We start from the raw sequence: 60,377 nt of genomic DNA, 5'->3' as shown, positions 1-60,377 counted from the left end.
AACTTAGAAATTACCCAATCACCCTAGAGGGGGAGACTGAGCTACAGAGCAGTTAGATGATTTGCAAAACCCCAGTATCTAAAGTAATTTCTAATGGACTCATTTAACTGATTTTCCTCATCAGTCCAGGGTACAATTTCACATGTGCATTATTATAAACCCACTTTCAAATTATTTTGATACTTCCATCTTGTCCAAATATACAGTGATAACTGTATAATATATTATACAGTGATAACTGGAAACCAATTGAGCTTTCTCTTTGAAGACAGATGCACACACCTATGAAAGGACATGCTTCTACCTATGAGCCATAACTCATGCAATAAAATATATATGTAGTACAGCAATTCAATTTAGATCATCCCTTGGGGTTTTTTGAAATGGCATTTGACCTGCAATATGCTTTCCACCTTGACATGGAGGATTGCTTGCAAACCTTTTGCTGTGTTAATAAATAAATAATGTGCTTCTTTCTGGCCTCATAGAACCGCCTCAAGGTCAGTTGTCTTCAAGAGCAGGGCTGTACAGTACTTGCTGAGATTAAAAAATCATAAGCTCCCACTAACCACATCCCCTCTCCTCTGAAACTTTGAAGCATCCGCTCTTGCAAAAGGAGCACAATTAAGCCTCGATAAAATTTTAATAGAGGGAATTATGTACTCAGCAACCAACCCACAATTAGCTGTTGCTATGCTACGGGCAGAGTCTAATCACGATAATGAGGCAAACAAAGGGAGGATATTAATCAAGGCTATAAGGTTAGTGTTCAGTTCTCTACATTTTAAAGCACAGATTTCTAAAACATAAGAAATTTGGCTCTGGGGAAAAGTCATTCCTCGAGCACAAGGACAGATAAGACAGAACTCAAGGATTCTTGGAGGAGAGAGCTGGTTTCATTGTCCCCATCAGCCTCATCATAATAATCATCATTCACACAAAAATTTCTGGACACCTACTCTGAGGCAAGCACTTTGGGGGATAAAAAAATGAAGAAGACACAGTCCCTCAAGTAATTCACAGTCTAGTGGAAGAGATATGATAAACTTATATGTACGACCTGGCTTTTGAGTATCTCAGGTCCTGTGACTCAAGAGTGGGGGCTCTTTTTGTGCTACATTATATGACTAGTATGATCAGTGGATTTCTGTGGTCATGGCCTATAATGTTCAGTTTCTGAGGAAAGAATTAGGATCTATTGTTCCTAATTGGTGTAGAACCAAGAGATGAATATTAGGCTTGACCTAAGGAATAACTTTCTAGGAATCAGAGACATCCAAAATGTAACATAAATTTTCCCTTGCTAGAAGACCTCCAACAACAAAGACTAAATGACCACTTTTCAAGTACAGTGTAGGAGGCTTGTTTTCCCAAGGTAGGGATTGAACCTCTGGAATCCAACTCTGAATTCCTATGGATAAAACATTAATTGATGTAAATTGTATGTGAGCATGGAGGGCATTGTAGACAGGAAATGACATAAGTAAAATCAGGAAGACAGAAAAGTAGAGGTTATGTTTGGGAGGGATGGGGAAATAGATCAGGTTGATCTGAATGTAGGGTTCCTGAAATGGGAGAGGCTATGTCAGACAGAGGAGAACATTTTCTAAGTGCCATATTTTAGGAGGGACATTGACAAACTGGAATATGATGACCATGAGGGTGAGGGGAACATGGACCCATGCTATATGGATGAATTAAAGGAACTGAAAGTATTTAATCTGGAAAAGAGAAAACTAGAGGAGAGACAAGAAGACATGACTTTGGTCTTCTAATATGTGAAGGTGTGTAAATACTCAGGACAGAAGCAACAGGAAGACTTATATTTTAACCTGTTGACTTTTATAAGAACAACCAAGAGCTACTTTAGAGCTAAGCCATATCTCTGTCTCTATTATGGGCACATTGGGAGCAGCATACAGCAAACTACTGTGAAATTCTATGTCTTTTTGCTTGCTTTGAAGAGACAGATCAGAACTCATTATGCTTTTGGTGTTTAGGTAAGTGTTTGGTTGGATTATAGGGCTACCCAAAAACTATGCCTGGGAATAGGCTACTCTATGTCTTCTTAGGCTACCAACTTTTTTTTTTGTATTTTCTTTTTTTTATTAAAGACTTTATTTGAGTTTTACAATTTTTCTCCCAATCTTACTTCCCTCCCCCCACCCCACCCCCAACAGAAAGCAATCTGTCAGTCTTTATTTTGTTTCCATGTATACATTGATCCAAATTGAGTGTGATGAGAGAGTAATCACATCCTTAAGGAAGAAACAAAAAGTATAAGAGATAAGATATTTGGAGTTTTTTTCCTAAATTGAAGGAAATAGTCCTTGAACTTTGTTCGAACTCCACAGCTCTTTATCTGGATACAAATGGTATTCTCCATTGCAGATAGCCCAAAATTGTCCCTGGTTGTTGCACTGATGGAATGAGCAAGTCCATCAAGGTTGAATTTCACCCCCATTGTTGCTGTTAGGGTGTACAGTGTTTTTCTGGTTCTGCTCATCTCTCTCAACATCAGTTCATGCAAATCCCTCCAGGCTTCCCTGAATTCCCATCCCTCCTGGTTTCTAATAGAACAATAGTGTTCCATGACATACATATACCACAGTTTGCTAAGCCACTCCCCAATTGAAGGACATTTACTTGATTTCCAATTCTTTGCCACCACAAACAGGGCTGCTATAAATATTTTTTGTACAAGTGATGTTTTTACCCTTTTTCATCATCTCTTCAGGGTATAGACCTAGTAGTGGTACTACTGGATCAAAGGGTATGCTCATTTTTATTGCCCTTTGGGGATAGTTCCAAATTTCTCTCCAGAAAGGTTAGGCCACCAACTTTTAAGAAAAAACTAGGTGGGTCATTTGGTGCTAGCGTTTCCTCTCTCTCCTTTATCCTCATTATTTGTGTATAGTATTGTTGTGGTCAGAATTGATCCATTTGCCTAAGGTCAATCTGGTAGCAAATCTACTGGCAGTGGATAGAACACTGAACCTGAAGTCAGGAAGACCTGAGTTCAAATAAATCCTCAGATGTTACTTAATGGTTGTGTAACCCTAGAGAAATTTCTTTTTTAAAAAATCTGCCATTTGTCTCAGTTTCCACCTCACAGGATTGTTGTGAGGACCATATGCGATAGCCCTAAAGTGTATATAGCATGATATCTAAAATATAATAGGTGCTCATTTCCCTCCTTCTAGAAGTAGATAGAGTTTGTGCTATAAAGTCTTTCTAGATAACTAACTCTGATGTGGTATTGTTTTGCCCTCCATTGGGAAAGACTGGATTTAATGGAACATGATAATTCTAGTCTTCATGACTTCATTCTACCCTTGCCCTTCTTCCAGGCCCATTTCCCCTTTTCTCTTCTAGAACACTAGAATTTCTCAATGAGCATGATGAAGGTGGTGCACTGGCTTAGGAAGTTGCTGAATGAGGGTTCACTGCTAGAGTACTGTGACAGAATCCCTTTCAGTAATAAAAAAAAGCAGTAGGAAGAGTTCTGGGCCTGGAGTCAGGAAGACCTGAGTTCAAATGTGACTTCAGACACTTATTAACTATGTGGCCATAGGTTACTCATTTAACCACTGTTTGCCTCAATTCCTTCATCTGTAAACTGGGATAATAATACCACCCACCTCTCAGGATTGTTGTGAGGCTGAATTGAGATAACAGTAAAGTACTTAAGATCATAGCAAGCACTATATAAATGTTAGCAATTGTTATTATGAACTATGACTAGCTCATTAGTGCTTCCATGATGGTCTCCCTATTCTCACCTCTATCTTCTAACATTACCACCTGGAGGCAGATGCTGTCCTCTCTGGGTTCATGTGAATTGACCTCTTCCAGTTAGGGAGGCTCAGGGATTTTTTCTGAGAGGGGGATTTAGAGGAACTGAAACCTATAATAACTGGGATAATCTGGTAATGAAGGATGGGATTCCTCTGGGCAACATAATAAATTTCTGGAAATGCTCAGTTACTCTCATTGGAGAAAGGACATGTTTTAGCAATGCTAGTTGAAGGGTCAAGTTTCTTTGGGCTTCTACAATGTGATTGAATTTTGCCAGTTACAAGTAAATCTGAATTAGAAGAAGGCAGTGCCAAGAGATAAGGAACAAGGAGTGAAAGAACATTTTAGCAGGGCATAGAATTCTCCTAGACTTAATTGCAATGATATAAATTCCAATGTAGTTCAATGTCTAACTAGGCAAGGGGAAGAAGAGATATATTTTACTGTGGGAGGAGAAAAGTTCAGAAGTCCTCAAACCAATGCATCTAGGGATGACTAAGAATCCTCTTTTCTCTGGGTAGGATGAATTAGGAGTTCTAAATCAATCAGTCAAACACCATTAAGCACCTACTATTTGTCAGACATTACACCAGATGACTGTCTTCAAGGAACTTAACATTCTGCAGGAGGAAAGCATTTATATACACATAGAGATAGGGACCATACCAGTGATTTCAATATGCAGGAAACTCTTGTACAAGAAAAATTGCCACTACCAATGAAGTTTATCATCTTCTCTATTTCTCCATCTTAGAGAGTTGCTTTGAGTACTGAGAGTTTTGCCCATGGCCATCCAGTCAATATTAGAGGCAAGACTTGAACCCAAGTCTTTTTGACAATGAGACCACTCTATCTACTAAGTCACATGGCCTCTTCATAATTAAAAAAGCAGGTGACATCTGAACTTTGTTTTGAAGAAAATAATATATTCTCAGAGGAAGAGGTGAGTTGTATTGGATTCTTTTTTTGTTTGTTTTTGTTTTGCAATCAGGGTTCAGTGACTTGCCCAGGGCCACAGAGTTAGTCTGAAACCAGATATAAACTCAGGTCCTCTTGATTTCAGGTCTCTAACTACTGTATTACCTAACCGCCCTTAGGTGAGCTGTTCTTAAGTAATCACTGTCATTTTCATAGTTGTGGTGGATCTGTATTAATGGGCAGCATGGAAATTGCACTGGATTTGGAGTTAAGGAAACCTGAGTTCATATCCTGGTTCTGCTATTATGTTAGTTTATTTATTTATAAAATGGAAGGGTTTGACTAGATGATACCTCAGGTGTCATCCAACTCTAAATCTGTGATCTTATTTGATTTTATGTCCCAGGCTGCTTTTGATCCTTCAGATCAAATGGTACTTTTTGATAGAAGCAATCTAACCTCATGGTTTCCCAAATAATTATTCATAAAAACTTGGAACACAGGTTCTGCAGACATCTCTGTAAAACAGTCAAGGTATTTGCTGACGATGGTTTATCACCCCCAGAGTAATGGACATGTGGAGCAAGCAAATGAGAACATCAAATAATATTTGTATTGGTGTATAGCACATTTGCCGAAGGATTGGGACTGAGTTCCTGCTGCTAGCAAAGTTTGCCAAAAACAACATAGTAAACTCCATCCTCAGAATCTTCTGATCTCAGATGATTTATAGATTTTTCCTATGGTGTGTCTGCTGGATATACTAGAAGGGCAGAAGAGTCTAGCCTTCACAAAATTTAATGATGCCTAAAGAAGGGGCTTCCTGCCTCTTGGGCATCAAGGTCAGCACCAGATCATATAAAATGGCAAGGGATGCTGACAAAGATCAAGAACCCCATTATGGGATCCCAGAGACTGGGTTTGTCTGGACTACATTCATCTCCCAATATGTGGAACCTCCCAGACATTAGACAACATAAATTCAGTTTATATTGAATAATGATCCAGTGACTGAACTCGGTGACAGGGGTCATTACCCCTGAGTCTAGAAGGTCCCTCCAGAGTGTCTCAAGTGGCATACAAAATCTAGTATGTGCCCTTTGAATTCTCAGCACAGCAGCACAGCCACCATTCCCTAGGCACCTAGGTTCAAAGAATGCATAAAAGATATGAAAGATCCTAGATTCCCAGCAGAAAAAGGGGTAGTGACACTCTATAATTGATTTGATTGATATAGCCTGGAGGGTTATAGCTTGGAGTTAATGGAATTTGCCCATGCCCTTTCCCTGGTTAGGTGGTTTCATCAAAAACACCCAGTGCTTCTCAGTCACCTTCTACTGGAAGGGAGGGGAGAACACAGAGAGGAAGAGAATGCTGTTATTGCCAGGATAGAAACTGAGGAGATACTGTAAACTAGTCAGGCTTGAAATAAAACAGCTTGGAATTGCCCACAACTGAGCCACATTTCCTCCACTACTCTGTGTCTATGGGGTGATACGTGTTGAGTATTTGAGGAGGAAGAGCATAGTGTCTCTGTAGAAATACATATATACACATGCACATATACATATATATATGTTTGTATAAATATGCATATATACATAAAAATGTCTATGTGGGTGATAATATATTTATACAGTGTTTTAGGGTTTACAAAATATTTTACATGTAATATCTCACCTATTTCTCTTAACAGCCCTGTGAAATAGGTGCTATTCTTCTCTGTATTTTATAGATGAAGAAACTGAGTCTGAGAGAGCTAAACGACTTCCCCAAGATCACACAACTATTGAGTGTCTAAGGTTAGATTCAAACTCAGGGCTTTCTAATTCCAAATTGATTATTCTATTCACTTGCCTTCTAGCTGCCTAGAGAGTTGAGGCTAAGTGTTAAAAGAGAGACTTATTGTCCTTTTGCTTGCCTTAGTAAAGCAGCTCAGACTCTAGTGAATCTCTGCTGCTTGGAGAAGAGCATGGTTATGTTTTGGGACTTTTCAGTAGATTTTATTTAGGACACTGTGCTCTGAAAGGGGGTTCCAAGAAGCAGTGGTATCAGTGCTTTTCACCATAAGACCCTTGGGTGTCAAAAATGTTGAAGTTACAATTATTGCTATCCCTTTGGTTAAGATCAATCTTCTGGTACAAAGTAAAGTCCATTAAGACCTTTCTGGGATATTAATAAGCTCCCTCTCTGATAAGGCATTGATCTGGACACTGCTCTCCCAACCTTGGGTAGAACTTGAGACTTCCAAATGTGACGGCAGAATTGACATATGAAAGAAGAATTAGAATTAATCGTAATAATTTGCTTGACTCCAGAAGAAAGTTATAGAAAACCCAATATTAAAGAGAACAATTAGAGCTGCCAAACTTGGAAAGAGATATATATTGAAACAGAGTGAATTCAGAAGATACTAGAACAAAGGATAGATGTTACTTGATGGGGCACTTTCAGAAGGGATTTATTCTTCAGGAAAAGAGTGTACTAGATTATTTCTGCAGTTACATCTCTTTCCTCTCCAACATCTGTCTCATCTATTATCATTCATGTCTTATTTCCTCTTTATTAGCTTAATCAACAACAGTGAAGAAATTTAAGCCCAAAGTCGATAAAGAGCACAAGTTTGTTCCTCATGAGCTAGATTATCTGATTAATTCACCCAGATGAAATATATCTTAAGGTACTATAAGAACTTGTGCAGTAATTCCTGAACTACTGTTAGTAATCCCTAAAGATTGATGGAGAATGAGAGATTTGGCCCAGGGCTGAAAAAAGGTAAGTAGTTGTTTTTGTTTTTGTTTTCATTTTTTTAAAGGAGAAAATATAAACTGGAAAAAATTTATAATGGATAACTAAATATGGTTTCTGTGCACTTGGAAAGGGAAGCCATGATTACCAAGAGGCAGCATGGGTTCGTTGAGAATAAAAATATAAACATGTTTTCCATTGTTTTGGACAGGCTTTCCATATTATTCAATATTTTTAACAATAACATGAATGAAGACATGGATGACCTAGTTGCCATATTCACAAATGGCAAGAAATCAGAAAGGATAGTTATAACACTGGGATGATAGAATATAAACTTTAAAAGATGACTTGGGATATTGGATCAAAACTAATACGATGAAACTTAACAAGGATAAATGTAAAGTCCTGAACTTAAACTAAAGGGAAAAATGCAGCTGTACAAGGACAAAATGGGGAGACATGGTTAGCTAATAGGTCATGTGAAGAAATCCTAGGGATTTTAATGAATTAAAGCTCAACATAAGTCAGTAGAATGATACAACTTCCAAAATAACTAATGTGATCTTAAGTTTAGAAGTATTAGCAGGATACTGTTCAGAAAAGAAGGACATGATAGTCCCTCTGTACTCTGTATAGGGAAGATCACATTTAGGAGTATGATTTTAAGCTTGTATTGAGGACCTACTGTAACTAGTCATTATGTTAGGTACTAAGGATAAAAATATATGCCAGACAGTACAAAATAAGTATCTTCTTAGGAAGAGGCTCTAATAATTGAAGGAAATCAGGAAAGACTTTTGATTAGATTGTGAACTCCTAGAGATTAGGGACTGGATTTTGTTTTGAGTTTTGTTTGGGGTTTTTTTTGCCATTTTTTCCAATCCAGTGCTTAACCCAATGCCTAACATGTAATGGTCAGGTAGTGGGTATAGTGCATAAAACACCAATTCTGGAATCAGGAGGTTCTGAGTTCAAATCCAGTTTCAGCCCTTGACCTTATTACTATGTCACCTTGTCATTTAACCCTGATTGTCTTGCATCCAGGGTCATCTCCATTTATCCAGATCTATATCAGGCTACTGGATGAGATGACTTTAGAGAAGAAGGTGAGATGGGTGATTTAGCACAGCACCTGCTCACTCAAATCCAATTCACATTCTTGTCATGGCATCATCTTCCTGATGTCATGGTCTTCTTTGGGAATGAAGGACAGACATCAGCAGCAGCATGTAATAGGCACTCAAAAAATGATTGTTGATTTGACTTGATCTGACTTAAAGAAGATGAACTTTGACCTCAGTCTCGAAGGGAACTAAGTTCCAAGAAAAGGAGATGAGGAAAAAAAGAGCATTTTAGACATGAGGTATACCTTTTGCAAAGGTAAAGGGCCAGGAGATGAATGTTATGTTTGGGGAACAACACATAGATTGATTTGAGTAGAATACCAAGTGTGAGGCACAGTAATATTTATTCCTCCTGGAGGGCAAAACTGGAGCTAGACTGTGGATAGTTTTATATGACAAACAGAAGAATTAGTATTTTATCCCTGATTCCACAGGGAATCCCTGAAGTTTCTTAAGTATGGGAATGACATGATAAAATTTATACTTTAGGAATGTTATTTTGGCAGTTGTGTGGAGGACAGATCAGAGAGAGACGAGGATAGATGCAAGGAAACCTATTTGGAAAGAAGCATGCAAAGATCTATATGAACTGACAGAGTGAAGGAAACAGAATCAAGAAAACAATATACATAGAAGTTACAATTAAATACAAAGAATAATGACATGCCAAAAAATATAACACAATTGTAATGATCAAACAGGTCTTGAATAAAGACCTATAAAGAATACATCCCAAATCTACTCTTTTGTGGAGGTGGGAAGACCACAGATGTTACACATTATACATATTTTCAGACTTTTTCAATGTATCTGTGGAAAGCAAGACATTTATGTGCCAAACAGGAATTTGTAACTTATACCTGGTACAATGGGGGAACCCCTGAAATTTCTTGAGCTTGGGAGTGACATGATTTTTTCCTACCAAAAAATATTATTTGTCATGGCTCTTTGGGAGGGAAAGGAAAAAGATCCTATGGTGATATTAAAAATACAAACTAAAAAAAATTAGAAAAGAAGTTATTGTAATAATCCAAGTGTTTGGTCCAGAGCAAGGGAAATGTAAATGGGGAAAAGATGTGTATGAGAGATGTGTGGAATTAGAATTATCAGGACTTGATAAGTGGTTGGAGGTGGCAGAGGGACTGAACCCAGGCAAATGGGAGAATGAAGGTTCTCTCAATAGGAATAGAGCAGATAATTAAAGAAGGTGGGTTTAAGGGAAAAGAGAAAGAAGTTTAGCTGTGTTTAGAATATGCTGAATTGGAAAGATCTATGAGACATTCAGTTAGAGAAACAGATCAGGTGGTTGGGAACACTCAGAAGTGGTATGGAAGTTTGGGAATCAACTGCACAGAAATGACAGCTGAATCCAGAAAAGCCCAGGTTCCACCCACATGAAGGAGGCAGGGCCCAGATGATAATCCTTTAAAAAAGACCAGGATGGGGGCAGCTAGGTAGTGCAGTGGATAGAGCACCTGTCTGGAGTCAAGAGGACCTGAGTTCAAATCCAGACTCAGACACTTAATAATTACCTAGCTATGTGATCATGGGCAAATCATTTAACTCCATTGCCTTGCAAAAACCAAAAAAAAAAAAAAGCCCCCAAACGAAAATAAAAACAAAAAAGACCAGGACAAGCAATGAATGAATTAATGAATGAATAAATTAGTATATTTTGAGTGCTCACTCTCTCCAGTGGATGGCGACCAGCACCATGTCAGGAAACTGAAGTGCTTCCATTTAAATTGTCTTAGGAAGATTTTAAAGATCACCTGGCATGAGAAGGTGCCAAACACTGGGGTTCTTTCTTGGGCTAATCTGCCTAGCATTCCAATATTACTATAAAGAGTACAACTATGATAGGCTGACCATGTTATTAGAAGGTCAAACATTACACTTGCCAAAAAAACTATTTTATGGAGAAATGGGGAAGTGTTCACAGCAGGGTGAGAGGAAATGATACAGGGGCACCCTGAAGGTCTCTCTCAAGAACTTTAGAATTGATTGGGTGGTTTGGGAGACCCTGGCACAGAACCCTCAGCATGGCGTGCCCTCATCAGAGAGGGTGCAAGGCAGAATTGAAGCAGCTCAAAGGAAATGTGAGATATGTGAGTTTAGAGCAACCATCCCAGGTGGTCATGTGGACTATTTATGCATGATCTGTGTTAAGAGAATTCCGAGCTTATATTGATCTGATCAACCACAGTCGGACATGCTGTAATTTGTCTCTAACATAGTGATATCATTTTAGTCTTCATCTATAATGAAGGACAAGAACCAACCAACTTTGTGTCAAATGTCTTGTTAAAAACTGGGAATAATGGTACAAAATTGAGGTTTTACTTGCCATCAAGGGGCTTACACATTTTTAATTTTTAATCAATTAATTAATTATTCCAATTATATGTAGAGATAATTTTCAACATTCATTTTTGTAAAGTTTTCTCCCTCCTACCCTTACCTCCACTTTCCCTGGTATAGCAAGTAATCTGACATAGGTTATACAGGTAAAATTATGTTATACATAGTTCCATGTTTGTCACGCTGTGGAAGAAGAATCAGATCAAAAAGGGAGAAAGCATGAGAAGGGAGAAGTTAATTAAAAAGGAAAAGATAGTATGCTTTAATCTGCATTCAGATTTCATAGTTCTTTCTTTGGAAGTGGATGGCATTTTCCATCACAGGTCATTGGTCACTGTATTGGGGAGAAGAGCTAAGTCCATCTTACCTGATCATCACACAGTATTACTATTAAGGTTAGCGATGTTCTCCTGATTTTACTCATTTCTCTCAAAATCAGCTCATATAAGCCTTTCCATGATTTTCTGAAATATGCCTGCTCATTATTTCTTATAGAGCAATAATATTTCATTATATTCATATGCTACAATTTGTTCAGTCATTCCCCAATTGATAGGCATAAGGGGCTTATATTTTGATGGTGAAGGTAACACATGGGAAAGGGTTATTTGAGTGATTTGGGAAATGAGTGGCACAAGAGGGAATCCATTGATAAGTCCTTTCTAAAGGCATTAGAAGTTTGTTTTGATTACAACTCTTGGTTCAAGAGGGGTGAAAGTATGGGGTGGAGGGATGGAGGCACTGTATTATTTAATAGCACCTGTTTTTTTTTTAAAGACTGACTTAAGGTCCCAGGAAGTTTGGAGCTGAGAGTCACCTTCTTCTGGCATGGTCTCAAGAGAAATAGCATGGAAATTGGCTAGCATGTCTTGAAAACCCAAGAAATAGGGAGTATCCAGGAGGAGGGTGATCAACAATGTCAAAAGCTGCAGAAGGGTCAAGATTGAGGCCTAATAAAAAGTCATTGATAGTGAATAACCATCAGGGAACCTCTGCAAAACTATCTGATGTTGCATTAAACTGTGTTGTCTTGTGATAATAAAGTCTGTTTGGGATTCTAGCTCTGACTCCTCTTCTTTACCATATTTCATGCTAGGGAAATTCCAGGATAGCTCCCAGCTATATTGAAAGAAAGAGGAGATGGGGGAAGAAAGAAAGGAGAGAAGAGGTGGGGAGAGAGAGAGAGAAAGGGAAGGAAAAAAGAAAGAATAATAGGGAAAGTGGAGAGGAAGGGAGAGAGAAGTGAAAGAAATATTAGAGAAGAGGGGAAGAAGAGAGGAAAGGGAAAAAACATAAATATATAAACATATATGCATATAAATGTATATAATCCCTATATACACACACATGCACACACGTGTGGGGGGGGGGAAAAAGAAGGAAAATCTTCTGCATTTCAAACAGAGATATATGACAAACCTGAGAGGTGGAGAAAATGGCAACTGATATCGAAAAGGAAGAAATTTATTAATTTTTCATTGCCACAACCTGGGCTGTGAGCAGCTTAGTATTCAGCATGTCCACAGTGACCTTGCTGCTGCATCTGTTCAGTATTAGGCTATTGATAATGTTCACTTCTTTGTGGAGGTGAGTACCAATCAGTCCTGGACTGCACCATGCTAAGAAACTAAATCACTTCCATTTGAATTGTCTTAGGAAGATTCTGAAGATTGCTGGAAGATGGTGCCACACATTAAGGTCCTCACTTGAAGCTAAACCTTCAAACTGTACTACAGAGAAAGCAGTGCTAATGGGTTGGCCATATTATTCGAATGCCAAACATATACTTGTCAACAAGACTATTTTTTATGGAGAACTCATCCAAGGCAAGCTTTCATAGGGGGTCAGAAAAAGTGATACCAGGACACTCTTAAGATCTCTCTTAAGAACTTTGGAGTTGGAGAAGCTAGGTGGCACAGTGGATAGAACACTGGCCCTGGAGTCAGGAGGACTTGAGTTCAAATCTGCCCTCAGATACTTAATAATTACCTAGCTGTGTGACCTTGAGCAAGTCACTTAACCCCATTGCCTTGTAAAAACAAACAAATAAAAAAACTTGAGTTGATTGTATGACAGGGAAGACACTGGCACAGAACTGCCCAGCAGGGCACGCCCTCATTAGAGAGGGTGCTGTGTTCACTAGGTAAGCAGAATTGTAGTAGTTGAAAAGAAACATAAAATATACAGATTTAGAGAATCCACCCCAAATGTTCACAGGGTCTATTTGTGCCCAGCCTGTGGTAGAGTATTCTGAGTTTATACATAGTGATGTAATTTTGTTGCTCTTCAAGAATGAAAGACAAGAATCCACCACCAGTCAACCTGAGAGTTTAGAGTGAGCTGCAAGGAGCAGCCAGTGCCAAATGCAGCTCCTGCCTGGAACACTGAACCTTGCCTCTTGGCAGAGGCCATGAAACTTGGGCACATTGCACAGAGCCCCAGACAAGCAGAAAAACTTCTAGGTATAACTTTGGCTTTCAAATCTTACACTTGAATTGGTCAAGCTCATGCTCAGGTGACCAGGGTAGAGAAAGCTCCCCCAGAACTCTGATAACCCAGGCCACTGATTTTCACTCGAAATTCCCACTGAGGACCAGCTGAGAGGAGTCCTACATCTCTCTGGAATCAGAGGTCTAAATATCCATTTCTGGGCTCAGAGTCCATAAATCTATCTCACCACAAAAGATCCATTGAAATAATATTAAACAAAGCTTTAGACATTGCCTGGCACTAATGAGGGAAACAAGGCAGAGACTCTATTCTCAGTCAGTTACCTGCCTTCAACATACTCATGGTTTAGTTAGAACTGAGATTATGAGTCTGTCTTCCATGTCAAGTCAACTCGATTCGAGGTTGTGTTATGTAGTAGAAAGAATGCTATCTAGATTTAGTGTCAGGAGAGACCTGGGTTTGAATATTGCCTAAGACAATAGCTATATAACCTTAGTCAACCAATCAAGAAATAGTTATTAAACTCCTATTAAATATCAGATGCTATTCTGTGATCCAAGTAGAAAGAATGAAGTGGTCCTCAGAAGCAAGGAGCTGACATTCTAACGAGGGAGAAGACAATATATAAAAGGAGCTGGGAAGGGGAAAAAAAGTACCTACTCAGGAGAGTGAAGAAGAGAACCTGGAGGCTTGGGAGCGCAGACTGGAGAGGAATAAAGACTTGGCTAGACTGATTGGATCCCCTCCTTAAAAGGCAGATTCTGGGAGGAGGCTGTCAACCAGAGAGAAAGTATGAAGGGGCAGAGGGCACTTCCAAAGATGAAGGTGTTTCTGTGTCATGGTAGAAAACGTTTCAAGAATCAGGAGTGCAGAATGGAAAGAAAGGAAGCAGATCTGATCTTATCCTATTATTGTTCTTGTATGTTAGTGTTTGGTGAACTATTGCACAGGTGGAATAAATAACTGATTTTTGAAATTGAATACGTGTTGATATATAAGCTCATTCTAAAAGCCTCATCAAAAGAATCTGGAACAGCCCCACTAAAAGATAAGATAATAGAGATAATGTATGCTTCTCCTCTTTTTCCCCCTTGGTTTGACCAATTCTGTTTCCCACTTGGGCTGATTCTCCCCTCCTTAGGCAGCCCAGTAAGCTCTCACTCCCAGAAGGTTTACCATATTTGTGTCAGACTTAGTGTGGATGTCCTACTGGCTTTAATCTATCTGCATGCAGCTTAGAATTACTGAGCTCAAGCATCAACCTATCCAGAAGTAGAGATTATAGACATGAACCACCATTCCTGGCTTGGTATTTTGCTTGATATTTAGTCAAATCATAGGTTCCATTTGAAGATAATCCAGAATCAGTTATATTGAATAAAATCAATTTTGTTTACCTATTGTCAACCTTTCTTATTACTCTATGAAGTACCTATTATTTATTAAGCCCCTACTATGTTCTGAGTCCTGGGGATACAAAGAAATCAAAAACAGTCTTCACCCTCAAAGAGTTCTCAATCTAATATGAAATGTATTTCTTTCAAGTTTTTAAACCTATTTATCATTCAGTCTAAGAATATCAGTCCACCTCTTCCTTTTTGATGAGGAAAATACTTCTATGATTGCCTTGTGGTAGTAGATCCTATATTTTACTATTATTGTTATCTTTTCTTATGGTTGTCCCTAAAAATATTCTGCTCCTCTTAATTTACTATCAATTAATTTAGTCAATTGATATTAACCCACTATGATGCTAAGCTCTGGGGACATCAAAGGAGGCAAAAAACAGTCCCTACCATTAAGGACCTTATCATCTGGTGGTCAAACTTATTCATACTTCAATCTACCATGGGTCATTAATGGAGTAGAGAGGGAAAAATAGGGGAGTCTTCTGTCTTCTGGACAGAATAGTATGAGGGAAATGCATCAGTCTCTCTTCTGATAAGTCCAGAATTTTTATTGGAATATATATATATATATATGTATATGTATACATACATACATACATATATATATATATAGATAGATAGATAGATAGATAGATATATATATGTCAGGCCAACACCTCTTCTAACAAGCATTCGAACTAATGACTAGCAGTGAGTCTTTAAGTGAGGCTAGAGGATTGATGTAGGGAGGAGACCTATTTGGATGTTCTAGATCACTGGAATCAATAGATCCCTGTAGGTCCCACTTTTATTTAGGGAACCCCAAATTAACATCATCAATGTTTTATTATATTTTTACTTATTTTTCTAAACATTTTCCAATCACATATTAATCTGGTTTGGGCTACACTTGAGAGTTTTAAAAGCATTTTATGACCCAGAAACCCAACTTTGACATCTCTGGCAGGAGATCCCTGTAGGCCCTCCCAACTTTGAGGTTCTGGGATTCTGTAACTTCTGTTTCCTCGAGTAGACTCCTCACTGATGCAGCAGAGGAGAAAAAAGAAATTAAGTTCTTCATGAAAAGGAAAAGAAAGGGGGCCATTTGAGAGGAGGCTAAAATACAGAAATAAAAGATTGGGTGAGGGCTGATTACAGGGCTCATCTGGGGATAAACTGGCTTCTTAGCAGGCCCTGCCACTGCTTGGGCCAGCCTCTACATCCTACTTGTCAGGCTCCAGAGTGCCCCTGAGGGCCAGAATGTTCAAAAGAAGGTAAATTCCTTTACTTGGAGGGAAAGCTGGAGAGCATTTCAATTATGCCCTTCAGTACCTGGAGATTCAGCAGGGACACAAAATGAAAATGATGATCAGCCTAAGCATAATGATTCATACTGTTTAAAAATTTTGAAAAACCCACATAAAGAGAATAGGAAGATATAATTAAAGATTAAGGATGGAAAATTGTTGGATTTTTAATTTTTTTTTTTAGAATTAAGATGGCTGTTTCTCTTAGTCGTGGATCAGGTCATTCCTTTCCTTCCTTCTTATAGGACATCAAAGAGATGGTGCTTTTAAAACATTCATTATACAATACAAGAACTTTATAGAAGAGGGGGAAAGCATAAAATTATAGCATGTTGAATTGTATCAAAAATACAATTTGTATTTTTGCATCAGCCAGGAGGTTCCTCTGGTTCAGAAGCCTGTCTCCACTGGGGTTGGAGGGTATATTTTGAAAGAATATGGTTGTCCTCTTTGGTTTCTTATCCTCTCTGTGTCAACAAAGAAGAAAAAAGTTCAACAGACTGTGGAGGTGTCAGAACTGTAACTAGGTCAAATCAACAGGGACTTTGCACCAAAGGACCTGAATTAGAGGATGCTGGTAGCTGATAGCATTTGCAGTTCTCCAGCATCATAGAAACAACAGAACTTACTTAGCACCTGGTAAGCATGGAAGCAAACTCAGGAGCATTGAGGTGAGCTTCTGCCCGGCCTTGCTCCCCTTTGTCTGAGAGGCAGTCGTCCCCACAGCAACTTTGCACTCCAAGCAGTTTCATCTCCCCTCCACACTGAGGGTGGGCTTCCTGCCACTTGCTTCAGTTGTACTTTGGGGTATGTAGGTACAAAAATGCCTAATTACATAAGCATAGATAGCTGGATAAGCACATGCACTGGAGACTGTTTTGGGACCTTTAGGCAGTTAGGGAAATGCTGACCATGTCTAGGAGCTCAAGGACTAGAGGATTCAAGGTAAGAGATGAACAAATAGTTCTGGTAACTTTTGTAAATCACCTTTAAAATTGATTTCATTTTTCTTAATATTTTTGTTACTTCCCAGTGACTCTCCTCCACCCCAATATCTCACTTGAAATAAAGAAATAAAAACTAATCAATGCATTCACCATGTGTGACAACACATGCCTCATTCTGGGTTTAGAATTTATCACCTCTCTGCTGAGAGGCAGCTGGCATAACTTTTGAGCAAATTGGCCATTATAATTCTTCAGTTCTTAGAGAGAGCTTATTTGTAGGCATCAAAAGAGGGCAGGAGCCAGGTGATGTTTAGAGGCCAAGTTGGTTATCAAGATCTGAGTGATTGTAGTGCCTAAGCATTTCCTAAGCGTAATAACTCACATTTAAACAAGAACTTGGAGGTTTATAATGTGAGGTTCTCACAATAACCTCAGGTGGTAAGTAGTGTGAGCCTATTTTACAAAAGTGGAAAGTGAGGCTCAGAGTATAGTTCAATGACTTATCCACAGGCATGTCAGAGTTGATACTTGAGATCAGTTCTTAATCTGAGAACAACCTTCTTTCCACTTCTCCACATAAGCCAGGGATATTCCCTAAAACATTCCCTAGTTTTCCCGACACTCAGTATTTGATCTAAACCCTTCCTGTATCCATTTATATTTTCAATCTGTGAAATCTCAGAAGGTAATGAGAACCATATATTTCCTGAGTACAAATATGTCTTCTCTTTATCAGTCCTAAAAATTCATTCACCTTATTTCAAGGAATATCCTTAATTTGTGGGTACAAATCTCCACTCACTCTCTCCATCCTCTTAGTGATTTTGGTGTTTTCTTTCATTGTCTTCTCTATCTAACCTTTACACCACAAACCTAGCTTCAGTTCATTCATTTTAGGAGCCATCAAAGATGAGATTCCTCAACTGCCTCTCATTTGGGTTGGCCTTGGGGGTGGGGGGGGGTGGCATTAGTGATTTAATAGCATTAGCTAATGGGCAGGTATAATTATCTTTGCCACAATCCTCATGCAGCTTTGAAGACTGATATGATTAAAGGGATTTTTTTTTCTTTTTACAGCTCTAGTGACTTTTTTAAGCTCTAGTATCCAAAGGATCTCTCTGCTAATTGATCAGCCAAGGAAACTATATCAACCTCTGAGGGCTTTCTCCCCCCCCACACCACCCCCCTTCTTCTTTAAATTAACTCTTGGCTCTGAAGGTCTTACTATAGCCATAGTACTGGCCAAGTGATTTGGCACTCTTAGCTCCATCCCCATCAATCATCTGTCACTCACATGCTGGGCCCAGGCCAGGTCATCAGCAACTCCATCGATCACCCAGGACCCTGGAGTCAGACACCAGTTCTGTCAAATGCCTCCAGGAAATGATGTTAGCACAGATGCAGGTGCTAGCCCTGGATTTTCTTCAGCCTCAGGGTACATCTCACTTATCTTCTGCATGGTGGGTGGGGGTAGTTTTATAAAATGAAAAAGATTTAGAGGACAGATTTGCTGTTACACAAAACTTTTTTTTGTTGGTGTCTGTGTTCAAGGTTAATTCTGATCCAAGATCGTAATTTCTCTAGCATGTTAATGGGCAGCTAAGCACTAAACCTGGAGTCAGGAAGACTGATTTCAAATCTTGTCTCAGACTCTTCTGAACCATGTAATACTAAGCAAGTCACTTAACCCTGTTTTCCTCATTTTTCCTCATCTGTAAAATGAGCTGGGAAAGGAAATGGCAAACCACTCCAATGTCTTGATGATCCAAATGGGGTCACAAAGAATCAGACATGGTTGAAATGATTGAATAAAAAACATATATATATATATATATATATATATATATATATATATATATATATATATATAAAGCAGTTTCTCATTTGCCTCTTCATCATCATACAGTACTCACAGCAACCCATGAGAATAATAGTCAGGGACTCATTAATAATAATAATAATAATTAATTTAATACTTCAATAATGTTTTTATAACAACAAACCTCTGCAGTATCATGTTAACAGATGAGGAACCTGAGGTTCTCAAAGATCCTAAGTGATTTGTCTATGATCATGAAATGAATTAGTTCTAGAATCAAAAGTCAAACCCAATTCCCATTCCTCTAAGTGCTTTTTCTCCTAGTGACCCACAGTTTATACATGGAAAATGCAGTCAGAAAGCTGTACCAATAGAGATATAACCAAGGCATGACAAAAGACTTTATCGCTAGCCCTGAAATTTTGGAGTCACTGACAATACATTCAGAGGCCTAGAAACAATTGAATGTTAAACCTAGTTAGAAAGAATAACTGGTCAAAATGCTCTATCGTCTCCCTTATCCTCATGAGGAGAGACTTTTATATTTTCTTAATGTCCACTTTAGATTCCTTTGTCTCTTGACATTCCAAGATTCCTGAAATCTTAATCCTCATTTCAATAAAGTTTTCAGTATGTAATTCCCCCTGTTCTTCCTCAAGGGCTACTGAGCATCATTAGAGAAAATTACAGAATTAAGCTGACTTCATCCAGTATACATCTGCTATATATCTTCAGTTAGAGCTTTGCTACTGCTTGACAACCCTATTCCTTCCTTATTTATTATCTAATTCATTTAAGTGTCTGTTCTAAGCCTTTTCTTGTCTCCCCTCCCCAATAACTCCAACTCATTCACATTTATGAATGATGACCTAACTGTTTTACTAAGATGATTGACACTATCCAATTTGAACTTCCTTAGTCTATATCCTCCCACTTTCTCCTCTACTTTCACAGAAAGAGGTATCACTACTCTTCCTTAAGGGTAATCAGTCTTGTACCATTGCCTAGTAGTCCCCTCCCCTCCCTTTCCCCTTCCCCTCTCTCTTCCCTTCCCCCCTCCCCTCCCCTTTCCCTCTCCCCATCCCCTCCCTTCTCTCCCCTCCCTTCTCTCCTCTCCTTTCCCCTTTCCTTCCCTCCCCTCTCTTTCCCTCCCCTCCTCTCCCCACCCCCCCTCCTCCCCTTTCCTTCTCTTCCTTCCCTTCTTCTCCCCTCCCCCTTTTCATTTAACTTCAATTCTACCTTGCTTTCCATATGAATCTCACAAATCCTAAAAAATAGCATCTTTTCTTATACTACTTCTCTGCTCCAAGCTATTGAATGTCCCTGGGGAAAATGGCTTCATTATCCAATTTCTAGTAAAAGTTGTCTATACATAATGTTTATACTTCTTCATTGTCTTTTCCAATTGGGCTTCTACCTTCACCAATCCAATGAAACATTTCTCTCAGAGATTTCTGGGCAGAGCCAAGATGGCAGCATAAAGCTAACATGTTCCTGGAGCTTTTCCCTACCAAAGATAAATGAAGCCTCTGCATTGACATTCAGGCTACAGATTCCACCAAGAAAAGAGATCTAAAGAAGTTCTCAATGGTAGACATCATGGAGGATCTTCAGTGAAGATCTGTCTCTTTGGGGGGGGGCAGAGGGGAAATAAAACCTAGGAGTCAGGAGATCAGGAAAATCAATGGAAGGCTTTTAGGTACAGTGCAATCCAGGTCCCAACAGCTTGACAACCACAAAGGTCCCAGCAGCTAGATAGCAAACCAGCAGGGAGGGTCCCAACCCCAAACAAAATCTGAACCCTGGGAATACCTAGACAGAAGACAAGACTGAATTGGGAACAAACAACTGCATAATCAGAACCTGGACACAAAGGAGGAAATAAACTTCTGCAAAGGGCTACATAGGCAATATCTTGATCAACAAGCCAGGGATCAAACCCCAGCCCCAGTAAAAAAAAAATGCTAGGATCTATATTCCCAATACCCCAGGAGCAGAGCTAAAACAACAAAGATGAATAGAAAAGCTGAAAGAATGCTCATTATAGAAATCTACTTTCCAGACAAAATTGATAACAATGCCATGTCTGAAGAAGAAAGCAGTGAAAAATCACTCATGGGAAAATATCAAGTCTATAAATTGGACTCAAATACAAAAGCTCATCAAAAAGCTTAAAAGAGAATTTAAAAACCAAAGAAGAGAGGTAGAAGAGAAATGGAAAAAAAGAAAGAAATGAAAGTCATGCAGGAAAAATTATGAAAAGTTGACCAAAGAAATCAACTCTGTTAAAAATAAAAATAACCAGCTGGAAAAGGAAACACAAAAGCTAATTGAAGAAAATAAAACCTTAAAAATGAGAATTGAACAAATAGAAAAACAATGAATCTACAAGATCACAAAATTCCATCAAACAAAATAAAAAGACTGAAAAAATTGAAGATAATGTAAAGTACCTTTTAGGGAAAACAAATGACGTGGAAAATAGATCCAGGAGAGGATAATCTACAAATCATCAGACTACCAGAAAACCTGGAACAAAAGAAGAACCTGGAAAACATCATGCAGGAAGGTATAAGGGAAAAGTGTCCAAATCTACTAGAACAAGATAACAATATAACCACTGAAAGAACCCACAGAACCCCTCTAGAAAGAGACCACAGGATAAAAACTCCAAGGTCTGTAAATAGGCAAATTCCAAAAGTCTCAAATAAAGGAGAGAATATTTCAAGCAGCAAAAAGAAAACAATTCAAATACAAAGGAAAAACAATTAGACTCACACAGGACCTATCAGCCTCAACACTGAAATATTGGAAGACCTGGAATAGCATATTTCAGAGAGCAAAGGACCTGAGATTACAACCCAGAATGTTCTACCCTGCAAAATTCAGCATAATACTGTCAGGGAAAATCAAGCAAGTAATCAAACAATCAATTAATCAAGCCATACTTGATTAATAGTGCTTGAGCACATGAAGAGGCACAAAGATTTATAATTTTAGAGGGAAATAAGAGAGGGTGTGAACACTGAGTAAATTCTTTTCGATAGATTTGGTCCAGAGAAAGAATAAGATATATTCCCACTTAGGTTGAAAAATATATATCTTATTCTACAGGGAAGAGGGAAAAGGGGAAGAAAAATATAAGGGAAGAAGGGACTGATGAAACTGAAGATGAAGGTATAAGTGAAAATAAACTGAAAGTTAAATTTTAAAAGAAAAATTAAATGGGGAAAGAAAGTAAAACTTTGGTGGGGAGGAATAAGAGGAAAAGAAAGAGAAATTATATAAATAGAGAAAGATAGCATGGAGGGAAATACAGAATTATTAATCTTAACTGTAAATGTAAATGGGATGAACTGTCCCATTAAAAGGAGGCAGATAGCAGAATGGATCAAAACCCAGAATCCTAGAATATATTGTTTGCAAAAAATACATTTGAGGCAGAGAGCTTCACACAGCATAAAGGAAAAAGGATGGAGTAAAATGTATTATGTTTCAGATGAAGTAAAAAAAAAATCAGAGGTGGTGATCCTGATCTCAGATAAAGTAAAAGCAAAAATAGATTTCATTAAAAGGGATAAGGAAGTAAACTACATCTTCTTAAAAGGTACCATAAGTAATGAATCTATTTCATTACTAAATAAGTGTACACCTAGTGCCATAGCATCCAACTACCTAGAGGAAAAACTGAGTTAATTACAAGGAGATACAGACAGCAAAACTTTAATAATAGGGGACCTTAACTTCCCTCCCTCAGAACAAGTTAAATAAATAAGTAAATAAACAAGAAGGACATTTCGAAGGTGAATGAAATCTTAGAAAATTTAAATATGATAGACCTCTGGAGAAAACTTAATGGGGATAGAAAAGAATATACCTTTTTCTCAGAAGTACATGGCACCTATACCAAAACTGATTATGTACTAGGGCATAAAAATCTTATAACTAAATGTAGAAAGGAAGAAATAATAAATGCACACTTCTCAGACCAAAATTACATGTAATAAAGGATCATGGAAAGATGAACCAAAAACTAATTGGAACTAAATAACTTAATTTTAAATAATGAGTGAATCAAACAGCCAATTATAGAAATAATAATTATATCCAAGAAAATGATACTAATGAGACATCATACAAAAATTCATGGGATGCAATAAATGCCTATATGAATGAAATAGAGAAAGAGGAGATCAATGAATTAGGTATGCAACTAAAAAAAAAGCTAGAAAAAGAAAAAAAAAATTAAACATCCCCAATTAAATACCAAATTAGAAATTCTGAAAATCAAGGAGGAGGTTAATAAAATTGAAAGCAAGGATGGGGTGGCTAGGTGGCATAGTGGATAAAGCACTGGCCTTGGAGTCAGGAGTACCTAGGTTCAAATCCGGTCTCAGACACTTAATAATTACCTAGCTGTGTGTCCTTGGGCAAGCCACTTAACCCCATTTGCCTTGCAAAAACCTCAAAAAAAAATTGAAAGCAAGGAGCCCATTGCTCTCATAAATAAAAATAAGTTTGTTTTATGAAAAAGTCAATAAAATAGATAAAGCTTTGGTTAATCTAATTTAAAAAAGAAAGAAGATAACCAAATTACCAGTAGCAAGAAAAAGGGGTGAACTAACCACCAATGAGGAGGAAATTAAAGAGATAATTCGGAGTTCCTTTATTGAACCATATGCCAATAAATTGGATAACCTGAGTGAAATGGATTTTACAAAAATTTACAAATTTACAAAAATTCAGACTGCCTACATTAACAGAAGAGAAAATAGCATACTTAAATGGACCCATTTCAGAAAAAAGAAATTGAAGAATCCATCAATCAACTCCCCAAGAAAAAGTTTCCAATTCCAGGTGGATTTACAAATGAATTCTACCAAACATTTTTGGAACAATTAATTCCTATTCTACATACATTATTTTAAAAAAAATAGGAGAATAAGTGCTTCTGCCAAATTCCTTTTATGATACCAACATGGTGCTGATACCTAAACCAGGAAAAACTAAAGCAGACAAAGAAAATTATAGACTAATCTCCCTAATGAATATTGATACAAAAATATTAAATAAAATTTTAGCAAAAAGACTATAGCAAGTTCTTGCTAGGATAATACACAATGATCAGGTAGGATTTATACCAGGTAGGCAGGGATGGTTCAATATTAGAAAAACACTCAACATAATTGAACACATAAATAGCAAAACCAACAAAAATCACATGATTATCTTATTAGATGCTGAAAAAGCCTTTGATAAAATACACCATCCATTTCTATTTAAAACACTAGAAAGTTTAGGAATAAAAGGAGTTTTCCTTAAAATAATAAATAGTATCTATCTAAAACATCAACAAATATTATATGTAAAAATAACAAATATTATATGTAATGGGGATAAAATCAGGGGTGAAACAAGGATGCCTATTATCATTATTAATCAATATGGCAATAGAAATGCTAGCTTTAGCAGTAAGAGAAGAAAAAGAAATTGAAGGAATCAGGATTGGCAATGAGAAAGCAAAGCTTTCACTCCTTGCAGATGATATGATGCTATGCTTAGAAAAGTAAAGAAAATCATCTTAAAAAACTCCTTGAAACAATTAACAAATTCAACAAAGTAGCAGGATATAAAATAAACCCACCTAAATCATCAACATTTCTATATATGAACAACAAAGTCCAAAAATAAGAGATAGAAAGAGAAATTCCATTTAAAGTAACTATAGACAACATTAAATACTTGGGAATCTACCTCTCAAGACAAACTCACAAACTGTATGAGCCCAATTATAAAGCACTTCTCACCCTAATAAAGTCGGATCTAAATAATTGGGAAAATGTCAATTGTTCATGATTGGGTCGAGTTAATATAATAAAATGACAATTTACCCAAATTAAATTATTTATTCAGTGCCATATCCATCATACTATCAAATAATTATTTTACCAAGCTAGAAAAAAATAGTAACAAAATTCATCTGGAGCAGCAAAACGTCAAGAATAGCAAGGGAATTGGAAAAAAAGTAAAGGAAAGTGACCTAACTCTAACAGATCTAAAACTATACTATAAAGTGGTAGTCATCAAAACTGCCTGGTACTGGTTAAGAAATAGAGTAATGGATCAATAGATTAGGGTAGATTCAAAAGAAACAGCAGTAAATGACAACAGTAATCTACTGTTTGACAAACCCAAAGACATTAGCTTCTGGGAAAGAACTCACTATCTGACAAAAAATGTTGGGAAAACTAGAAAATAATAAGGCAAAAACTAGGACTAGATCTACATTTCATGCTCTATACCAAAATAAGGTCAAATTGGGTACAGAATTTAGACATAAAGGGTGATTAATGGGTCAAGAAATACTCTATCAAATCTATGGAAAGGGGACAAATTTATGACCAAACATGAAATAGAATACATTATAAACTGCAAAATGAATGATTTTGACTACATTAAAATAAAAAGGGTTTGCACTAATAAAATCAATGCTGCCAAAATCAGAAGGAAAGCAGAAAGCTGGGAAGCAATCTTCACAGCTAGGAGTTCTGATAAAAGTCTCATTTCTAAAATATATAGAGAATTGCATCAACTTTATAAGGTCACAAGTCATTCCCCAATTGATAAATGGTCAAAGGATATGAATAGACAGCTTTCAAATGAAGAAATTAAAGATACATGCAATCATATGAAAAATGATCCAAATCATTATTGATTAAGAAATACAAATTCAAACAACCCTGAAGTATCACCTCACACCTAGGAGCTTGACTAAGATGAGAAAAAGGGGAAATGATCAGTCTTGCAGAGGTTATGGGAGGATTGGGATAGTAATGCATTACTGGTAGAGTTGTGAAATGATCCAACCATTCTGGAGAGTTAATGGATCTATGTGCCCAAAGATCAATAAAACTGTTCATTCCCCTTTGGCCCAGCAATTCTAATATGCAGAAGAAATCATAAAAATGGGGAAAATTCCACATGTTCCAAAATATTAATAGAAGCTTTTTTTGTAGTGGCAAAGAATTGGAAATTGAGGGGATGTCCATCAATTAGGGAATGGCTAAATAAGGAATGGTACATGAATACTATGGAATATTATTGTTCTATGAGAAACCATAAATGGTCAGACTCTAGAGAAGCATGGAATGAGTTACAGGATCTGATACTTAGCAAAGGGAGCAGAACCAAGAGAATAATGTACATATCAACAACAACATTTTGAGATTATCAACCTTGATGGAAGCAGCTCCTCTCAGCATTTCACAGATCTAGGACAATTCTATTAATGTTTGTCCTTCATCACTGAGGAAGACCATGATATCAGGGAGGTGATGCCATGACAAGCACATGAATTGGATTTGCGTGAAGTGAAGCTGTGCTAGGTCACCAGCCTTACTTTCTCCTCCAGACTCATCTGGGTCCAGTGGCCAGATATAATTCAGGATGACTGGAGGTGGCCCTGGATGTGAGGCAATCAGGGTTAGGCAACTTGCCCAAGGTCACACAGCTAGTCAGTGTCAGAGGCTGGATTCAAACTCCTGCCTCCTGATTTCAAGATCAGTGCTCTATCCACTGCCATCTAGCTGCCCTGGACAATCATATTAGACTGGCTATGGACAATACTATCCCCATCTAGAGGAAGAAAAGCAAAGCAAAACAAAACCAAAAAAAAAATTAAAAAAGCTTCAGAATCTGATGAACACTTTATAAAAAATATCTCTTATGTATCTCTTGCCCTTGATCCTAATTCCTCATACCATAAATGACTAATCTGTAAACATGGTTATCACAAATATGTATATACAATGTTAATCTGTTTGCCACTGAGGGGAGGGGGATGGGAAGGAGGGGGTGGAAGGAAATTTTGTAACTTAAAAACATACACATGCATATGATGAATGCTGAAAAACTTTCATAATATGCTTGTAAAAATGAAATATCAATTAAAAAAAAGAAATATCTCTCTCATATGTTACCTTTTACCTTCTAATCACCAGATCCATTGCCTTTGTTTTCAGAATTTGTACTTTTGCTTTATTTCAATTTTTGGCTCTGTTGACCTCTCCTCTCTTGGCTTTAGAAACAACAACCTTTTTCTATCCTTTTATTTTCTAAGGCCTCCTTTGCTTATTCTTTATTTTCTGCTTTACTCCTTAATGTGATTTTCTCAAAGTTCCTTTTTTTCTATACTCTCATCTTTGGCAATCTTTTCACACCTGGTTCATACCTCTATAACGATGACCTACAAACCTACCTTTCTGAGGGAAAATGTAGGGGGGTGGTGTTTTTGTTTTTTCTTCTTTGAAGAAATAGGAGACTATGCATATGATGTCAGATCTGGTTGATGTGATGCTTAATTTTGCTTTTTTTTTTAACCCCCTCTTTCTTTTTTATTCTTTTGTGACAAAGGATGGATTGATGGATAAATGGGATTTTATTGTTACTGTTTCAATCATGTCTAACTCTTCATGACCCCTTTTAGGGTATTCATGACAAAAAATATTGCAGTGGTTTGTCATTTCTTCTCCAGATCATTTTACAGATGAAGAAAATGAAGCAAACAGAATTAAGAGACTTGCCTAGGATCACAAATCTAATGTTTGATGTCAGATTTTAATTTAGGTCTTTCTGACTCCAGATCTGTTCCTCTATCCATTGTTCCACCTATTTCCCCCGTAGAAGGGATCTTTTCAGAAGTAATAAGTATAAAATCCAAAGATAAATAAAATCTGATATACACATATAAGCATACATATACACATATATACAGATATTCACATTGTACATATGCAAATAAATACACAATGCATATATATACATACCCATACATACATGTGTATTCCTAACCTTTTTCTGAATTCTGGAAACAGTTCTGAAAGTCAACTGAGTTGATTTCTGGAAGTGTGTGTTGACATGGAATAGAGGGTACCTACTTTGATTCAGAGCATATTTATATTATTGTTTCTCATTCACTTACAATCAATGAATGGGCATAGCTTTAGTCAAACAGAGACCTTAAAAAGGGGCATTGTATCCAGGGTCATCTTTACTTGTCTTGATTTATATCTGGCTACTGGTACCAGATAGCTCTGAAGGAGAGAGAGAGACTGATAACTGCACAGACCTTCTTCACTTAAATCCAATTCATTTGCAAATCATAGTATCACCTACCTGTTGTCATGGTTTTCTTCAGAAAGAAAGATAAACAACAACTACAAAGTAAGGAAAAGTTTCTTTATTGTCTACTGAATCTGGACTAAGAATGCATCCAAAAGACACTACTGAGGCCAAATTGGGTAGTTTTTTTTCCCCTGAAGCAAGAATTGCTATGAGCCTTCTGGCAAGCTGACCCCTTGAAGGTTAGGAACACATGACCCTGCTATTACTCTTGTCTCTGTAGTGTCTTTCCTATAACCTGATGAGCTTCACCGAAAGAGCCCTCATATTTCTGGACCCTCATTGGTTACACTTTTGTGACACAGACATTGTCCATCAGCACCTCGAACTCATCATGGTTTATTTGTTGCAGAGAATTACCCTTCTAAAACTGAAAGGAATCTCAGAGACAATCTAGTACAATCCTCTAATTTTTCAGATGAGGAAATTGAGGCTCAGAGAGATTCAGTGATTTTTTTTCCCCTGTGTTACTCAGATAGCAAATATTAGAAGCAGCAGGATTAAACTTGGATTTTCTGATTCTAGAACCAGGGTTCTTTACAGCATTCCTTTTTCTTTCCTTCTGATATCAGTTCATTCCACTGAAAGGAAAATTATAGCAAATTATTATCATGCATTTCCTTTCCAAGGCAATGAAACTGTCTCACAGTAAGCATCTAAGGGGCAGGGCCATGTTTCTCTTTGCTCTGGGCAGCCCCCAGGATGTCACCAACTACAAGCTGGTACTTAATGGAAGATATTATATGCTGACAGCATTGCCTTAAGCTAAACTCTTTTCTCATCTTAAAAAATTCAAGATTTGTTTTTCTCTCATTTTCCCCTCCTCAACTCTCTCATCTTGGGCTTGAGGTATTTCAGAGGACAAATAACTGTTTTAGGTGTGGTTACCTGAGTGCAAGTAGATGAATGAGTTTGTGAATATATGTATATATGTACACATATGTGTGATGTAGTACTATACTGGAAAGTATTTTTGTTTGATTGTTTTGGTTTGGGGTTTTGTTTGCTTGATTTTTCAATTTTTTTTTTGCAAGACAATTGGAGTTGAGTGACATGTCCCAGGATCACAAAGCTAATAAGTGTCAAATATCTGAAGATCAATTTGAACTCTCTTATCTTCAAGGCTACTCTATTTATTATGCCATCTAGCTGCCCCAGCTGGTATAATAATTACCCGGTATAAAAGCTACCTGGAGCAAGGGGAAAAGGGATGTAGGTAAGACACACTTAAGTTTAATTTGCATTACTAACATTTGTTTTGCTATTTTCTTACAAAAAAGTCTGGACTTTAGATAATTTAGATATGAGATTGTCTAGACTTCAGACCATCAGTGTCAAACTTAGAAATGGGACCTCTAAACTGTACATAAGGACCCCTTCAGGTTTTAGAAATTCACATATTAACATTGTTCATGTTCTATTATATTTTTATTTATTTTGTTAAATATTTCCCAATTATCTTTTAATCCAGTTCTAGGGAGTATTTCTGGCTGCATTGGGCAACTATTTGTCACTTCTACTCTAGTTAATTAGCAAAACAATAAATCAAACTCTGATTTAGAGCATTTGTGGATTCTGAAGTGTCAATGCTGAAAATTTAATAACATGGTTTGAACTGGCTCTAGCAAACCCTATATGGATGAGAGGACAGTGAAAGAGAGGGGAGAGAAGGGGGGGGAGAAGGGGGGAGAGGGAGAGGGAGAAAATGGGACAGAGGATGAACTAGAAAATGAAGCATAATACTGTGGAAGAATGTTATCTTTGGAGTTGGAGGACTTGGATTCAATTATCCTCTTAACTACTGAGTAGTGTCAGGCAAATTACTTTCTGTCTTTGGACCTCAGCACTGATCTCTGTAAAATGAGTTGGACTTGATTATATCAGAGGCTCTTAACCTTGGGTCTCTGAACTTGTTCTTGTAGTAGTCTAGAAACTGTATTTTCATTTAATTGGTTCCTTTGTAGTCCTATGCATTTTGGGGGAGGGTGGGGGTGGAGGCAAGATGGTGGAGTGAAAGGCAAGCATTTTGACTACCTATCCAACACCCCCCCACACACACACACACACAATAGTCCAAAAAGAAGCCAGACAGAATTCTGATAGGAAAATCCATGAAAAAGTCACAGTGAGCCATTTCTCCCTCTAGAAGCATTTAGGAAGCTAGACAGAGAGGTCTGTGGACATTAGGGCAAAGGAACAGTAACACTCCCAGAAGTCGCATCATGGCTGATAGAACAGCTCCAGACTATTTCAGCAGCAGTCAAGTACCCAAAGATGGTAAAGGTCCTGAACACTTGGGAAGAAAGAGATCTACATCAATTCCTGGTCTGGTACTGGGAACAGGAATAGGTTCTATCTGGCAGCCCTGTCACCCATTACCTAGTTCTTGGTCACAGTTCCAGGGTAGAGAGCAATAGTTACAATCATGAAGAAGGGACTCTACCTTCATGTCAGCAGCAAAGAGCAAGTTCCTGAGATAGAACTGTGGGACTCTACATCTAAGAATAGAGAGGAGGAGACTTAGTTCCAACCTTAGATTTTGTACATGAAGTTGCAGTGAAATAGTCCAGGACAGGAGACCAGAAGCAAGGGGGAACCAGCAGATTCTGAATCTGAACAACCTCTCAGTCTGCTAACAGTAATTCCCAGCAGCCGTCTATATAAACTCAATCACACACAAGTCACCAAAATGAATCAGAAATTTGTAGAGCACAGACCAAGAAGTCAAAGCACTTTGGAAACACTAAGAACTTAGACTCCCAGAATGAGCTGAGAAAATAGTAAAAGATATAAAAGATCAGAATGGCTTAGGTTGAGTGAGTAGAGCCTAATATATATATATATATATATATATATATATATATATATATATATATATATAATATATCTATCTTTCTATTGTACAAAATCAGAAGAAGACTGGAAAAAATGAATAAATAGAATAAGAACTTAACCATAAAATCTACATGGCGACAAGAAAATTCAGGACACATAGAAAAAAGATTACTTGAAAACATCTACAAGCAAAGCTTCAAAGAAAAATGGAGATTGGATACAAGTCCAACAAGAATTCCTAGAAGTTAAACAATATTTTTAAAGGAGCAATAAAAAAAGATTTAAAAATTCAGATTAGAAATGATAGTGGGTAAGTTGGGAAAAAGAAATGAGATCAATGCAAGAAAAGTATGAAAAAATAATTAATTGCTTGGTTAAAGAACAAAATATACTGAAGAAAATTATTCCAAATTGCCAAATGGCAAAAGAGATGTAAAAACTTATGAAGAGAGGCAGCTAGGTGGCACAGTGGATAAAGCACCGGCCCTGGAGTCAGGAGTACCTAAGTTCAAATCCGGCCTCAAACACTTAATAATTACCTAGCTGTGTGGCCTTGGGCAAGCCACTTAACCCCATTGCCTTGCAAAAACTAAAACAAAGAAACAAACAAGCAAAAAAAACAACTTATGAAGAAACCCTTTTCATCTGAAAACGGCTAGTTTATAACGACTACCAAAGAAATCCTTGACATGAAAAGGTTAAGAACCCCTGATCTAATGTTTGCTTAATCTTTTACTTTTCATACTGAGTTTATATATTATTTATCCCTCATCCAGGCAGGCTCTATGTTGCAGAGCAAAAAAACTGCAAGGACATCTTAGATATGTCAAATGCCCTGCTCTAGGCTACATGGCTCTACCCCCTTTCAACACTCTCAGGTGCTCTAACCAGATTAAAATACAATTTAGAAATATTTTTTAGATAAGTAGAAAATACAATAAAACCTAGATAATATTACATTTTAAAATTATACCAATATGAAGCCTGAGGGGATCAAAATATGGGGATTTAGTGATCCCCAGTTTTTATTTGAGTTTGACATCACTGCCTAAGAAATTATCTGGTCTAACACCCCCCCCCCCCTCACAACTTTACCCAGGGGATAAAAGGAATTGCTTGTCTGAGATTTTATATAGTGCGGGCATAAATGACAGAGCCAGGATTCAAACCAAAGGCTTCTTTTCAGGTGCTCTAACACAAAGCACATGGTTTTCAAAAAAATTGTATAACTTACTGCTTAGTCTGTAGCTCTAGAACCATCTGGCACTGAATTTGTACATCTTTGATTCTTAACAAATGATTGGTAAATTGAGTTGTATGTCTCTATATGCATACAGTCATGTTTCTATGCATCTGAGTATGTATCAGTATATGTATATACATACATATATATGTGTATACACATATATGAAAAGGATAGGAATGGGACCTTGAATTCCTAGTATTTAAGTATAAGTATGGAAATAGGAATGGGCATTATGGATATAATTATAAGTATAGGCATTGTGTTCATGTGTATGTGTAAATGCAAATAGGGCTGGAAGGTGGTAATTATATGTATGAGCTTATGCATAAACATGAACACAGACACAGGCATCACGTATGTGGACATGTGCATCAACTACATAGGCATGCTTGTAATCATTTATATGTGTCTATGCATTTTAATGTATTTATACCTGTGTCAATGCCTTCATCTATTTACAGCTTGAAGCCCTCCCAGACCAGCTGTGACCCACTCTGAGCAGCTTCTGGTTCCTTGCCAGACTTTATGTCTAGGTTTAACCTGAAGGGATTTATTTCATCTTCTGTAGCTCCTGCTGCTCTATGTTTTGTGTCTCTTTGGTCTTCCTTTGATGTGGGTGCTTAAAAACCCTAGGGCATTTCCACTGAGGAAAAGCAGTTGCTGGGCTTGAGAAAGAGAAATAAAGAAAGTAGCAAGATTAAAAATGTGAATTGGGTCCCACTTCCAGGCTCACCCTCTATCTTTCCTCATAGGTAGCCTTGATAGCTTCATTCACTCCAATCTGAGTGTTGGTGAGGACCCCTAGGACTAGGACTGAGGGCCAAGTATCTCCACCCTGGACTCACAAGGTTTGCTACGTGCAGCTGGCTGAGGCCAGACTGCATTAGACAGGGTGAGATCTTGAAACTCTGGCTGCAGAATTTGATATAGCAATGCCTTTCTCTTACTTTTTTTTTTACTAAAAATATTATGAAAGTTATTATACTGTGCACACACCTTTTGACCTAATAATACCATGACTGAGTCTATAACCCCCAGAGAGATCATAGAAAGAGAGGAAAGTCATACACACACACACACACACACACACACACACACACACACAAAACAAAACTATACCAAATTCTTTGTGATGGCAAGAACTAAAACCAAGGAGATACCCAATAACTGGAGAATGGTTGAACAAAATAAGGTGTGCAAATGAGTTGGATTATTATTGGACTGTAAAAGATGATGAAAGGGATACTTTTAAAGAAAACTTGCATGAACTGATGCAGAGGGAGGTGAGCAGAAACAGGAAAACAATTTCTACAATAATTCTCAAAAATGAACTTCAGGGACTTAAAAACTCTGATCAATAGAATGACCAGCCTCAGTTCAGGGGTCAAAAGAGGAAGCATGTTACTTTGTTCTTGACAGAGAAGAGATAGACTAAATTTGCAGAACAAGATCCACATTTTTGTACATAAACAACATGAAAGCAGCAAGGTGTTGTAATGAATAAAAAGCTAAATCTGAAGTCAGAAGATTCATCTTCCTGAGTTCAAATTTGGCTTCAGACATTTAATAGCTGTATATCTCTGAGCAAATCATTTAACCCTGTTTGCCTCAGTCTCCTTCTCTGTAAAATGAGCTGGAGAAGGAAATGGCAAAACCACTCTAATATCTTTTCCAAGAAAACCTCAAATGTGGATATGAAGAGTCAGACACAACACAAGCAAGTGAACAAAAACTGTGGGAATTTGTTTTGCTTGATTGTTCATAGTTGCCACAATGATTTTGTTTCTTTTCTCAATAAAGAAGTGTAGGAAGTAAGAGAGAGGGAAAAATAAGTGCTCATTAATTGAAAAAAGTCATAAAAAACCCAAAGAATTGTGCTTTTTTTCCTCACTTTTCATAAAACGATCTAAGTAAATAATTTAATTATTTTATACAAAAAATTGAGACTATTAGTATTTGTATAACAACACACTAGCAACTCTCAACTAATAAAAATAATAGATAAAATGAGGAAAATAATTGCAATGCTCTATGTATTGTTATTGGATCATAAATTTAGAGATGGCAACCCAAATTCCTAGTCTTATCCTTGAGAAAATCATGGCTCAGAGAATTTAAAAATTTTAAATCCTGTCTGGGAATTTAAATTCCAAATCCAGAGCTCTTTTCACTGCAATGTGTTGCCTTCCAAAGGTGAAATACTTGTGATGAGAAGCCATCTTCCCTTGTACCCCATTGCCTTTTATCTTTCTATTTTCCTGTCTAGGACAGACAAGTTACCTGGAATCAGAAGTGGTAGAAAAGTAGGGGGTTATTGACTGATCCCTAAGAGGCAGATGTACCCTTTAGCTCAGTATCTTTTTGCTCAAATCTGAGACTGAATTAGCTAAGTGATCCAGGCAGCTTCTTCCATTCATACATAGTTGGCATGATTAATATTATAATTATTAGCATCAATAACAGCAAACACTTGTATAGCATTTTAGGGTCACAAAAGGTCTTATGCTCATTGCCTCATTGGATCCTTACACTATCCTTGGGCTACAGGTAATGTAAATATTATTGTCCTAATTTTATAAATGAGAAGTCTGAATCTCAAGAAGTTTAAGTGATTTGCTCAAGGACACACAGTTTAATTAATGGGGGTGCCTCAAATTAGGTCTCAACAAACAGTCCAGTGAACAGACTTTTCAAGTTCACAGTTTCTCCCCAGCAGATGCTTTGGTGCCTGAAATTCCAACATTAGAAATTAATTCCTTGATATTAGAGCATGGTCCTCTCTAGGTTCTAAACTGCTTTTTTATCCTTTGTTATTAAGGATAGCTATGTGAGACAGTGGATAGACTACTGGTCCTGGAGTCAGGAAGACCTGTATTAAAATTAAAACTTCTTCAAACTCCCCTTAGCAGAGTGACCTCCCCCATCTCCCATAATTTAATGTTCTGTACCTCAGTTTTCTTATCATGAGAATAACAATATATATTATATAAATGTTTGTCTTATGTCACATTTAATAGCATATCCCCAATTAAAAAACAGACTTCAGGAGGCCAGCACAGCTTTATGACAAATGATCATCCAGTCTTCCCTTAAATATCTACAGTGAAAGGCAACTCCCCAGGTCCTGTGCCAATAGATTCCATATCAATTTTTGTTAGAAGATTTGGTGTTAGAAGATTTTCCTTTTTCCAAGACAAAATCATCAACCTCTTTGTCACTTCCACTCATTTTGCTTCCACCATTGTTTGAGGAAAGGAAAATAGATCTCATCCTTCTTCCACATAATAACCCTCTCACTGTGCAGTGAAAACAATACTAGATTTAGTCATAAGTCCTAGGTGTGAATTCCAACTCTGTTCCTTGGGACCTTGGGCAATTCTCTAGACTATTTCCTCATCTATTTGATGGAAGTGGGGAGGGAGGTGTCAGGAGGTGGGGGACTGGAGGGGGTGCGAAGGGATGAGTGGTAAGTGGAAGGGGTGGAGGAGTTGGACTGACCTCAAAAGTCTCCTCAAATCAATACTTGAAGACCATTGCCTTGATCACTTGGCCTATGGTAGACATTCTATACATGTTTATTTCCTTCCTCATCCTCTTCCCCATTTAACATAAGTAACAATAGTTCATTTTCAGACGGTGCTTTCAAATTTATTCAAAGTGCTTGATGATCATTATGTTGGGGGCTGATCAACTAAATCCTGCTCCCTTCTCTCAGCACCCTCTATTTCCTCTCCCTTGATGAATGTGACAGAGAAAATTTTCAGATTTTTGGGTGACCCATTTGAACAATGAAGTAGGGCATTGAGCATTGCATGATTATTATTAATAATAATAGTTAGCATTTAATTAGTATGTTAAGGTTTGCAAAGCATTTCAGTTTTGTTTCCTTATTTTGTCTCTGTGAGATTGGAACTATAATTATCCTTTTTTATAGATGAGGAAACTGAGGCAGACTGAGGTTAAATGACTTGATTATAGTTACACAGACACAATTAATGTCTGAGGCAGGATTTGAAGTCAGGCCTTCCATATTCTGTCCTGCATTCTAACCGCTGTACCATCTTAGTGTCTCCATTAAATGAAAGCAAGTGATCATCGGATCAAGGCAATTAGATAAAAGCTAAGGCCCTTTGTGGCTATGAAAAAGCAAGTTGATCCCACTCTGGAACTAGCTGAGACAAGCTTTGTTGAGTCAAAGTTTCACCCCTCCTCTTCCTTATATACTCAAAAAATCACAAACTAAAATCTGGAAATGACCTTACAGAGAGGTAACAAAGTCTAACCTTCTCATTTTATGAAGAAACTGAGGCTTCAAGTGATTTTTTTTTCAGGTTCACACATCTAATAAATTACCATCAAACCCAGGTCTTCCTGATTTTAAGTCCTGAACTCTCTTCTCCATACCATATTGCCTCTCCAGTCAATCACATTCAGCATTCATTTCCAGAGACTTCCCCATTCCCTTCTCTTGCTCTTTTTTTCATCTCCTTCCTTCACCTATAGATATAATTATTCAGGTAGCTCTTCTGGAACATTCTGAATCATCTTTCTGATTGAACCAGTCTGAATCTCAATTCCCAATTTATTTCCCCTCCTATGGGTAGATAACCAGAACATTATCTCATAGCAGCCTTTAAAAACTGCCAATCTGCCTTTCCTCCCATTGGGCATTTATTTTGAAAAAAATACTTCAACATCTGTGTAGAGCTAGAAATAAGGAGTGACCTTTTTTCTTTTTTTGGGGGGTTGTTTTAAAATTTTTTAAATTTAAATTGAATTAAAATGTACAATTAAAAATTTTACCAATAAGTTCCCTCTCCCACAATAGAATCCTGTTTAATAACCAATAACAAACAAGTACGTAAAACAAATCAAGTGTAACTGATCACCTATGCAAGAATCCAAACCCATAGTTCACACCCTTTTTTTTTCCCAAAAGAAGAATCAATATCAAACATTGTGTATAATCTAAATTCTGGTATCTTTTAATATTATTTTCAGTCATTTATAATATAGCCATTGGGAAATATTATCCTCCTGCCTCTGCTTTCTTTGTCCTGTATCAGTTCATACAAGTCGTCCTATGCTCTTATATGCATGTCCCTGATGGCACAGTGAACTGAAAAGGGTGTTAGATGAAGAGTCAGTAGATGCTTCAAATGATGATCTCAGGAATCACTAACCTTTCTCAGGGTTGCTGCTTATTCCACTGTGAAAGTGGAGGGATTGAATTTGGTGACCTTCATTTTTCCTTCCATCTCTAAATCTAAGAGCTTGTGATCATTTCTTATAGCACAGTATTACTTTATTACATTCATAATGTAAGAGGTAACATATATTAGTGGTTAGAGAGTTGACCTCTGGAGCAAGAAAGACCATCATTTATTTCCTGCCTCTGACACTTCTTGGCTACGTGACTTGGGACAAATCATTCAACTTTCACTGCTACAAGAAGTTCTCATAGATCATAAGTGTCTGAGAAGGTATTTTAATAGAGTAGAGCTTCTCAAACTTTTTTTATCTCAGGATCCCTTTACACTATTAAAAATTACTGAACATCTCTGAAGAGCTTTTGTTTATATGAATTATATTTATTGATATTTATTGGACCACAGTTTCTTCATCTGATAATTGTTCAATTTATCTTTTAATCATTTATTAATGATAAATTTTTTAAGATATTTACTTATTCATTAAAATAATAAATCCATTACATGTCAAAGATTCTGGTGGGACTTGTCATTTCCTTCTCCATTTTACAGATGAGAAACTGAGTTAAATAGGGGTTAAGTTACTTCCCCAGCAAAACATAGCTAGTAAGTGTCTGAGACTGAATGTGAATTCAGATTTTCCTGACTCCATGTTTGGTACTCTATCCACTGTACCACTAACTTCCCCCTACCACCATTTCCCAGTCACCTATTTAATATTACTTATTTGTGCTTTTGTTTTCTTTTTTTGTCTATCACAAAACACAGTTTAATTTCTTTTCCAGTCTCTTGATTTTAGGAAGTTATTTGAATATAGATTTTGAGAATTATATTGCTAAAAAGCAAGGCATACCTCTCATTGAGAAAAAAGGTTTGTAAAGAGATAGCAAGAAAACTTGTAAATATGATGGACTTTTCTATGGGTGACCCAGGGACTGATATGAAATAAGAGCTAGGAAGTCCAAGTTAATGCTCTGTGAACCTGCCTATGCTGCTTCATATAGAGATGGAATGTTTGTCTAAGCCTGAACCTAAGCCTGAGCCTGAGAGCATCAGCATTCTTGGAAGCCAGTCAAATGTGATGGGGAAGGAGAAAGTAGTGGATAGAAGTGGGCCTTGGGGAAGGTGTATGGCAGCAAAGACAAAAAGAAAATTTCCAACTTTTAAGAAGCTCACAGTTTTTGGAGGGGAGATAGCATGTGCATCAGTAAATATAAGCAAAATATACCCAATATAGTTTGGGGAAAAATGAACTAACATTTGGGGGATCAGGAAGTTTCATGTAGAAGATGGTGTTTGAGCTAAATTTTGAAGAAGAGGTGAATTTCATGAATTAGAGGTGTTCACAGAATTTTTACTGAACCAATCTCTAATCTGGTGAAACAGAGAAGGTCAACACAAAGTGCTAGTAATCAGATAGCAGTTTAATTAATTACTTTCATTGCAAGCAACAGATTTGAAAATTGGAATTTCTTCATCTTGCTACAATGGAAGCAGAAATTTTATATATGATCATAAGGGGAAATAGAAGGGGGAAGCTGAATCATAAGAACAATCATTTTGGGGGCTTGAATGATCTTTCCAGGACAAGTCCACCAGTGCAGAACAATATGATTACAGCAGACATAACCATCCAGGAAGTATAACACAGATGTCCATCCTGTGGGAATGACCAAGTTGATTCTTTAGTTTTGGGGGGTGCAGAATAGTTCATATAGCTTTCTGATTTACTTCATTTAAAATAGGCAAGTATAGGTCAGGGGAAGAATGTAGGATTGTAATTGCTCCAGTCTGCTTTGTTTTCTCTGCTTCCCACACTAGTCTGCCTATGAAAACAGAGCTCTGAGTAATCTAAATTATGAGTATATTCATTATACATACCATGTATGATATATTTAATATATAATTATGCATAAGATAATATATCATATTAAATGATGTAAAAATCATAATTCTCTTTTAATGGAGGTGAGGAAAAAGTATATTCCAAACTTGTGGACAGTCAGTAAAAAGAAGCAGAAGGAGATGAAATATAGCAGGAAGAAGAACAGCAGGAAAGTCAGTTTAATTGTATCATAGAGGCTGTGCAAGGAATGGCCTTGAGGCTAAGGCAAGAGAGTAGATGATAAAAGAGTGTTATGAATGGAGGGCAGGAAGTCTGGGAAAGAAATACCCCCCCCCAAAAAAATACTCGCACTCTTGGAAAAAGCCTCAGTTACTCTGCCTTAGTTACAACTCTGCCATGATCCTAGAGTTACAGCTCTACCTACTATATACATATGGTATATAATTTAATCCTCCCAAGAAACCTATGAAGTGGGAATTGCTTTTACAGAAAAAGATCAGAGAGTTTCAATAATTTATGCAGGGTCACGTAGTTAACTATTAAAGAACTCCAACCTTGGTCCTCTGATTCTAAGGATGTGCTGATCAATGTTTGACAACTCTAGGGGGAAAAAATGTAGTAATGACACTCTTTAAAGTTCAATCTGCATTAACATTTTCTCTATCATTTGCTTAAGTCTGGACAATGCATAAAAAAATAATAAATAAAGCACATTTTTCATCACAGAAGAGATTTTCTGTTTCCTGCTCAACTTATTTCCAAAGTCATTTTTATTTTCTGCTCAATCCTTTGCTGTGAGTCTTGGCTGTCTTTTGGAAAAGTTGAAAGTTGAACTGCTCTCAGATATCCCAGTTAAAATTTACTAGAGAACTAGCAGGAGAAGTATTAACAAAAGTTTAACTGTTGGTTTCATTACTCTGGTCACGGGTAATAGACATGTGGATTCCCAGAGCTCATAATTTTCAAGATCACAGTGAAATTAAAATTTGTGGTAGGTTGAAGGGAAAAATGATTCCATTCACAAGAAGTTCACAAATATTATTAACACCCTGAGATTTGGCAGAGTTAATCCAGGTGGTAAATAGCCAGATGTGGAAAATATAAATGTGGACCTACAATTTCTGTTTTCTTGAAGTGAGGAACTACCTTCAGTGGAAAAAATACTGGCTTTGAAAATCAGACATGTGCTGGAGGCAGTGAGTATAGGCTCTTAAAAGCCAATTATTAAATTTTTAGTGTGATTTTTGACATCACAGAAATCAAGAGGTACTATAACTTAGGACTTGATTTATTTTATTTTATTTTTGTTCATTGCCTAGACATAAAGAAGTGCTTGAGACAGTATTATTAACACAATTAATTATTAAAGTGTGTCAGTACCTGTTTTTGAGATCTAGCTTTTACACATTTATTGGCACATCTTTGGAATCAAGAGGATATTGGTCAAAGTCCCTATTCTGTTCTTTAATAGTTAATTGTGTGTCTTTGGACAAAACTCTTTAATCATTATCAGTAAAATGAGGATGATAATATTTTCAATTCCCACCTCATAGGATTATTGAGATAATTAAATGATATACCATATGTAGGGGGCCTTAGGCTCATGGGATTTAGAACTTCAAGGATTCAAAGAGTTTTTCTATTCCAACTGTGTCATTTTTTCAGAAAGGCTGTGATATATCCAAGGTAACAAAGCTAATAGGTGGTGCAGTGGATAGACTATTGACAGAACCGAATTCAAACACTTCTTTGGACACTTTGCAATTGAATGTTCCTGGGCAAATCACTTAATCTCTCTCAACCTGAGATTATCTATAAAATGGGGAAAATAATAGCACCTACTTCACGAAGTTGTCAAGACTAAATCAGGGGAAAAAAAGACTAAATCAGATTACTTCTGTAAGGTTCTTTGCAAACTTTAAGATACTTTATAAATATTAGCTGTTATTTTTATTAGTATAATAGAAAGATTCCCAGATTCAGAGATTCAGGCTCTGGGGTCAGAGGAACTGAGTCTGACTCTCAGAACAGATAACATCTAAGTGACAGTCACTTAACCTCTCTGAATTTCAATTTCTTCATCTGTAATATTCTAGAATTGAACTAGATTGTTTCTCTAAATTTATTATCCTGTGATATTGATCTTGAGAACTGAATTTCAAGCTCTATTATGATTCCATATCCATTCCTCTTTCTGTAAAGCTTTGAAAACTTTGAAGCACTACAAGAGGGTAAATTGTTATTATTTTTGCTTCTATTATCATATTAAAAGCTAGAAAAATAAAGTTTTCCCTACCTGCCTCTTTCTGCCATGCTGACTAATTTGTTCTGGCCTAGCCTATGTTGGAAACATAACCCATTTCAAAATTCATGAGATGACCAATAACAAGAATTAAGTATACAGATTTCAGGGTGGTGGGGCATAGAGTAATAGTTCATTCCATAAGCATTTATTAAGCACCAAGAAGGGACTAGACTCTATAGATGCAAATACAAAAGTGAAACAGTCAGTCCCTAGATCAAAGAACTTACATTCTATTAAGGAAGACAATATACTTGCATAAATGTTATTTATATATGTGCTTATATAGAGAAAAAACCATATGGATACATATACAATAGGCACACATGCTTATATTAATGTATACATATGTACAAATAAATACAAGGAAGTCAAGTGCAAGGTAATTTAGAAAACTGGGCTCTAGCATTTGGGTAATCAATAAAGGTTTCATTTAAAAGATGTCACTTAATTTGTTCTTGAAGGGAGGGAAGTACTCTAATGAGGCAAAGGTGAGGAAGGAATATATTTCAGGCAAGGGAGACAGTGGGAGACAGTAGGAGATGGAGTGCTAGGAGAGAAGAACAACAAGAAGTATTTTGGGTGGACCATCAAGCACAAGAAAGGGAGTAGTGTCTAATGAAACTGGAAAGATATACTAGAACTAATTTGCAATTATTTTTAAAAGTCAAACAGAAGAGTCTAGGGTTCAAACCAGTTAAGAAAGTAATATAGATTAAACTTAAAAGAATGTCACAAATAGGTGTCTTCCCCCCCCCATAAAAATATTAATTATTTATGAACACATTTCTTAGAGTTTCTATTTTTACATAGAAGCAATAGCAATATACATACACACACACACACACACACACACTCTCTCTCTCTCTCTCTCTCTCTCACACACATATATATTTAGCTATTTATATATGTGTGATGTTCTGTGCCAAATCTAATGTGACTCAAGAATATTGTATATTACATATGGGTATTTCCATGATTTGGCAGACAATGTCTTTCAAAATTTCAATTCTGATCTTTTCATCAGGAATACTTTGAAATCCTCTATTTCTTTAAAAAATCAATTTTTCCCTTGTAGGATTATACTTAGTTTTGCTGGATGAGTTATTATTGGTTATAAGCTTCTATTTTTCACCTTTTGAAATATTGCACTCCAAATGCTTTGTTTCATTATAGTGGTTTCAACTAAATCTTGTTATGATACTATGGTTTCTCCATATTTAGATTTATTCTTTTTAGTGGCTTTTTTTTTGTCTTTGACCTAGCATATCTAGAGTTTACTGTGATGTTTTTTATTTTCAATTTGATATTTCTTTCAGGAAGTGAGCAATAGCTTTTTTCTTTCTATTTTTAATTTGCCCTCTACTTCTAAGCGATCTAGAGATTTTTTTTCCATGACTTTTAAAAAACTTGACGAATTGGTTCTTTGGGGGTTATATTTTCTTTTTTTATAGTATTTTTAAAATTTTTCTTTTCTAATTACAATTAGAGCTAGTTTTCAACATTCATTTTTATAAAATTTTCTCCCTTCTTCCTTTCCCCTCCTCCCTCCCCAACATAGCAAGCAATCTGATATAGGCTACACATGCACAAACATGTTTAAACATATTTCCATATTAGTCATATTGTGAAAGAAGAATCAGAACAAAAAGAGAAAAACCAAAAGAAAGAAAAAAAAATAAAAAAGGGGAAAATGGTATGCTTTGATCTGTATTTGGACTCTATAGTTCTTTCTCTGAGTGGGAATAATATTTTCCATCTTAAGTCTTTTTAGGATTGTTTTTGATCACTGTATTGTGAAGAAGAGCTAAGTTTATTATAGCTTGATCATCACACAATGTTGCTGTTACTATGTACAATGTTCTCTAGGTTCTGGTCACTTCACTCAGCATCAATTCATGTAAGTCTAGGTTTTTCTGAAATCTGATCACTTTTCATTTCTTGTAGAATAATAGTACTCCATCACATTCATATACTATAACTTGTTCAGCCATTCCCTAATTGATAGGCATCTCCTCAGCTTCCAACTCTGCCACCACAGAAAGAATTGCTATAAATATTTTTCAACGTTCATATCCTTTTCCCTTTTTTACAATCTCTTGGATATAGACTTAGAAGTAGTATTAGTGGATCAAAGGGTATGAATAGTTTTATAGTCTTTTAGGAATACATAATTCCAAATTGTGCTCCAGAATGGTTGGATCAGTTCACAAGGGTCCAATGATTCTTACATTGTTTTTCGATCAATTTTTCTGGTTCAGTTATTCTTTTGCTATGGGATCCCTAACATTATTTTATTTAATTTCAGTCTTTTGACTTTTTTATATTTCTTTTGTATGTTGAAAGTATATTACACCTGACTCATATTTTACAATGACTACCTTTCAATGTAACCCCTCCCAATGTAACCTCTCCCAAAGCCTAGGCTTTAATTAAATCATCCACAATGGGATAGGGTGGGGATATAATGAGATGAAGAAGGTGGGGGAAAAAAAGGAGCCTAAGTACTCTCATTATAGGTCTGAAGCCAGTCTGGTCTCCAGTGATGACAGATTTTTGATCCAGAGCATATGAATTCCTTGATGGAGAGTGGAGATAGTACCTCAGTTCTGTTTTGAACTGATTAGCATTATTTATTTTTAGAAAAATTTGTGCCAGTATAATGGTAGAAAAGAAAGCTAGATTATTAGGAGACCTGAATTCTAATCTAATCATATCACCTATGTTAACATCACCCTTTATCTCTCTGAGGCTCTGATTCCTCATCTATAAAATATAGGAATTGGATTAAGTGCTCTATGAGATCCCTTCCAGTTCCAATGAGTACTCTGCACTTATCTCTGCATCCTATTTCAGCATCCCCTCCCCCCCACCCATTCAAGCATCACAACCTCTTCCTCCAGGAGTCTAGTACCTTTTTATTCCGCAGGAACCCAGTGATGATGCATCGTGACTGAGCATGTCTCCACATTTCCCATTCATTCTTTCAGATTCCTGCTCTGGATATTTCCCTACTCCACATCTGTCTTCTAAGTGAACTTGGGTCACATACATGTTCCTTTCTCTCAGGGCTATACTCAGTGACAAGCTAATCTGATAAATTAATTTAATTAAGATGTTGTAAACTGATAGTAACTCTCAGACAGTATTTTTCACTTGAAATAGATTTTAAATTAAAGGAATGATTCTAAGGAAAGAAATTTCAGATCCCAGAGTCAGTGCCATTGGTCTCTTTGCATCATGGACTCTGCATCATGGCATCACAATGGATCCTAATACTATAGTCTAGGTTCTATCCCATGTGAGCTCCCCATCCCTCCCATTTCCTTAGCTCTTCTTGGGTAGGAGTCCCTGAAGAAGAAGCTCATAAGAATTGCTTCTCCCTAGCTCTTCTGCTATAGATACTGAAAAAAATTGTTACAGTTCCAATTCTCAATTCTTAAAACTTCATTTTACAGCTTTGAGTCTAGGAATAGGTCTCTTCTGGAAATTTTTCAGAAAATTCTATTTCCCTTTGTATTTCATATCCAAAATTAAATTCATTCTCTTCCTCTTCCTTCTGTTTGAAAGGCTGGAACATGGAGAAATAAGTTCCCAAAGTTTCTTTTTTTTGGAGGTCAAAGATTTGGGACTTTCCAGTTCACTCTCTACTTTTTAACTGCAACTCTGTTTGATTTGAACTACTTGATTTGCCCTTTCCTCCCACCCACTCCTATCCTTGCTTTTCCAGCTTCCTCTTGTACATTATCCTCCCTCCATTAGATCATAAGCTTCTAGAGGACAAAAAGTAAGCTTCAAGGAGCATGAAACTGTCTCTCTTTTTCTTATTTATATTCCCAGCACACTCTTTGGCACATGGTAGATATTTTAGAAATATTCACTAATTGAATTGAAAATTAAATTTCTCCCTAGACAACTATTTCTCCTGATGTTCATATTTGTATTAATCACACCCCCATTCTCCCAGTGACCAAGACTTAGAATTTGAATCATCTTTGGTTACTATCTTTATCCAACACAGTTATAAAGTGTTGTTAATTCTTTCATAAGACCAATTAAATTCAGTCTATCCTTTCTGTTTTCAAAACAACCATTCTAATCCTGAATATTTATCCTTTTTGACTTTAAGAGGTAGAACTAATTTGAACTGCTTTCAGGGGGCAGCTAGGTGGTACACTGGATAGAACAAAGGCCCTGGAGTCAGGAGTTCAAATTTGACCTCAGATACCTAGCTGTGTGGCCTTGGGCAAGCCACTTAATCCCATTTGTCTTACAAAAACCTAAAAAAAAAAGATAAATAGTTTAAACTGTTTCCAAGAGTAGGGTGGAAGGAAGGTTGGTTGTTCTCCTTCTCCCTCAGCCATCATGGCATGACCTCTTTGACACCTCTTTCTTTCTGGGTTTTTTCTTTCCTGATATTTAGTGAATGATTATTCCAATGTAAAAGTGTCCAGGTGACTTGATGAAATTGGAAGGAGCAGAAGTACCATGAAAGTTCCCAGAAGAGGTAGGAGGTGAATGGCAGCAGTAGTAGCAGAGTGGCAGAGGTTGATGACAGAAGTTATCTTCATTGGGAGTGGAAAAGCACTTTAAAGATAAAAGATCATGGGGCAATGGTCACCAGAGGAAAGTAAGCTTCAAGGAGTGTGATACCTCAAAGTAGAGAGGAATGCATGCTATAGATTCTAGAAAGCCACTGACCCTTGGAGTTCATCTCATACCTAAGGGAAACTTCCTGAGGATTCTTCAAAGGGGAAAAAAGGAATTTCTAAGGCATGATTTGTGAGCTACCCTTTTACCACAAGTGATCTTTATACATCCACCTCACTATCATTATTGTGTTGTTCCCATGGACTCTCCTCCCACAGTCCCTATTTTTATTTGTGGAGAGAATGCTTTTGGGTGGGTGGGAAGAAATGCTGTTTTGCAGAGACTGATCATTGTTACTATGCCTTCTTTGTAACTGTCTTTTCTAAAATCTAGTTGAAGCTATTTGGCTGATTGTTGATAGAAAGTATAGTTATGGGATTTCAGGAGTGAAAATGCTAGAAACATATCCCCTCAAGATGATCCCTTTCATCCTGAGATGCTAGGGGTTGCCATATTGTGGGGACTTAATCAGGATCATCATTTTTATCTCACTTGAGCCTCACAAATCCCTATTAATGAAGCAAGTACTAGTGGCATCAATGTCCACATTTTCAGGTGATAAAATTGATTTGCCCTTGGTTAACAGCTATTGAATATCCAGGGTGGAATTTGAACCCTTCTAAAAGACACAGCAGTCTCTCAGATACATAAATATGTTCCAAATGAAAGAATGAATAATTACAGGGAGAACTATCTTTCATTTCTTTCCCCAAATTTCAGTCCATCCCCCTGAATAATCTTAAACTTCCTTTAATAATTCCAGTGTTTCCCTTTTGTTTATTCTTCTCACCTGTGACTGACTGTGTTTGGCCACTCTGCTTGACTGGGTGACCTCATTTTGCTGAGAGGGCAGAGCTCTCAGGGATTAAAGTTTTGGGGGCAGCTCAGTGCCCTATTTTCTGCTTAGTGATCTTAGAGTGTGGGAGGCCGGGAAAATGGGGACAGAGAAGTAATAAGAGAAGCAGCAGGAAGCTAAACCACTCCTTTCCGCATTTCTACCACTGTGCTACTTGCTAGAGAAAAGGCGGGGGGATAAAGGTGAGAATAGATCTTCCCAATCATGATGGTTTCTCACAGACAGACCTGGGAGATTTGAGGAAAAGGTAGCCCTTCTGGGAATGACATGGAAAGACAGCATGAGGGCTTGGAAGAAGTTTAGGACTTGGGAGTCAGAATTATTTTTTTTTTTTAGTTTTTGCAAGGCAATGGGGTTAAGTGGCTTTCCCAAGGCTACACAACTAAGTAATTATTAAGTTTCTGAGACCGAATTTGAACTCAGGTATTGCTGATTCCAGGGCGAGTGCTCTAACCACTGTACCACCTAGCTGCCCCAGGAGTCAGAATTTGAATCCAAATTAATGGCTTTATGATCTTGGACAAGTCACCTAAATGAACCTTAATTTCCTCATCTATTTAATAGGAATATTAAATTAAGATCTCATTTGTCTCGTGGAAATTGTTTTGAGGAAAGCATAAATGTGAGTTGTTATTATCAATGTTTGGAGGCAAATCTACCAAGAGACTCCTAGGCCAGTTGTCTCCAAAGTAGAGTACATGGATCCCAATTCCATGGACATGGTGATAAAAAAGATGAAAGAAGAAAATATTAAAGCCTCCAAGAATGGGGTTTCTCATTTTTATCTCAAAATTTAAAGATGTATTGCTCTATTGATATTTATTACATTAATGGACACTGACACTTTCCTTTGGTCTTTTGTCAGATGGTTATATGTTGCATTGAAACTCCCAATAGCTGCAAAAACTGAGAAAACTAGAAGGTAAACAATTTCTTCATAATTAATATGAGAACTGAGCATACTCAGAAACTGGGGCATCTCTGGGACATAAGAAGAAAGACTTTTGAATTACTCTAATGCCCTATCACTTGGGTACTCAGACATTCTGGATAGTTTGGATTAGCTATTTCTCTTACCAGGGTCCCTTTAATAATCTAGAAAGAAGATTATCTTTACTTACCCATGACTGGCCCTGACTTGAAACCTATATTTAGTACTTTTTCTCTCATTTGATTTCCATTCTGACACCCACCTACCCAGGATAGCAATTAGAGATAGGGCATATTGGTCTACAGGAGTGAGCCAGCCACAATAGACTAGGTGGAACTGGACCGGGTTCACATGCATCCAGGAGCTTAGGTTTAGAGATTCAGGTAGTACAGTCAAAAGAATGCTAGCTGCAGACCCAGAAAATGGGAGTTAAAATCCCATATTTGACTCTTAGCTAAAGATAATGACCATGGTCAAGTCATTTAACTGTTCTTGGCTTCTGTTTCCTCATCTGTCAAAGGATTTGTAGAAGGGTTTGCACAATGCCAGTTAGGGAGGCACAGATATATTTTAGTGATTGGGATTTACATACATGCACATGTATGTGTGTGTACATGCACATGCATGTGTGTTTATGCACACACGTGCATACACACTACTAGAGATCACTAAAATACATGATCCCAAAGATTCCATCTAGCCTGTAATTCTAAAGTTTGTTTCCTCCAAAGTATCCCTCTCACCAACCATATGGACTTTAGTATATGTCTTGGGATTTTTAGGAAAAGTGACATACTTTTCTAAGATGCTCTATTATTTTTTATTCCTCATAGCTACAATAATAATAATAATAATAATAATAATACATGGGAGTAGCACTTTAAGATTTATAAAATGTTATATGTGCATTTTATATAGTTCTGATACTTATATTTATAATATCAGATACTATATATAAAATGGGGGTGATAATACCCAAGATAGAATGTAAACTTAGGTTTTTTGGTTACTCCAGTTCCAACCCATACATACATTATTCCATTCTTCCATCTACTTGCCTGAAAAATGATTTGGAATTGGTTAGGAAACCTTGGGAAATCCAAGACTTTCCCTGCCTTTATTCCACCTCTGATATCCTCTTCCCAGGTTAAGAGACTTCATTCTGATGAATGGGAAACTGAGAGTAAACATTCTCTTTTGCCTTTTGTGATTTTTGCTTTATAGATATGCTTGTCTATGGGCAAAAGCCTGGACAAAATGATCTCTCAAATGCCAACTGAAAGTGCACAAGAATTTTATCTTTATGAGTAGCATCAAAGTAAAAACTAGTTGAGCCTTTGACTTAAAGCTCTGGGCCACAAGAAGTTTATAGGCAACTCAGCTTATAGTTATTGTCCCTTATAAATCTTGCCCTAAGGGTTCAGGGTAGAGGCTGTTGGAAAAATGGGAAAGGAATATTAGAACCTTATGGGGCTCAGCCTCTGACTGCCTCAGGTCCAAAGTCTGCTACCCACTGAAGGTTTTTATTTAGACAACTCTTGGGGATTTTCAGGGGATATGACATAATGCCCATTACCCTCATTGCTAGTCTGTCTCACATGTGCTACCTACCTGGAGTTCCTTGTCTATGAGTCTGCCTCAGGACTTGGCTTGAAATTGGAAGAGTGAGGCATAAAGCCCAGAGCTCTGTTATAGCACATTACAGGAGTAACCCAGCTCCAGAGACCAAGGGTTGGGGAGTTAATAGGATAAGAGCCTAAAGCTGAACAACTCTTTTGATCCAAGCCTGAAATATTTTTCCAAGCTGTTCCTTACAACCTGGCTAGAGATGTGAATAAACTTGGGAGAAAAATATAAACAGAAAAATTCAGAAAATAATTCTTTAGTCTCTGAAGTTTCCACCCCCACGAAGATTTGAGTGACATAGATTTAAGGGAAATGACCATACCTGGACCTTGAGTTTTTGGCCTGCTCTCTTAGGTGACTTCATCTGCCTTTTTCTCCCCTAGCCAATGTCTCTCCGATTTTTTTTCCATTTAAAAAAAATGAGAATTCAATTTTGAGACTTTGCCAGCATGCTAATTTTATGAGCCAACTGAATTATCCATAATATAATTTTGTTTTTCTCCTGACTTTTCCATTGGTAAAGGGCACTAAAAATGTCTTGTGTATATTTCTATTCCCCTGACTCAGCCCTCACCCCATTCCTATTTTTAAAAACAACAAAAAATATTTCTCCAAGGCTTCAAAGTTTCTCTAACTTATGTGTCGGTAAACCTAGCTTTAAAGGCCAGTTGGAAAAAAGGTAAACCATTTGGAACAGTGGGAAATCCCACAGAAAGAAGGTAGATAGCCCTGGTAACCATCTTCCTAACTTAATGAAGTTCCCTTTCCCCCCAAGACCTGGGTGATTTAGCTTTGAGGGAACTGTCCATCAATGAACATTCTGCTGTTCTCCTGGGTGATGTCTTCTGCCTTTTGCTTTTTTTTTTCATTTCCTGAGATGAAGCTCTATCAAGAGGTTTTGATGTCAGTCCTGATTGAGCTGAAAAAGGCAGAGGGCTCTTTAACATTCTGGTTTGAAGGAAATTGAGCAGTGGTGTTGACATTTGGACAAAGCTTCTTTTCTAAACCTTAAATACTTTTTTTTTGCAGCTCTCATCTCCATGGCACTGTCTGTTAGTTGCATTTGGATCTGTGATATGAAGAGTTGTTTGGCTTTCAAAAAGGACACGGAGAGAGGAGGTAAAAAGAAGTAAAAAGGAGGCTTCCATTAGAGTTCTAGCAATTTATAAAGGCACCCTGGTCAATCTTGGGAATATGTACTTGGCCACTTACAAAGGACAAGTAAGAATGTGTTCTCAGAGAGTAGGGAAGTCAGTGATGTCACTTGTCTTTTCACCAGCTGCTTTTCACCATCCAGTTTCTGCCATGACCAGAAATTCTGTATTAGTTTTCTATCTTTTTAAAGCATGATATACAGACCATAGAGTGGTGTGCTTTCGAGTTATCTAGTCTAATGTCCAAATAGTGTGGCATTGTGGATAGAATGCTGGACTCAGGAAGATCTGAATTCAAATACTGACTATTGGTTGTGAGTCTATGAGCAAGGTAATTAACATTTCTTAGCTTTATTTTCTCATCTATAAAATGGTAACAATGCTTCCTAATGATGGGTACCTAACAGAGTTGAAAGGCTCAAACTTTGCAGACTTTAAAGCATTGCATAAAAATCAGCTCTTCTTATTGTGTCCTTACTAAATAGTAGGCTCCACAGGGACAGGTTCTGTATATCAAGATTTTGCTTCTCTTTGAAGCCTTTTACTTATTTCCTGGAACAAAGTGTTGAATGAATATTTAGAGAGATCAAGAAGTTTCATAGTAATCTAAAGTAGTAGCTCAAGACACTATAGATTTTATTGTTAGTATATATATACATATACATATGTGTGTGTGTGTATATATATATATGTATATATATATATACATATATATATATATATATATATATATATATATTAAAAAGGTGAAATAGGAAGGGAGATAGATGACATGCCTATTTTTTTCTTTTTGACCCAGATCCCTTTGCATGTCAAAGAAATCTTGAGAGTCAAGGAGCCTTCTCATCACAGCCCTGAGAGGTTGGTTTTGTTTGAGGTGTGTGTGTCGGGGGGCGGGGGTGACTCAATAAAATAACTTTTGGATTTGTAGACTTACAATGAAAAGTATAACAATCACTAAAAAATAATTTTCTTGGACCTAATCAAATAATTGCCTCATATGTAGTTATTGTCCCTTATAAATCTTGCCCTAAAGGGTTCAGAGTAGAGGCTGTTGGAAAAATGGGAAAGGAATATTAGAACCTTATGGAGCTCAGCCTCTGACTGCCTCAGGTCCAAGGTCTGCTACCCACTGAAGCTTTTTATTTAGACAACTCTTGGAGATTTTCAGGGGATATGACTTAATGCCCACTACCCTCATAAGAGCTTCCTATAAACAAAAGGAGAAACTGGCTAAAATAATAGACAATTTTATATGAAGACATTCTGCTTACTTTTTTAATTGATATTTTTATAGCCATTTTATATTGACATTCCTTTTTTGCATTTTTAACTTCAACAATCACATGGGCTGCTTGCTTGAGTATGGTGGCTTATAACCCTTAACTTTGCATTAAAAGAATTGTAGTTCTTCCTGTTAGGGAGAGGCTTTCTAGGTACTATAAGCTATGGTAGGAGAAAGTATCAGTTAACATCAATGAGGCTAAGAAGTCTTAAGATGCTAAATATTGCAAGGCCAGCAGATGATAAGAGAAAGTACTTCAGTAATCATGAAACTAGTAAGGATACTTAGAAAAAATGACAGACAGAGTACAGATACAGAATACAACAGAGAAAAATGTGATCACATCATCAGAGAATATCCGAAGTGTCAGAAATATTTGTTTGTCATATGTCCCTGCATATGGACCCTCTACATATATATCCTTGCCACATGTGTTCCCTTTGTGTAATATTCATATATGATATTATTACATGTTTCCATATCAGATGTTCTCTTTATGTATGCATTGGTGGTTTGGGAACCTGTGAGAAAATGTACACATGGTTATATGAGAACTTTTATGCTATTTTTAGCTATGCTATTTGATTAAATATCATTGTTTTGAACTAATATACATCTTGGTTGACTGATAAAAATAAATATATTGGTAGAGGCTTATGAGTTATGATATTGAGCTGGTTCTGATTCACAGAATATCTTGAACTTGATGTGACCTTCTGGAGCTCATATGAAAAGGGAGATCTTTAGCACAAATGCATATTGATGAAAATGTTACATATAATTGCACATGTATAACCTTTCTCAGTTTGTTTCCATTACAAGAAGAGAGGAGGGGAGAAAGGGAGGGATAGAATTTAGAAGTCAAAACTTTAAAAAATGTTAAAAACTCTTTTTTACATGTAATAGCAAAAAATAAAATATTATTTGAAAAAAATGCATATTGAGACAGAAATTAGCAAGCTTAGAGAAATGCTTGGAAAAAAGAAGAAGCTTGTAGTAAGATATCCCTGCTTTTCTTCTTTGATTATCTTTTGGCCTTCACTCTACTTGGTTTTCTTTTGGATGCTAGGTGCTAAGAATAGAAGAATTAGGGAGTGAGGGCAGGACAAACACAGTAATAAAAAAAGATTATTGAGATTAGTAAGTTTTTGACATTAATTCATAAAGTTGCTACAAAGTACTGTATATAAATAGTTCACAAACATCTATTATATACTAAGTATTTGGCAATATACTATATATTGGAGAAAGAAAGAAAAAAAAAGAAAGGTCAGCCATAACATAAAATCTTCAGGGAGCCCAGATTTCTATTTCCCTACTTTTTGGTCCCTAATTAGTTTTCTTTCTTTGGTCTAAGGCTAAATGACTTCTGACTTTCCCTTTCAAACTTGATTTCAGAAAAGGATTCCATAAATTCATTTGACCTAATTATCTATAAAGAAATTTTACAAAATGGATAAAAAATGTCAATTATCAAGATATGAAATTAGATGAGTGACCCATAAAATTCATCTTTTGGGAAACTGCATAGTTCTTTTAATGATCCCAAATTTCTTCCAGGAACAAAAGCCCAGCATTTGGACACTAATAATGATGTTCTAGTGAAGATGCATGTCTGAGAATCATGGAACATTCTAGTCTCTGAAGATTAGACAGTGAGAATTACGGAAAGGTAAATGCAGAAGAACCTGGTGGATGTGAACAGGTTGCAACACATTATAAATACATATATATATATATTAAGAGAACATTTGTTATATTGGAGGGACCCACTGTGGAGGATTTACAGGAATAGTACCAAACTGGCAGACATAGATGGTTTATGATCTGGGAGCATCCTTACTGATGAGATCTTGGACCCATTGGAGCATCAAGTAAATTTTTTCTTATTGAGATGGAAATGACTGATGAATTTTAATTTGTTACCTCTCCCTAGGGGATCTACATTTTAATGAGAGGTATGGCCTTATTTTGTTGACTCTAAATGAAGTTTTAATTATGAAATTTCTGGCATCAGTAGATTGGATGGAAAGAGAATGTAGTTGGACTGGGGGTGGGGAGACAGAGGTTGAATAACTTCTACATGTCCCTGAAGTTACATCATGCATGCAGAGCTATATTCTGTGAAGAGATAACATTTTGCAAACAAAATTCTCCCCCTCAGTTCATCCCTATTTTCTTTCTCCTTTTATCTCTCCCAAATCTCAGTTAAATATATGGATAGATATTGTCATGCAAATAACATCTTGTTGAAACTGGCATTTGAGTCCCTGATGAGTCTGTGATTACATTTCAATAGACAGGTATATGTCTTGTTTAGTCACATTAAAAATAAATCACTTGCCCATACACAGTTGATGCACCAATCTGTTTTCTTACCTTGCTTTCCAGGAGCAAACACTTTAAAAAGGGAACTATGCTCAAATGAGATAGAGAGAAAAAAAAGGGGCTTAATAAATTTAAAATGGCCTTGTTATGTTTAGCTGTCCCTCAGATAAGAGAGGATATTGAACACCAGAAAACATGTAAATTATTTTTTAAATTTGGACTTTAATATATTCCATGCAGTATATTCTATGTAGTAGAGAGAAAATCAAACTAAGAATATGGAAACCTGAGGTTAATTATCCCCCCCCACACCAAAAATCACTCCATTTCTCTGGGCCATATTTTCTTCATTGTAAGAATTAGATATTTCTAAGGACCCTTCTAATTCTAAAATTTCTATGATTTTCACAGATTGAGGTGGAAACCAAAATATATGAAAATTAGAAGTGTTAGAGCTTATTTGAGAGACCTTCCCATTCATTTTATAGATCTAAAATCTATAGAAATGAAGTATTTGTTTGAAGTCACATAAAGGTTGAACTTAGATTAGAGAACTCACGTCCCCTGGCTCCTAACTCAGTGCTCTTGAACAAAACCAAAGTTTTAAGTATCCCAGGTTATGTGTGTGTCAGTATGTAATGCACATGTATGAATATATACATGTATGCATGCACATGTGTGCAAAATTGTCCTTTCTATTCTGTTGAATGATAGCTTGGAATTGGAAAATCCTATCTATGTCTGTATGACTGGGGAAGTCACTTAATTCTTTATGCTCTTCAAGGCTATAATTTTCAGGGAAGGTACTCCTTCATTGGTAGGGGGAATTTCCTCAGGTAAGGGCTCCCTATATCAATTGATGTCCAGATGCAATCCTTCTCCCTTCCCTATTTAATAAACAGAATTGGAAAGAAGTACTGTATTTGAAATTAAACTATTGGAATAGAGTTCTAGCTCGAATACTACCTGTGTGACTTTGTGCCAATTGCTTTCCTTCTTGGGGCTTCCATTCTCCCCTTTTTAAAATGAGGGAGTGAGACTAAACAATTAGTCAGGTCCTTTCAGTTCTTAATATTATAACCTGAACTCTACTTTAATTCATTACACAAATATTTTATAAGATCATAGATTTGGAAATGAAAAGAGTATGAAAGACCATTGAATCCCAACTACCTTATTTTTAGACTGCTATAGTACTTTGTACTGAGGTGTGATAGAAAGCCTTCTTGACTCCTAGTCCCAGCTTATCTCCTAGACCAGAGGTATCAAATGTTGCCAAAACTCCTGAGTCTCCCCTTCCAACCAAATTAAAATGTAGTTGGGAAATGTTTAACAAAATAAATAAAAATGGAATAGAGCACAGATATTACTAATTTGTGGTTTTCTAAAACAATATGTGGCCTTCAAGCATTTGTTTCTATTTGAGTTTGATACCATTAGATCATACCATCTCTGTTTAGTAAGATCCTGAGTTATCAACAATCATGGGGAAAAATACTCTGAATCACTAATAATTAGAAAATGCAAATTAAATAATGTTCTACTGCATACCTATCAGATTGGTAAAGATGGTAAAAGAGAAAAATGATAAATGTTGGAGTGATGATGGGAAGACAGTGCACTATCATGCTCTTGTGGAGGCATGAATTGGTCCAGCCATTCTGAAAAGAATTTGGAACTATGCCCAGAAAGTTACTGAACTGTGTATATCTTTTAACCTCTCTCTATGTCACTACTAGGATTCTAATCAAAAGAGATTTTTTTAAAAGAGGAAAAGGATCTATATGTACAGAAATATTTGTAACAGCTCTTTTATGGTAATTGAAAATTGCAAACTGAGGGATCATTCTCTTTGTAAAAGGGATATTGGTATATGAATTTAATGAAATGTTAAATCTGGCCATTGGATACAGGTGACTCTGGAGGAGAAAGTGAGAGTGAAAGGGTGACACCTCATCTTAGTCTTGAAGGTAAAAGTGAAAGGGTGACACCTCATCTTAGTCTTGAAGGTAAAAAAGAATTTGAAAGGTACAAGTGAGGAGGGAGTACATTCCAGGGATGATGTATCTCCAGGTCAAATGTATTGGAGTGGAGTTGGCAATTGGATTGGGGAGAATAGATAGGCCAGTTTGACTGAAATGTAAAATTCATGAAGGAGAGTGGGGGTAAAATAAGGCCAGATGAGACCAGATTGTAGTAGATCTTAAATGTCAGGCTAAGGAGTTTGTGTGTTTCATCCTGGAGACAATTGTTGTTCATCCTTTGAAGAGGGCCAAGGACATCAGGAGGGTGATGTCTTGACTTGAAAATGAATTGGATTTAAATAAGGCAAAGCTCTGCAGTCATCAACCTCATTCTCTCCTCCAGAGTAATTGGAGTCTAGAATCAAGAAATAGATCAAGATGACTGGCAATGGACTCTGATGCAGTGGGAGACCTTGGTCTCAGTTTCCCCTAGACACTATACATTCAGTGACTAAAGGCTAAGTACAAACTGAGACAAAAGATGGTCCAATTATTATCATCACAAAAATATCCATCTGGAAGGGGAAAGACCCTCAGAGTTTATGATCAAAAAGAAAACAATTGCAATTTACACTCATTCTAAGCCATCAAACCCTAAACAATGAGTCTCAAGGCTTGGACTTGGGGCTATAATTCAATGAGTATCATTGTCAAGAAAATTCCAAAATGGGGTCACAGGACTGAATAGCAAGAAGTATATATATATATATACATACATGCATACATATATATATATATATATATATGCATTTTCATTGCTTTATTGTGTGTTTCTAAGATTCATGTACCCCTACTGTTTTAAAAATGTTTGTTACAGAGTAGCATGAATATGTGTTGTATGTATTTTGAGTCAGAGAGACTATGTTAGTTTAATTTTGGATATGTTGAGTTCAAGATGCTCTAGCAGGACATTGAGTCAGAGAGGACCACTCAAGGAGAGAAGGATCACAACGCACCATAGAGTATGGAAAACTTCACAGTAGGACAGCGATTAGGCCTGAAAAAATTGATTTGGGAGTCTTCTGCATAGAGGTAATAAGTGATTGCTCCACAGGAGCAAATGAAATCATCAAAGAAGTATTTGAAGAAACCAGAAAAGAGAACCTAGGACAGCGATTTGGAGGTCATACACTCCATGGATAGGAGGAAGAAAAGAAGTCTAAAAAAGGATGGTTCAGCAGGTAGAAGAACCAAGAAAAGAGCAAGGTTGTGGAAATCAGTTGAGAAGACAACATCCAGAAGGAAGTAGGCCTTCTCAGCATGGTCAAAGGCTACCAAAAAGTTAAGAAAAATGAGACTTGAAAAGAAGGAAAAAAAAGACTGTTTGATTTTAGTTATTTTAAATCATTGTTAACATTTGAGAAAGCACTTGAGACCTAGAATGGAAACCAGGTCACAAGAATTTGAGTAATTAGTAAGTAAGTGGTGAGAGAGCAAGGTATGGAGAACTCCTAGCTTAGCAGTTAAAGGTAAGAGAAATGTAGATGATAATATTAAGAGGTGGCAAGGTCAAGAAAAGAATTTGGAACCATTAAAAATGGTAGGTCTTATTCACACTTCACATCAAAATTGACCTTGCAAAATGTCAGCCCCAATTTTAAAAAATAGCACTACATTCACTAGGTGAAGGAGAGTTGGAGGAGGAGCCAAGGAGAACAGAGGACACAGAAGGCTTGGTCCTTGCCCTGGAGATCTTCAACATAATAATTGTTCATTTTTATAGAGCACCTGGCATAGGAAATTTCATTTGACCTTACCAAGACACCTGTAAGGTATATGTTGAGTTTTTTTAGTCCCATTTTGCAGATGAGGAACTTGAGGCTCAGAAAGGTTATGACTTGCCCATAGTCAAGCAGATAAGTATCTAAAGCAAGAATAAAGCTCAGATCTTGTTGACTACAAGTCTAGTATTTTATCCACCATATAATATTGTCTATTAGTTGGAGAAACAGTAGCAATATAAGAAAATGTTTTTGAAACATTTTTTTCAAGTGTGAGGACACAAATATAGCCTAATTAGTGCCTCTAAGGTTAGAAGAAAAAGAATGGAGATGAATCAAGAAAGTCTTCATGAAAGAGGTTGAAGTTTTAATTTCTGACATAAATCAAAGCCATTAGTTGAGGAATAAAGTGTCTTTAAGTGGAGATAACAAGGTACCAAACTGCCCCCCTGGGGGATGTCCAGTGGATTTTCCCAACTCCAAAATCATTCAAAAGTATCTTTTATCTTTGGGAGCAGCAAGGCCCACTCTTGAGGTAGCAAGTCCTGGTCATAGGAACTCAACCACCCTCAGCAATTTGGGCAAGGAAAACCACTTCATTCTGGATGTTTTGTCCATGTCACAAATCCCCATGGAAGGGGGCAAGGACGTCAAAGACCTAGATCCAGTTTGATGTAGATTCCATCACAAGGCAAGACCTCAGGATGGGACTTAAAAATTTACATCATCACAACCCAATCAATGCTATCTTGATGGGAATGCCACTGACATTCTGACAATGTTAGATCCTTTAGGGAGTGGCAGGTAATAATACATTTCATATTAACAATTTCTATCATTATGTTAATAATATATTAATAATTTTCCAGCAGATGGAAGTGAGGAAAGAATGGATTAGGATAGAAAAAGGAGAAGGGCATTTCAGAAGGTTGAGTAGAAGGGAATAAGGAATTTTTAAAAAAACCTATAAAATGAAAAGAAAATGCTTGAAAACAACCAAATTTGATCTAATAAAAAAATTTACAAAGTGGCAAGGGACAGCCCATGTTATTAGTTTCCTGCCATTAAAATATAACTGAATTTGCACAGTTTTATGTTTCTATTTCATTTCAAAATCAGATGGGGACTAGTCTCCTATTGCCACCTTCACACACATATACAGTATCCCATATGGGTCAAGGCCCGCCAATACAGTTCTGTCTAGCTAACATCTGACTGTGAGATTCATTCCTTTCCAGGCTGATTCCTCTCCTTTGGGCTTTCTTTACCAGGCCATAGTAAACTTTTATTCTGGAATCCACTATATTATTTCTCATATTAGAAATATTTTGTAGCCAATGGTATGCTGATTAATGTTTAGAAAACATCTAAAATAAAACATGTAAATACTTTTGGGTTCAGTTTGCATTATTAATATTTTGTCTATCTCTTACCTAAATTTAAACAAATAACAAAATAATAAATCAAACTCTTATTTTGTAGTGTTTTCCAACTTCTGGTGTAAATGGGCATCTAGGTGGTACAGTAGATAGAATGCCAGGCCAGTAGAAAGGAAGATCTGAGTTCAAATCCAGTCAAAGATATTTACTAGCTATGTGATCCTAGGCAAATCACTCAATCCTGTTTATTTCAGTTTCCTCATTTGTAAAATGAACTGGAGAAGGAAATGATAAACCATTCCAACATCATAGTGAAGAAAACCCCAAAAGGAATCACGAAGTGTTGGACATGACTGAAAAACAATAAAAAAATTTAACAATCTGAAATTCTGGAGCTTGCCCCAACACATTCCTGATCCCAACCTTGGGGTTCTCTCTTTGATTGCCTGATTGCTTCAAGAACCTCCATTTTAAGGGAGAGGTCCATCACAAGTTACATGTTCATTCCTTTCCAGGTTGCATTGCTGACCCATGTCCTCTAACTTACCACCTTCTCCTTTCACTTCCTTTTTATGTGTTGTCTTCCCTCATTAGAATGTAAACTTCTCTTTGAAGTCAGGCTATTTTTTTTAATCTTGAATTTTTATTTTCTGGTCTTAACACTGGACTTAGAGAATAGTTAACACTAGATAAATATTTATTTATTTGATTTGATTTAGATGTTTTAATTTTGTGTTTCTTATAGTAAAGGCTCAATCATTGTTCTTTTTTTAAATTTTTATTAAAGATATTATTTGAGTTTTACAGTTTTCCCCCAATCTTGCTTCCCTCCCCCACCCCCACCCCACAGATAGCACTCCGTCAGTCTTTACTTTGTTTCCATGTTGTACCTCGATCCAAATTGGGTGTGATGAGAGAAATCATATCCTTAAAGAGAACA

General features: G+C 36.8%; 1 long non-coding RNA gene across 2 annotated transcripts; it reads left to right on the top strand.

Moving 5' to 3' along the window:
• The first annotated feature begins 40,101 nt into the window (after nucleotides 1-40,101).
• LOC141521691 (uncharacterized) lies at nucleotides 40,102-60,052 on the top strand. Of its 2 annotated transcripts, none has more exons than XR_012478041.1 (5): nucleotides 40,102-40,172; nucleotides 47,855-47,911; nucleotides 50,576-50,665; nucleotides 51,500-51,561; nucleotides 53,546-60,052. It is a non-coding gene; the product is annotated as an uncharacterized LOC141521691 (long non-coding RNA). The 2 variants fall into 2 exon arrangements; XR_012478040.1 differs by having other exon boundaries at nucleotides 40,113-40,377.
• The last annotated feature ends 325 nt before the right edge of the window (nucleotides 60,053-60,377 follow it).

Source organism: Macrotis lagotis, chromosome 4 (genome assembly GCF_037893015.1).
Source record: "Macrotis lagotis isolate mMagLag1 chromosome 4, bilby.v1.9.chrom.fasta, whole genome shotgun sequence".
In the NCBI taxonomy this organism is placed as follows: domain Eukaryota; kingdom Metazoa; phylum Chordata; class Mammalia; order Peramelemorphia; family Peramelidae; genus Macrotis; species Macrotis lagotis.
This window is presented reverse-complemented; position numbering and strand designations above follow the sequence as displayed.